The sequence below is a fragment of the Triticum urartu genome, chromosome 5A, assembly GCF_056163025.1.
Source record: "Triticum urartu cultivar PI428250 chromosome 5A, HENAU_Tu73, whole genome shotgun sequence".
Lineage (NCBI taxonomy): Eukaryota > Viridiplantae > Streptophyta > Magnoliopsida > Poales > Poaceae > Triticum > Triticum urartu.
Genome location: NC_141877.1, coordinates 568,046,718 through 568,118,806, shown reverse-complemented (window position 1 = coordinate 568,118,806; position 72,089 = coordinate 568,046,718). Strand labels below are relative to the sequence as shown.

At 45.2% G+C, this 72,089-nt stretch overlaps 2 protein-coding genes and 1 pseudogene across 2 annotated transcripts; 1 reads left to right on the top strand and 2 right to left on the bottom strand.

Moving 5' to 3' along the window:
* Positions 1-28,019: 28,019 nt before the first annotated feature.
* On the top strand, positions 28,020-29,111 carry LOC147972938 (uncharacterized). Its single transcript, XM_087523916.1, has 3 exons — positions 28,020-28,142; positions 28,264-28,410; positions 28,516-29,111. Exons 1-3 carry the CDS (start codon positions 28,083-28,085, stop codon positions 28,993-28,995), a joined length of 687 nt encoding a protein of 228 aa, XP_087380042.1. The 5' UTR covers positions 28,020-28,082; the 3' UTR covers positions 28,996-29,111.
* Positions 29,112-29,428: 317 nt separating this feature from the next.
* On the bottom strand, positions 29,429-30,741 carry LOC147972937 (uncharacterized; annotated as a pseudogene).
* A 26,071-nt stretch (positions 30,742-56,812) lies between these two features.
* LOC147972936 (uncharacterized) lies at positions 56,813-58,707 on the bottom strand. Its single transcript, XM_087521761.1, has 3 exons — positions 58,447-58,707; positions 57,939-58,020; positions 56,813-57,843 (listed from the first exon to the last, which is right to left on the bottom strand). Exons 2-3 carry the CDS (start codon positions 58,018-58,020, stop codon positions 57,242-57,244), a joined length of 684 nt encoding a protein of 227 aa, XP_087377887.1. The 5' UTR covers positions 58,447-58,707; the 3' UTR covers positions 56,813-57,241.
* Between the last annotated feature and the right edge of the window lie 13,382 nt (positions 58,708-72,089).

Genomic DNA, 72,089 nt, shown 5'->3' with positions numbered 1-72,089 from the left:
TAAAAATAATAATACTTCAAGCATACTAACAAAGCAATTATGTCTTCTCAAAATAACATGGCCAAAGAAAGTTATCCCTACAAAATCATATAGTCTGGCTATGCTCTATCTTCACCACACAAAGTATTTAAATCATGCACAACCCCGATGACAAGCCAAGCAATTGTTTCATACTCTAACTTTTTCAATCTTCACGCAATACATGAGCGTGAGCCATGGATATAGCACTATAGGTGGAATAGAATGGTGGTTGTGGAGAAGACAAAAAGAGGGGAAGATAGTCTCACGTCAACTAGGCGTATCAATGGGCTATGGAGATGCCCATCAATAGATATCAATGTGAGTGAGTAGGGATTGCCATGCAACGCATGCACTAGAGCTATAAGTATATGAAAGCTCATCAAAAGAAACTAAGTGGGTGTGCATCCAACTTTGCTTACTCATGAAGACCTAGGGCAATTTGAGGAAGCCCATCATTGGAATATACAAGACAAGTTCTATAATGTAAAATTCCCACTAGTATATGAAAGTGACATAACGAGAGACTCTCTATCATGAAGATCATGGTGCTACTTTGAAGCACAAGTGTGGTAAAAGGATAGTAACATTGTCCCTTCTCTCTTTTTCTCTCATTTTTTTATTTGGGCCTTTTCTCTTTTTTTAAGGCCTCTTTTTTTCTCTTTTTTTGGGATTCTTTGGCCTCTTTTATTTTTCGTCCGGAGTCTCATCCCGACTTATGGGGGAATCATAGTCTCCATCATTCTTTCCTCACTTGGGACAATGCTCTAAAAATGATGATCATCACACTTTTATTTTTCTTACAACTCAACAATTACAACTCGATACTTAGAACAAAATATGACTCTATATGAATGCCTCCGGCGATGTGCCGAGATATGCAATGAATCAAGAGTGACATGTATGAAAGAATTATGAACGGTGGCTTTGCCACAAATATGATGTCAACTACATGATCATGCTAGCAATATGACAATGATGGAGCGTGCCATAATAAATGGAACGGTGGAAAGTTGCATGGCAATATATCTCGGAATGGCTATGGAAATGCCATAATAGGTAGGTATGGTGGCTGTTTTGAGGAAGGTATATGGTGGGTGTATGATACCCGCGAAAGGTGCGCGATATTAGAGAGGCTAGCAAAGGTGGAAGGGTGAGAGTGCGTATAATCCATGGACTTAACATTAGTCATAAAGAACTCATATACTTATTGCAAAAATCTAGAAGTTATCAAAGCAAAGTATTACGCGCATGCTCCTAGGGGGATAGATTGGTAGGAAAAGGCCATCGCTCGTCCCCGACCGCCACTCATAAGGAAGACAATCAATAAATAAATCATGCTCCGACTTCATCACATAAAGGTTCACCATACGTGCATGCTACGGGAATCACAAACTTTAACACAAGTATTCTTTAAATTCACAACTACTCAACTAGCATGACTCTAATATTATCAACTCCATATCTCAAAACAATTATCATGCTTCAATCTTTTCTTAGTATTCAATGCACTCAATAGAAAGTTTCACAAATCTTGAATACCAAGCATGTTATTATTAAGCAAATTACCATGCTATTAAGATACTCTCCAAATAATTTAAGTGAAGCATGAGAGATCAATAGTTTCTTTAAAACAAATCCACCACCGTGCTCTAAAAGATCTAAGTGAAGCACATAGAGCAAAATTATAACGCTCAAAAGATATAAGTGAAGCACATAGAGCAAAACTACTTAGCTCAAAAAGATATAAGTGAAGCACATAGAGCAAAACTACTTAGCTCAAAAAGATATAAGTGAAGCACATAGAGTATTCTATCAAATTGTAATTCATGTATGGCTCTCTTAAAAGGTGTGTACAGCAAGGATGATTGTGGCACACTAAAACACAAAGACACAAATAATACAAGACGCTCCAAGCAAAACACATATCATGTTGGTGAATAAAAATATAGCTCCAAGTAAATTACCGATGGAAGTGGACGAAAGAGGGGATGCCTTCCGGGGCATCCCCAAGCTTCGACTTTTTGGTGTCCTTGGATTATCTTGGGGTGCCATGGGAATCCCCAAGCTTAGGCTCTTGCCACTCCTTGTTCCATAATCCATCAAAAGAATTCACCCAAAACTTGAAAACTTCACAACACAAAACTCAAATAGAAATCTCGTGAGCTCCGTTAGAGAAAGAAAACAAAAGACCACTTCAAGGTACTGTAATGAACTCATTATTTATTTATATTGGTGTTAAACTTACTGTATTCCAACTTCTCTATGGATTATAAACTAGTTTACTAGACATAGATTCATCAAAATAAGCAAACAACACACGAAAAACAGAATCTGTCAAAAACAGAACAGTCTGTAGTAATCTTTAACTAACACAAACTTCTGGAACCCCAAAAATTCTAAACTAAATTTCTGGAAGTGAGTAATTTATCTATTAATCATATGAAAAAATAATTAACTAAATAGCACTCTCCAAATAAAAATTACAGCAGTTCTCGTGAGCGCTAAAGTTTCTGTTTTTTACAGCATGTTCAACAAGACTTTCCCCAAGTCTTCCCAACGGTTCTACTTGGCACAAACACTAATTAAACACAAAAAACACAACCAAAACAGAGGCTAAATAAATTATTTATTACTAAACAGTAGAAAAAAGCAAGGAATAAAAATAAAATTGGGTTGCCTCCCAACAAGCGCTATCGTTTAACGCCGCTAGCTAGGCATAAAAGCGAGGATAGATCTAGGTATTGCCATCTTTGGTAGGCAATCCATAAGTGGCTCTCATGATAGTTTCATATGGAAATTTTATTTTCTTTCTTGGAAAGTGTTCCATGCCCTTTTTAATGGAAATTTAAATCTAATATTCCCTTCCTTCATATCAATAATCGCACCAACCGTTCTAAGGAAAGGTCTACCAAGAATAATAGGGCAAGAAGGATTGCAATCTATATCAAGAACAATGAAATCTACGGGCACATAATTTCTATTTTAAACAATAAGAACATCATTAATCCTTCCCATAGGTTTCTTAATAGTAGAATCCGCAAGATGCAAGTTTAGAGAGCAATCATCAAAATCGCGGAAATCTAGCAAATCACACAAAGTTTTGGGGATAGTGGAGACACTAGCACCCAAATCACACAAGGCATAAAACTCATGATCCTTAATTTTAATTTTAATAGTTGGTTCACACTCATCATAGAGTTTTCTAGGGATAGAAACCTTCAACTCAAAAAAAAATTCATAATATTGCATCAAGGCATCAACAATATGTTCGGTGAAGGCTTTCTTTTGACTATAAGCATGTGGAGAATTTAGCACAGATTGCAACAAGGAAATACAATTGGTTAAAGAGCAAATTTCATAATTAAATTCCTTGAAATCCAATATAGTGGGTTTAGCAACATCTAGATTTTTATTTCTTTCAATCCCACTTTCATCAATTTCATCATAAAGATCTAAATACTTTGAATTTTTAGAATGCCTTCTAGGTAAAGGAAGATCATATTTAGTTTCATCAAGATTCATATTGCAAAACAAAGATTTAATAGGAGACACATCAATAACTTTTAGATCTTCATCTTGATTTTCATAGGAATTGGAAGAACACACTTTAATAAAGGCATCTTTGGAAGCACGCATCCTAGCGGTTCTTTCCTTGCACTCATCAATGGAAATTCTCATGGCTTTGAGAGACTCATTGATATCATGCTTAGGAGGAATAGATCTAAGCTTTAAAGAATCAACCTCAAGAGATATTATATCGACGTTCCTAGCCAAATCATCAACTTTAAGCAATTTCTCTTCAAGCAAAGCATTAAAATTCTTCTGTGAATTCATAAACTCTTTAACACTATTCTCAAATTCAGATGGCATCTTATTATAATTTCCATAAGAGTTGCTGTAGGAATTCCCATAATTATTAGAAGGATTACTAGGATATGGCCTAGGATTAAAATTCCCTCTATAAGCATTGTTACCAAAATTATTCCTACCAACAAAATTCACATCCATAGATTCATTGTTATTCTCAATCAAAGTAGACAAAGGCATATCATTAGGATCAGAAGAAACACTCTTAGTAGCAAATAATTTCATAAGTTCATCCATCTTTCCACTCAAAACATTGATTTCTTCTATCGCATGCACCTTTTTATTAGAAGATCTTTCAGTATGCCATTGAGAATAATTAACCATAATATTATCTAGGAGTTAAGTAGCATCTCCTAAAGTGATTTCCATAAAAGTGCCTCCCGCGGCCGAATCTAACAGATTTCTAGAAGCAAAATTCAATCCGGCATAAAAAATTTGTATAATCATCCACAAATTCAAACCATGAGTAGGGCAATTACGTATCATTAATTTCATTCTCTCCCAAGCTTGTGCAACATGTTCATGATCAAGTTGCTTAAAGTTCATAATGTCATTTCTAAGAGAGATGATCTTAGCGGGAGGGAAGTACTTAGAGATAAAAGCATCTTTGCACTTGTTCCAAGAATCAATACTATTTTTAGGCAAAGATGAAAACCAAGCTTTAGCACGATCTCTAAGCGAAAAAGGAAATAGCTTCAATTTAACGACATCATTATCGACATCTTTTTTCTTTTGCATATCACATAAATCAACGAAACTATTCAGATGAGTAGCGGCATCTTCACTAGGAAGGCCGGCGAATTGATCTTTCATAACAAGATTCAACAAAGTAGTATTGATTTCACAAGATTCAGTATTGGCAAGAGGAGCAATCAGAGTGCTAAGGAAATCATTATTGTTGGTATTGGTGAAGTCACACAATTTGGTAGTATCTTGAGCCATCGCGACAAACAAGCAATCCAACACACGAGCAAACAAAAAGGCAAGCGGAAAAGAGAGGGGGAGAAGGAGAAGGAGATTGGGAAAGAGAGGGCGAATAAAACAGCAAGGGTGAAGTGGGGGAGAGGAAAACGAGAGGAAAATGGCAACTAATGTAATGCGGGAGATAGCGATTGTGATGGGTACTTGGTATGTTGACTTTTTGCGTAGACTCCCCGGCAACGGTGCCAGAAATTCTTCTTGCTACCTCTTGAGCTTGTGTTGGATTTCCCGGAAGAGGAAAGGATGATGCAGCAGAGTAGCATAAGTATTTCCCTCAGTTTTTGAGAACCAAGGTATCAATCCAGTAGGAGGCCACGCTCAAGTCCCTCGTACCTGCACAAAACGATAGCTACTCGCAACCAACGCGATTAGGGGTTGTCAATCACTTCACGGTCACTTACGAGAGTGAGATCTGATAGATATAATATTTTTGGTATTTTTGGTATAGAGATGCAAAGGGAAAAGTAAAAGGCAAAGTAAAAAAGCAAAGCAAGATTAAAGTGATGGAGATTGATATGATGAGAATAGACCCGGGGGCCATAGGTTTCACTAGTGGCTTCTCTCAAGAGCATAAGTATTCTACTGTGGGTGAACAAATTACTGTTGAGAAATTCATAGAATTGAGCATAGTTATGAGAATAAGTAGACCGAAACGATTCTGCATCTACTACTATTATTCCACTCATCGACCGCTATCCAGCATGCATCTAGAGTATTAATTTAAAAACAGAGTAACGCTTTAAGCAAGATGACATGATGTAGAGAGATAAATTCATGCAATATGAAATAAACCCCATCTTGTTATCCTTGATGGCAACGATGCAATATGTGCCTTGCTGCCCCTTCTGTCACTGGGAAAGGACACCGCAAGATCGAACCCAAAGCTAAGCACTTCTCCCATGGCAAGAACTACCAATCTAGTTGGCCAAACCAAACGGATAATTCAAAGAGACTTGCAAAGATAACTAATCATACATAAAAGAATTCAGAGAAGATTCAAATATTATTCATAGATAGACTTGATCATAAACCCACAATTCATCGGTCTCAACAAACACATCGCAAAAAGAAGAAGATTACATCGAATAGATCTCCACGAGAGAGGGGGAGAACTTTGTATTGAGATCCAAAAAGAGAGAAGAAGCCATCTAGCTAATAACTATGGACCCGAAGGTCTGAGGTAAACTACTCACACTTCATCGAAGAGGCTATGATGATGTACAAGCCCTCCGTGATGACGGCCCTCTCCGACGGAGCTCCGGAACAGGCCCCAAGATGGGATCTCGTGGATACAGAAAGTTGCGGCGATGGAATTAGGTTTTTGGCTCCGTATCTGTTCCTTTGGGGATACGTAGGTATATATAGGAGGAAGAAGTACGTCAGTGGAGCTTCGGTGGGCCCACGAGGGTGGGGGAGCGCCTGGGGATATAGGGCGCGCCCCCTACCTCGTGCCCACCTCGAAGCTTCCTTGGCGTAGGGTCCAAGTCTCCTAGGTCATATTCGGGAAGAAAATCACGTTCCAGAAAGGTTTATTCCGTTTGGACTCTGTTTGATATTCCGTTTCTTCGAAACACTGAAATAGGCAAAAAACAACAATTCTGGATTGGGCCTCCGATTAATAGGTTAGTCCCAAAAATAATATAAAAGTGGAAAATAAAGCCCAATATAGTCCAAAACAGTAGATAATATAGCATGGAGCAATCAAAAATTATAGATACGTTGGAGACGTATCACCGCCCGCCGCCGCCGCCAGAGCCGCCGCCGCCGGACCCGCCCGCTGAGGTTGACCCTGCCGCCGGGTTTTTTTTTTAGAAAACCGTTGGTTTTCGCCGATTTTTCGTTCGGTTTTTTTTAGTTTCCATTTTTTATTAGATCGGTTTTTTCGGTTTAGGTTAATTAGCGAGTGTTCGCTCGTTCGTTTGTTTTTAACGAACGTGTTCATCGTTTAGATCCAGATAACGAACATTCATTTGTTAATCTGTTCGTCTTTTTTTTTCTCGGATTTTCTGCGATTATTTCTGATCGCGATTTCTGATCCGATTTTCGTTTTTGTATAACTTTTCGCTCGTTTATCGGAATCAGGCGATTCAAGCGCCTGGAGTTTCGTCTCGAAACCCTCTTTCTGTTTAACCAACTCAAACAAGTGTTTGCCTCTATAATATTTGACCTAGAACCAGAATAGTAAACGAAGCTTGTTTCTTTTGCCGTTTGACTTTCGTTGCTTCGTTCGATTTGATTCTTTTTGCCAACCAGAGTTCTTAAGTTGAACTTTCTTGTTAGACCTCTTATTTGAGTTTTATGTATGCATTAGATGAGTACTTATTGTATGCTTGTTTGTTTGCGATAGAGTACCCAGAGTGCGCCGCTTGCTACTTCGAATCACTAGGTTTCGCGGATCATCAGCAAGGCAAGTAACACTTTGATCATACCTCCTACTACCCAATTTTTATTGCATTAGATCAATCCTCAAACATTGCATGATTAGGATCTAATCAAATTGTGGGTTTTGGGAAGTAGATGAGGTAGAACCTATTACCTGTTTTATTATCAAACCCTGGGAGATACTTCTACCTTGCTTATATTGCTATGTTATGCTAGTAGACGTGGATTGGGTGAGTGTATCCATTACAGATGTGAGATTGATAATTAATGGTTTATCTAAGGTGGCAACTTAAACATAGATCTGGGTGGATTGAGGCACCTGGGTATTCCAGCGATTGCCTGTTTTCTTTTGGACCGCCACCCAGGCTCAAAGGGATCATGAGATTATTCATACTAGAAACTTCTGTGTGCAGCCACAAGCTACTATGGGCTCTAGCATAGTTGATTAAGTCGTGCGAACTCTTACAGTGGTTAAGGATGGCAATGGGTACCCATTACCCGCGTACCCTGTGGGTAAAAACCCTATTAGGGTAAGGGTATGGGACACAAAATTACCCATGGGTACTTAAATGGGAAAATATCATACCCATCGGGTAGAGAGGTTACGGGTATGGGATCGTATAACCCATACCCGCGTACCCATGTACCCATCTAAAATGTTGAGAGGTGGGTTTCCGTTAATATCCTAATGTATTCGTTTCCCCTCCTAATCACGCTAGGTAAAAACTCTAATGTATATTCAAATTATCTCTATAATTTATCATTATTTCATGGACTTAAAGTGTATGCATATGTGTTGTTATTTATGATTATGTGTTCATGTTTAACATTTTTATATGTCACTTTATAGGCAAGTATTTTTGTTTATGAGAATATGTTGTTGTTACAATATGTTATTGTACATTGTTGTTTAAAATGTGTTCCTATTAATAATTTATGATTATATGCTGCTTTTTACAACTATTTTCTACTCAACTGATGTGTTGTAAACATGGGTATTTTTACTCGCAGGCACCCATATACCCTATCGGGTGACGGGTATGGGAAAAAAATGTACCCTTGATGGGTATGGGTATGGGTGATGGGTAAACTCAGGGCGGACGGGTAAGGGTATGGGGTAGCTCTACCCGTACCCATACCCTGCGGGTGCCATCCCTAACAGTGGTAGACTAGCAGATGTAGGGGAAATTAGGTGTAACGGTCTACCCGATCATAAGGTGCTAGCGCTTCTAAAAGACTATGTCTCGGTCATCCGTTTCTCAAACACCATGTAGTGCGAGAATCCCAACGGAGGAGATCGAGTCTTGTGGGGAAAAGTGTGCAAACCTCTGCAGAGTGTATAAACTAATCATGGTTAGCCGTGTCCCCGGTTATGGACATCTTGAGTATCTAGTACTTGGATTATCATGTGAATCTCATCATGTTACTTTAATTAATATTGTTGGGTTTTAATGTTGATGCTTAATTGGGATTGAGAGCATATCTACACTCTCAATGTTTAACAACTATCATGATAGTTAAATAAAATTTATTCCTTTACAGTAGGGAAAAATTGGTTTTACGCAAAACTGTAACCATAGAGCTTTCCACCAGCCAAATATGCATGTAGTATAGTTTATTTTACCATTATTCTCTATGTGTTACCTTGCCAGCATATTCCATGTGCTGACCCGTTTCGGGCTGCAACGTTCATGTTGCAGACTTTTCAGACGACGAGTAAGGTGCCTTAGGTCGTGGTTCTATACTCAGTGATGCTGTTGGAGTTGATGGACTCACTTATATTCCAAGCCTTCCGCTGTTATCGTTATTAGATGGCCTTAAGCCATATTTATTGTAATAAGTTCTCTTTTGAGACACTCGATGTAGTAAGTGTGAGATTGCTACTCTGTTATAAATCCTTCAAGTACTGTGCGGTGTCAGCATTACTGATCCAGGGATGACACTGGAGCGCGGAGATTGGACCGTTTGAGGTCTGGTCGCTACAATACCCTAAGTGCGGCGATGGACTTGCTACGGCAGCAACGGTGGAGACGATTCCCGTTGACGGCGGCGGAGACCAGCGGCGGGAGGCAGCTGGCGATGAGGAGGACGATCCGGAGACCCAGGGAGGCAGAGCAGGCTGAGCGCGGGCGAAGGGGTTCGATTTTTTTTCCAAATTTTGGCCCGGGGATATATTGCCTGACCCTGTCGGTGTGACCGAGTGGAACAACTCGGTGGCACCGAGATTCATAACTGCAAGCAGTTACTGAAACTCGGTGTGACCGGAAAGTTCAAATTGATTGCACCGAGATTGAAAACCTAGATCGACTTAGTGATCTCGGTATGACCGAAATGGATGAATCGGTCAGACCGAAACGCACAAAGAAGTTTTGGATTTTTAAGTCTATGATGAATCGGGGACTCTGAGTGATCCTCACACGGAGTGGTTCAAATCTGACTTGATCAAACTTTATGATGTATCATGAATAGAGTTTGAGAAGAGAAAAGCATAGATAGCTAGAGAAGGTTCTTAGGCATTCTTGTCCATCCACTTGGCAAAAGAAAAAGGAACCAAACAATCAAAACAACAAGTGGATGTCCTCGAATGAGTAAATTATGCAACCAACATGCTCACACAATAAAATGGCAAATGAAATATGTGGCAAAGCATGCATAAGCAATTCTAGCATCTATCAAGCAATTGGCGATGACTAGGTCATCTATATATGAGTATATTGACTTAGGAGTCAAATGAGAACATTTGATCATAGGTCATACTCATCGTTTAAGCACAAATGGGGTTACCATTTTTACATAAAGCGTTGTTGTGTTCACACCATTAGAGTTGCTTTAGCTCAATTTTAGAGTAAAGCTCCCCCTAGATGTGAGATCCCCCCTAAGAGGGATGAACTAACCTTGGGTTTTGTCGATGATGACTTCATGTAGATGTTGAAGATGTGGATGCTCAATGTTGATGTAGATCATTTGGAGCAATCCTTTGGAGTGAGTTGCACTTTCAATACCTACACGGGTTAGTCCCACAAGGAACAAACAAGGATATCCATAGACATAGAGTGATGCACACACAAGATGATGTCTATGAAAGCATTAGGTTACCTTGTCCCTTGCCTTACCAACAAGAGGGTTTGTGACTCCTTGAACTAGTGCAAGATGTGGAAGTTGATTGCACTTGTTCTTGCCAAAATGATAAGAGTGAAGTATGTTGGCGGAGTCATCCTCAAGAACTCTCTAGTTCTTCTTCTTCGGGATCCACATCATCTTGATGGGAATCCTTGGAGTTGTAGTCGTACTTGATGAAGTAGAACTTGATGTAGTCTTGGGAACCCACTTGACCAAGGCCTTGGGTGCTTCTTCAAATGCATCAATTTCCTCTTGAAGCTTATCGTTGCCTTTTTGCTTGTGGTCTTGTGGTGGAAGATCATCTTGAGCTTGTGTCCCTTTGAAGGAAGTAGGATCATACTTCTCTTGTTGAGGAACAAACTTCGTCTTGGGGTATTGATCTTCTTCCCACTCAACTCCATTGGCATTGAACTTTCGTTCAAAACCAACACCTTGGTTCTTCCGGTGCCTTCCTTGCTTGCGTACAATTTCCTCGAATTGCTTACTCCTGGCAAGGCTCTTGTAAACACCTTTCTCTATAATTCCCTTCAATAAGCTATTTTCTTGCTCAAGTATAACTTGGCTAAGAGAATCATTAGTGGAATCAAGAGAACTACTAGAAGCAACAACATTAGATTTAGCATAATTATTGTTACTACTAGAGAAGAATCTTTCTTGTTCTTGTTACTAGACTTGACTTGAGGCATGTAAGTGGATAAGAGTAAACGCTTGGCAATGTAAGAAGAACTTTTCTTGCAAAGATCATCATTGATTGCCTTTAAGAACTCATGCTCTTGCTCAAGGTTGAGCTTTTCAAAACGTAATTTCTCATGAGTCCTTAAAAGTTCTCGATGATCTCCTAAGATAGTTTCATGAGCTAACTTAAGAGTGTTTAGTTCTTTATTTAGAAACTCAATCTTATCCTTATCATTGTCATTCATTTTATCTTGATTAGCATGATTAATTGACGTTTCATCATAGTATTCATCACTAGGGTTGTCAACAAGTAAATCATCATCACCTAACAAGTCATCTTCATCACTATTGAAATCAACATACTCGGGGTGTGATACCTTTGGGCCTTTAGCCATGAAGCATCTTCCAAGTCCTTCATTTGGTGAATCAAATACGTCGTAGGAGTTGGTTGACACAAGTGCTAGACCAGCAACACCTTCATCTTGAGTATATTCAGAGTCGTAGTGATAGCTTCTCTTGGAGTGATTGTCGGAGTCGGAGCCGGATACCCATTCACCAACATGAGCTTGATGTCTTTGTTTTGTGTAGCTCCTTGATGACTTGTCCTTCCTTTCTGAATATTTTCTTCTCCGGGATGTTCTTCGTTCATAACGATCATCTCTACTTCTCTCTCTTGATGGTGATTCTTCTCTTCTACTTCTTCTTTTTGGAGAATCTTCTCTTCTCTTGTAGGGTGCCGTACACTCATTGGAATAGTGTCCGGGTCTTACACAATTGTAGCAATTTCGCTCTCGACTAGAAGATCTTTTGTCATTGTAGGACCTTGACTTGGAACTTCTCTCTTTGCTTCTACTCTTGTAGAACTTGTTGAAGTTCTTCACCATTAGGCTCAATTCTTCATTGAAGGTTTGTTTCTCACTTGATGATGTGGGAGCTTCACATGAGGCTTTGTAAGCACCACTTGACTTGTTATGGAGCTCCTCGTTATCCTTGAGTGACATCTCATGAGCAACAATTCCTCCAATGACTTCCGTTGGCTTGAGATCTTTGTAATTGGGCATCATTTGGATCAATGTGCATACGGTATCATATTTTCCGTCCAAAGCTCTTATGATCTTCTTGATGATGAATTTGTCGGTCATCTCTTCACTTCCTAAGTCGGCAATCTCATTTGTGATAAGAGCAAGCCTAGAGTACATTTCAGCGACACCTTCACCATCCTTCATTTTGAACTTGTCAAGCTAACTTTGAAGCACATCCAACTTGGGTTCCTTGACGGAGTCGATACCTTGGTGCATATCAATCAAAGTATCCCAAATTTCCTTTGCATTCTCAAGACGGCTGATTTTGTTAAATTCTTCGGGGCACAATCCGTTGAAGAGGATATCATAGGCTTAGGCATTGTATTGCAGCATCTTCAACTCTTCTGCGGTAGCTTCACACTTCGGTTCTCTCCCATCAAAGAATTCACCTTGCAAGCCAATACACACAATAGCCCATACAGCGGGGTTATGTCCAAGAATATGCATTTTCATCTTATGCTTCCAACTAGCAAAATTAGTACCATCAAAGTAAGGACCTCTACGGTGGTAATTTCCCTTGCTAGACGCCATACTCTCCTAGGTTGTGAAACCAAGGCTATGACTACCAAAAGCTATGGAAATCAAAGCAAATGGAGACCAAAGCTCTGATACCATTGTAGGATCGAAAGTATGTCTAGATGGGGGGTGATTAGACTACTTGACCAAATAAAAACTTATCCTTTTCCCAATTTTAGTTCTTGGCAGATTTTAGCAACTTTGGACAAGTCAAGCAATCTTAACACAATTCAAGCAAGCAAGCAAAGAGTATATGAGCAGCGGAAAGTAAAGCATGCAACTTGCAAGAATGTAAAGGGAAGGGTTTGGAGGATTCAAACGCAATAGGAAACACGGATGTTTTTGTCGTGGTTCCGATAGGTGGTGCTATCGTACATCCACGTTGATGGAGACTTCAACCCACGAAGGGTAATGGCTGTGTGAGTCCATGGAGGGCTCCACCCACGAAGGGTCCACGAAGAAGCAACCTTGTCTATCCCACCATGGTCGTCGCCCACGAAGGACTTGCCTCACTAGCGGTATATCTTCACGAAGTAGGCGGTCTCCTTGCCCTTACAAACTCCTTGGTTCAACTCCACAATCTTGTCGGAGGCTCCCAAGTGACACCTAGCTAATCTAGGAGACATCACTCTCCAAGAAGTAACAAATGGTGTGTTGATGATGAACTCCTTGCTCTTGTGCTTCAAATGATAGTCTCCCCAACACTCAACTCTCTCACACAGGATATGTATTTGGTGGAAAGAGGATTTGAGTGGAAAGCAACTTGGGGAAGGCTAGAGATCAAGATTCATATGGTAAGAATGGAATATCTTGGCCTCAACACAAGTGTAGGTGGTTCTCTCTCAGAAAAAGTAAGTTGGAAGTGTAGGTTTGTTCTGATAGCTCTCTCCTCGAATGAAAACGTGGTGGAGGGGTATATATAGCCTCCACACAAAATCTACCCGTTACACACAACTTGCCAATCTCGGTGGGACCGAATTGATAGACTCGGTCGGACCGATTCAGCAAAGCTAGTGACCGTTAGGGTTTTCAGTGGGACTGACATGCAACTCGGTAGGACCGATATGGTTAGGGTTAGGGCATAACATAATCTCGGTGAGACCTATTACACAAACTCGGTGAGACTGATTTTGGTAATAAGCCAACCAGAGAGTTGGTCAGGTAAACTCGGTGGGACCGATTGCTCATTTCGGAGAGACCGGAACATTGCGAAGGGGAAACAGAGAGTTTACATTGCAATCTCGGTGGGACCGATCACTCATCTCGGTAGGACCGAAACGTTACGAAGGGAAACCGGGAGATTACAATCCCATCTCGGTGAGACCGAGATCCCTATCGGTGAGACCGATTTGCCTAGGGTTTGTGGCAGTGGCTATGACATTTGAACTCGGTGGCGCCAGATAGAAAGAATCAGTGGGGCCGAGTTTGACTTTTGGTTTAGGTCATATGTGGGTGTGAGAAAGTAGTTGAGGGCTTTGGAGCATATCACTAAGCATTTTGAGCAAGAACCTCATTAAGCAACACCTCATCCCTCCTTGATAGTATTGGCTTTTCCTATAGACTCAATGTGATCTTGGATCACTAAAATAGAAAATGTAGAATCTTGAGCTTTGAGCTTGAGACAATCCTTTTGTCCTTAGCATTTTGAGGGGTCCACTTTTATCATCCATGCCATGCCAATCATTGAGCTTTCCTGAGATATTAATCTTGAAATAGCATTAGCTCAATGAGCTATATGTTGTTAGGAATTACCAAAACCACCTAGGGATAGTTGCACTTTCACAATGACGTTGTGGTTCTCCATTGGCCTTGGCACCAATCTCCACACTTTGTTGCGCTCGAAGTTGTTGAGTTCTTCATGCATGGCATTGAGCCAATCCGGATCTTCGAGCGCCTCATAGACCTTTTGGGGTTCAACACAAGAGACAAACGCGTGATGTTCACAATAGTTTGCTAATTGTCTATGAGTGCTTACCCCCTTTCTTAAGCTTCCAAGCACATTTGCCATGAGATGATCCTTGGTGGAGAGCTTGGAAGCAATCTTGGCGGCACGACGCTCCAATTCCTCCTCGGGGGTGAGACGAGGAGTGGTCACTTGATCATCTTGAGCGCCGTCTTGAGCTTGTTCTTGATCTCGAGGAAGCTCTTGATCTTGAACTTGCTCGGAGGAGAGAACTTGGCCTTGGGCATCACTTGATGTTACAACACCATCTTGAGATTGACCTTGCCCTTGGTCTTGTTCTTGAGGTTGAGGGCCTTCACTTTGTTCTTCGGAAGCGTGTGGGTCTTGGGTTGGTGAAGGTTCCACTTGAGTGGAACATTGTCCTTCTCCTTCGGCCACAAGGGGTTCCTCAATGGGTAGGATATGACCAACACCCATTCTTCTTATGGCTTGGGGAGGAATTTCATCACCTACATCACAAGTACCACTTTGCTCCACTTGGGAGCCGTTATTCTCATCAAACTCTACGTTACACGTTTCCTCAATAAGTCCCGTGGACTTATTGAGAACACGGTAAGCATGAGAGTTTGTAGCATAACCAACAAATATACCCTCATAAGCTCTAGCCTCAAATTTAAACAAACGGACACCTTTCTTGAGAATGAAACACTTACACCCAAACACCCGGAAGTACTTGAGGTTGGGCTTGTTACCGGTGAGTATCTCATATGGAGTCTTGTTCAATCCTTTGCGGAGGTAGAGCCGATTAGATGCATGACATGCGGTGTTGATGGCTTCGGCCCAAAAGTTGTAGGGAGACTTGAACTCCGCCATCATGGTCCTTGCCGCATCTATCAACGTCCGGTTCTTCCTCTCCGCTACACTATTTTGTTGAGGGGTATAAGGTGCGGAATATTGATGCTTGATTCCCTCATCACTCAAAAACTCATCCAAGGTGTAGTTCTTGAACTCGGAGCCGTTGTCACTTCTTATAGTCAAGATCTTTGTATTGTGTTGTCGTTGAGCTTCATTTGCAAAGTCGATGACGGTTTTTTGGGTCTCGCTCTTCCTCTTGAAGAAATATACCCAAGTGTATCTTGAATAGTCATCCACAATCACCAAGAAATACTTTCTACCGCCAAGACTATCAAAGGATGGAGGCCCGAAGAGATCCAAATGAAGGAGCTCCAAAGGCCTCTTCGAGTAGATGATAGTCGTGGGAGGGTGAGCCTTCTCATGTAGCTTTCCTTCGATACAAGCACCACAAGCACGATCTTTGGCAAAACTAACATTTGTTAGTCCACGGACATGGTCCCCCTTGAGAAGACTTTGCAAAGATCTCATATTCACGTGAGCTCAACGGTGATGCCAAAGCCATTCCACGTCAACCTTAGCCATTAGGCATGTCGCGGTCTTAGTGGGTCGCTCCAAAAAGTTAATCACATAGAGACCGTTCTCGACATGCTCAACAAAGGCTACTTTAAGAGTCTTGCTCCACAAGAGGGCCACTGTATCAATATCAAAGAAAGTGGCAAAGCCCATGAGTGCTAGTTGACGAACGGAAAGTAAATTGTATGCAAGGGACTCAACAAGCATGACCTTCTCGATCGTAAGATCATGAGAGATGACAACTTTGTCGAGTCCCAATACCTTAGAGGACGAGGCTTCACCACACTCGACGTTGGTGGGCATGGATGGAATCTTTTACATGCCCACCACCAAGTCCTTGCTTCCGGTCATATGATTAGTAGCTCCACTATCGAGCAACCATGATCCCCCACAGGAAGCAAACACCTACAAGAGATCAATGCTTGGTTTTAGGTACCCATTTTGTAATGGGTCCTTTGATGTTAGTAACAAGGATCTTAGGAACCCAAATAGACCATTCAATGTACTCATAAGGAGAACCAACAAATTTGGCATAAACATGCCCATCTCTAGCATGACACAATACATAAGAAGGGTTAAAGTCGCCAGCTTTGTTGGGAATGGAAGTGTTGCCCTTCTTGGCATCACTACCCCTCATGGAGTTCTTCTCCTTCTCCTTAGTAGCACCCTCTCCCTCCTTCACAAAATTTTTCTTGAGAGGAGGAGGTCGTTTGGCCTTGTCATTCTTCTTCTTGTTCTTGGACTTGGGCATGTACCCAATCCCTTCCTTGGCCACAACTCCCTTTTGGTTGGTCAAAAGGTTGTTGAGATTCTTCTCGCCTTGTATGCAAGACACAATACCTTTCTCAAGTTGCACCTTTAGCTTAGCGTTCTCCTCAACAAGATGCACATAGTCACAACATGGGTTAGTAGCATTTGCATTATCAATTAACATCATACGAGGAAAAGTGGCTTTCTCCTTGGTTAGCTTTACTTGAAGTTGATCATGAGACTCTTTGAGACTAGCATGAGCACCCTTCAAGACCTTGTGAGCCTTGTCAAGTAGGTCAAACTCCTCTTTGAGTCTAGCAAGATCAACCCCAAGCTTGGCCTTCTCGGTGTTTAGCACACGAGAGGCAACAAGAGCATGATCAAAATCTTTCTTTAACTTAGCATGATCAACGTTGTGTGACTCCTCAAGAGCCAAACGAAGACCACGCTCTTCCTCAAGAGCATTGGAAAGATCCGAAATCTCATCGGCATAGTCACGACTATGCCCCTCCATCTTGGAGATAGTATCTTCGTGAGCCTCGATCATGTCATTGGCTTCACCAAGTTGTTCCAAGAGAGCAACAAAATGCTTCTTGGATTTACCCTTGAGTTTACCCATAAAGGACTCAAACTCATTTTCCTCCACATTGTATCCCTCATATTCATCAATGCAATCCGTCAAGGAAGGATTATTAATGATGGTAGTTTTGATGTTGGGGGTTACCTTGTTGGTGGCTTTAGCCATGAGGCACTTGGCGGTGATGTTCTCATTGGGTGATTCGAAGAGAGACACTCGTGGAGTTTTTGCAATGGCAATGGAGGCCATGGCAACCGACTCACCATCTTCATCATCATCATTATCCTCATGGTACTCTTCTTGAACCACCAACGCCTTGTGAGGGCTCTTCTTGGTGAAGTTTCTCTTGTTGGGGAAAGACTTGGCTTTGTCCTTTCGGATGAGCTTGCCACCATTGTCTTCCCTCTTCTCATACAGACACTCTGAAACAAAATGGCTCACATTGCCACAATTATAGCAAGTCCTCACACGTTGCTTGCTCTTCGTGCCACTTGAGTTGTTCTTGTTGAAGTTTGGCCTTGAGTTCTTCTTGCTCCAAAATTGCCTTGAAGCAAGTGCCATGTGTTCATGATAGGCATGCTTTGTATCTTCGGGGTTGCTTTCCTCTTCTTCATCTTCTTCTTCTTCTTAAACACAAACCTTGGCCTTCAATGCAAGGTTGGGCTTCTTTGCCCTTTAAGAGCGAAGCACCGCATTGTCGGCGGTCTTGTCCAAGATGTTCATAACCACAAACTCATCCAACACTTCACTTGAGGTCAAGGTGTGGAAGTCGGGCCTTTGATGAATGACAGAGGACATGGCCTTGTGGTAAGGCATCATTGCCTTGAGGAATTTGCACTTGATCCAATTGTCATCCGTGTCCTTGCTCCCATGATCTCGGAGTGAGACCATGAGTTTGGTTACTCTCCGATAAAGCTCACGAGGTTCTTCATCTTCTTTCATAGCAAACTCATCGTCTTCATCTTGCACTACTTCATAGTTGGAGCATTGAATGCTTGCGCTTCCCCGGTAGAGAGAGACAACACAAAGCATCTTTGGCCAAGGCGAATGCCCGAAGATGAGGTAGATCTTCGGGTGGGATTGCATCTTGGATGATGAAGAGAGCATTCTCATTGAATTGATTATCTGCGGCTTATCGAGGAGTGAAGTTGCTTGGGTCATGCAGATAGAAACCTTCTTCAATGATTATCCAAAGATTAGTATTCACATGATTTAAATGACGCTTAAAGCGATAAACCCAAGAATCAAAGTCCTCATTTTTCACAATCTTAGGGGGAGGACCGGCATGATTCAAATGAGTGGAAGTAATTGGTCCACCATAAACAACTGGTGGTTCCACATTGGCAGATGTCGGTGCCATTTTTACAACTAGAAGAAGGAGCCTTTTCACTACTAGCTTCCCCCTTGTCGGAGTTAGCATCCGTCACCTTGTCAGTGGGATCACCCACTTTCAATGGTGCAGTGGATAGTTTAAGCCCTTCAATGAATTTAGTAAACATGCTTTCAACCTCGGTCGTCATTGAGGTTTTCAATGTCTCCAAGGCTACATTGAATTCCTCATGGGAGACCGAGGTTCCCCCATCACCCGTAGATGAGATCGGATTCACACCGGAGTGCTCCTCCACACTGTCTACGGTGTCAACCATACTCTTCGGACGGCAAAGTCCTTAGTAAAGAGACGAGGCTCTGATACCAATTGAAAGGATCGATATGGTTGACTAGAGGGGGGGTGAATAGGCAACTAACAATTTTTAGATTTTCTTTACCAAATTAAACTTTGCATCAAAGTAGGTTGTCTAGATGTGCAACTAGGTGAGAAACATATATGATGCAACAACAACGAACACACAAGCAAGCAAGAGAAGTAACACTAATAAGCTTGCACAAGTAAAGGTAAGAGATAACCAAGAGTGGACCCGGTGAATACGAGGATGTGTTACCGAAGTTCCTTCCTTTTGAGGGGAAGTACGTCTCCGTTAGAGTGGTGTGGAGGCACAATGCTCCCCAAGAAGCCACTAGGGCCACCGTATTCTCCTCACGCCCTCACACAATGCGGGATGGCGTGATTCCACCATTTTTCCTTTGAGTCGGCGACCGGACCTTTACAAACAAGGTTGGGGCTATCTCCACAACTTAATCGGAGGCTCCCAACAACACCACGAAGCTTCACCACAATGGACTATGGCTCCGTGGTGACCTCAATCGTCTAGAGTGCTCAAACACCCAAGAGTAACAAGATCCGCTAGGGATTGGTGGGGGAATCAAATTTCTCTTGGTGGAAGTGTAGATCGGGGCCTTGTCAACCAATACCGAGCAAATCAACAAGTTTGATTGGCTAGGGAGAGAGATCGGGCGAAAATGGAGCTTAGAGCATTAATGGAGCTTGGAGGTGGAAGAGGTAGTCAACTAGAGGCAGAAGACACCCCTTATATAGTAGAAGAACAAATCCAACCGTTATCCACCAACTCAGCCTGCGCAACGCGGTACTACCGTATCATAGATGCGGTACTACCGCAGGGGCACGCGGTACTACCGCCCACACAGCAGAGACCAGAACAGCCCAAAATGCACTAAGGCAGAGGGCGGCAGTACTGCTGGCGCGGTACTACCGCGCCCCCTTGCGGTACTACCGCAAGGCAGGGACTGTTCAGAGATGGGAAGGCACGAATATAATAAATTACATCCGTGGCAACTTCCGTAGAGTTGGAGTCGATGCAAAAACCCGATGCGGTAGTATCGTAAGTCAGCAGCGGTACTACCGCGCTAGGCGCGGATGAAAAAATTCCATCCGCCCCTTACTGCCGCATACTTGCGGAACTAAGCCAGATACCACGGTACTATCGTGCCCAGTGCGCGGTACTACCGTGATGGGTGCCACCCACTAGGGAGAGGGTGACAACATCTGGACTCCAGCCACAGTACTACCGCTTGCCAGGAAGCGGTACTACCGTGGGCGCTTGCGGTACTACCGCACCGGCGAACGGTACTACCGCAAGGGCCTGGGGTACTACAGCTCTAAGGAGCAGTACCACCGCACGCCCTAGTTCAGCAAGCATGAGCAATATTCGCATAGACAAGGAAAACATAGGATGCTCCAAAGGCTAGAAGAAAAGGAGGTACAAAGGAAGATGTGTACGTGATGAATCCACCCACCCTTTCCAACGCGGACCCCCTCTTAATAGTACGGCTTCCCTACGACTCAATACCACCGAAAAGAAACGTAGAGAAACGCCGTCTTCCATAGCCTTCAAGGGGAACCAAATCATCTTGTGCCTAGTCAATATATATCTGAAATATTCTATGCACATGATTAGTCCGCAAAAGTATTGTCATCAATCACCAAAACCAACTAAGGGATAAAATGCCCTTACAGTGGGGTGTATGAGGCCCGTTCCTTGGCGCTTAGTCGTTCGAAAGTGGATGAGTATTAGCAAGCCGGTGAGCACGATAACCCGGCAGAGGGTTCTCATCTTCACGAGAGGTGTCTCTACAATAGAAGCAAGTTTGATTCCACTCTTTTGGGTTACTGTGAAGTTTGGCATGAGGAAACTCAACCTCTTTCCTTTTCTGAATAGAGACGCCGCCAAGTTCAGTATTGGGTCCATCTACAAATTCAGTGCGACGGTTTAAATGGAAGAAATCCCGGAACAGCTCAACAATTGGTTCTTCTTGTAGATACACTTCACAAAAAACCTGAAAGTTGCACATGTTGGATATGGAGTTGGGTCCAATATCCTGATGGTGGATCTGAAAGCTGGCAAGTACATCCCGAAAAAACTTGGATCCAGGCGGTTTAAAACCACGGCCAATATGATCAGCAAACACCACTACTTCACCCTCTCTAGGGGTAGGAGGGTTTTCTGGCCCAAGAACTCACCACTGGATCTCATTCTTCTTTGGTAAGGACCAATTTTGACCATTCCGTTCAGTTACTCCTCAGTAACCCGGGAAGGGATCCAGTTACAGGAATAGAACTGTTTGGCCATTGCAAGTGAAGAGCTGGGAAGAAAATAATGCCGGTTTATGATTCGTTAATGGTGATGCATAAGGTATAACAGGTTGAGGGAAAAGGAATCCAAGCATGTGAAATTGATAAATCAGAGGAAGTTATAAACCGCCTACGACAGAGTGTTTATGAATGATAAAGCAATGAATAGAAGCAGAGGTATATGCATATTGTTAAACCGAAGTATAAATGAATCAACGGTTTAAAAGGGGACTAATGGTACCTGCCGGATTATCATACTTCAAAAAGTTAAACCGCCTATATTGGTGTGAGGAGTACAGATCTAAAAATACCTAAATAAGGGGAAACAGGTTTCATAGATTTATATGAAAATTCTAGATCTGAGGTGTGACAGAAACTGGAATATATTCAGGTTTAAACTGCAGGTGTTTAAACAGTTTAGCAGATCCAGATAAGTTGTTCTCTATATAAAGGGGGAGTCTAATGAGGAAAATAATATTATGGCTACGGTCGCGCAAGAATAACAGGTTCAAATCAGCTTTTGATGCTAGGGAAAAGAAAAGAGAAGAATAGCACCGGAGTTTTGATGAACTCCGACAAACAATGAAACCCTAAAGACAAGATCTAGGGTGGAAGGAAAGAAGACTTACCAGTGTCACAGGAACGGCGGAGAGATGCCGCGGCTTTCTGGTTCGATCAGGGTGATGCGGCGGCCAACGATGAGGCAAGGGCGAAGTTCGACAATGGCGGCGGCGCTCGGGTGCAGGGACATCGCGAGGAAGAAGAAGAGACGAAGAGGCAGCGGAGGAAAAAGAAAAAGAGGCCTCAACCCTATTTATAAGGCGAAGAGATAAGCGACAGGCGCGAGAATCGAGGAGCTCAAAAATGGATATTTAATAAAGTTGTCGCCTTGATGGTTGGATGCTCATTAATAAAAGACATCTTCGGCTTCAATGAATAGATGACATCACGGCGGTTTACCACAAATCCGGAGGATGACGTCAGGGCGGTTTACAATATTCGTGCGAAGGTGCAAGAGGAGGAATTTTTCTAAGTGTTGAGGATTGACATGAATAAATTCAAATCAATCTGGGGCCTAATGTTGGGGATATTACTACTAGACATAAACCGGCCAGGAGTGTCTGGGTTAACTCTATAAGAATTAGAAGCCCGGAAGATAAAGGATGATGGCGCTTCACGAAGGCCCAAGGCCCTAAGGCGGGTTAAGGCTGGTAGACATAAATCGACGTTGTCATGTCCCTTGTATTGCAAGATAGGAGGAATAGAGACCGAGTTGGACACAATGATGATCCGGCCTCGGGACTCTGTAAACTGGCGGGCGTCGACCTGTGTATATAAAGGGACGACCCGGTGGCGGTTTAGGAACAACACACAACAACTCGAGAGCCAGGCAAAGCGGATTCGCTCCCTGGTCATCGAAACCCTAGCGATACCATCACAATTGGAGTAGGCCTTTACCTTCATCGAAAGGGGCCGAACCAGTATAAACTCTTGCATCCCTTGTCCGCTTTAACCCCTTTAAGCTAACCCGTAGCGATGGCTCCACGACTAATTCCTATCACGAGGACATCTGTCGTGACAACTCCACGACAGTACCTCCCTGCTAAACTAATAGCAAGGCACACATCAGGTCTGGTACACAGCATTGCATACATGATAGAGCCTATGGCTGAAGCATAGGGAACATCTTTCATTTTTTTTCTCTATCTTCTGCAGTGGTCGGGCATTAAGTCTTACTCAACTTCACACCTTATATCACAGGCAAGAACCCTTTCTTTGCTTGATCCATTTTGAACTTATTCAAAACTTTGTCAAGGTATGTGCTTTATGAAAGTCCAATTAAGCGTCTCGATCTATCTCTATAGATCTTGATGCCCAATATATAAGCAGCTTCACTGAGGTCTTTCATTGAAAAACTCTTATTCAAATATCCTTTTATGCTATCCAGAAATTCTATATCATTTCCAATCAACAATATGTCATCCACATATAATATGAGAAATGCTACAGAGCTCCCACTCACTTTCTTGTAAATACAGGCTTCTCCAAAAGTCTGTATAAAACCATATGCTTTGATCACACTATCAAAACGTTTATTCCAACTCCGAGAGGCTTGCACTAGTCCATAAATGGATCATTGGAGCTTGCACACTTTGTTAGCTCCCTTTGGATCGACAAAACCTTCCGGTTGCATCATATACAACTCTTCTTCCAGAAATCCATTCAAGAATGCAGTTTTGACATCCATTTGCCAAATTTCATAATCATAAAATGTAGCAATTGCTAACATGATTCGGACAAACTTAAACATCGTTGCGGGTGAGAAAGTCTCATCGTAGTCAATCCGTTGAACTTGTCGAAAACCTTTTGCAACAAGTTGAGCTTTATAGACAGTAACATTACCGTCAGCGTCAGTCTTCTTCTTGAAGATCCATTTATTTTCAATGGCTTGCCGATCATCGGGAAAGTCAACCAAAGTTCACGCTTTGTTCTCATACATGGATCCCATCTCAGATTTCATGGCCTCAAGCCATTTTGCAGAATCTGGGCTCACCATCACTTCTTCATAGTTTGTAGGTTCATCATGGTCTAGTAACATAACCTCCAGAACAGGATTGTCGTACCACTCTAGTGCGGATCTTACTCTGTTTGACCTACAAGGTTCAGTAACAACTTGATCTGAAGTTTCATGATCATCATCATTAACTTCCTCACTAATTGGTGTAGGTGTCACAGGAACCGATTTCTGTGATGAACTACTTTCCAATAAGGGAGCAGGTACAGTTACCTCATCAATTTCTACTTTCCTCCCACTCACTTCTTTCAACAGAAACTCCTTCTCTAGAAAGGATCCATTCTTAGCAACGAAAGTCTTGCCCTTGGATCTGTGATAGAAGGTGTACCCAACTGTTTCTTTTGGGTATCCTATGAAGACACATTTCTTCGATTTGGGTTCGAGCTTATCAGGTTGAAGCTTTTTCACATAAGCATCGCAGCCCCAAACTTTAAGAAACGACAACTTTGGTTTCTTGCCAAACCATAGTTCATAAGGTGTCGTCTCAACGGATTTTGATGGTGCCCTATTTAACGTGAATGCGGCCGTCTCTAAAGCATAACCCCAAAATGATAGCGGTAAATCAGTAAGAGACATCATAGATCGCACCATATCTAGTAAAGTACGATTACGATGTTCGGACACACCATTACGATGTGGTGTTCCGGGTGGCGTGGGTTGTGAAACTATTCTGCATTGCTTCAAATGTAGACCAAACTCGTAACTCAAATATTCTCCTCCGCGATCAGATTGTAGAAACTTTATTTTCTTGTTACGATGATTTTCAACTTCACTCTGAAATTATTTGAACTTTTCAAATGTTTCAAACTTATGTTTCATTAAGTAGATATACCCATATCTGCTTAAACCATCTGTGAAGGTGAGAAAATGACGATACCCGCTGCGAGCCTCAATATTCATTGGACCACATACATCAGTATGTATGATCTCCAACAAATCAGTTGCTCACTCCATAGTTTCGGAGAACGGCGTTTTAGTCATCTTGCCCATGAGGCATGGTTCGCAAGTACCAAGTGAGTCATAATCAAGTGATTCCAGAATTCCATCAGTATGGAGTTTCTTCATGCGCTTTATACCAATATGACCTAAACGGCAGTGCCACAAATAAGTTGCACTATCATTATCAACTCTGCATCTTTTGGCTTCAACATTATGAATATGTGTATCACTACTATCGAGATTCATCAAAAATAGAACACTCTTCAAGGGTGCATGACCATAAAAGATATTACTCGTATAAATAGAACAACCATTATTCTCAGATTTAAATGAATAACCGTCTCGCATTAAACAAGATCCAGATATAATGTTCATGCTCAACGCTGGCACCAAATAACAATTATTTAGGTCTAAAACTAATCCCGAAGGTAGATGTAGATGTAGCGTGCCGACAGCGATCACATCAACTTTGGAACCATTTCCCACACGCATCGTCACCTCGTCCTTAGCCAATGTTCGCTTAATTAGTAGTCCCTGTTTCGAGTTGCAAATATTAGCAATAGAACCAGTATCAAATACCCAGGTGCTACTGTGAGCTCTGGTAAGGTACACATCAATAACATGTATATCACATATACCTTTGTTCACCTTGCCATCCTTCTTATCCGCCAAATACTTGGGATAGTTCTGCTTCCAGTGACCAGTCTGTTTGCAGTAGAAGCACTCGGTCTCAGGCTTAGGTCCAGACTTGGGTTTCTTCTCCTGAGCAGCAACTTGTTTTATGTTCTTCTTGAAGTTCCCCTTCTTCTTCCCTTTGCCCTTTTTCTTGAAACTGGCAGTCTTATTGACCATCAACACTTGATGCTCCTTTTTGATTTCTACCTCTGCAGCCTTTAGCATTGCGAAGAGCTCGGGAATTGTCTTATTCATCCTTTGCATATTATAGTTCATCATGAAGCTCTTGTAGCTTGGTGGCAGTGATTGAAGAACTCTGTCAATGACACTATCAACAGGAAGATTAACTCCCAGTTGAGTCAAGTGATTATGATACCTAGACATTTTGAGTATATGCTCACTGACAGAACTATTCTCCTCCATCTTGCAGCTATAGAACTTATTGGAGACTTCATATCTCTCTGTCGGTCGAACCGTTATGACAACATACGTTATTCCCTTTGTCTATCGGTATGTTACTTGCCCGAGATTCGATTGTCGGTATCTGCATGCCTAGTTCAATCTCGTTACCGGCAAGTCTCTTTAATCGTTCCATAATACATCACCTCGTGACCAAATCCTTAGTCGTTTGCTTGCAAGCTTATGATTTGTATTACCGACAGGGCCCAGAGATACCTCTCTGATACTCAGAGTGACAAATCGTAATCTCGATCTATGCCAACTCAACAAACACCTTCGAAGATACCTGTAGAGCATCTTTATGATCATCCAGTTACATTGTGACGTTTGATAGCACACAAGGCATTCCTCCGGTATCCGGCAGTTGCATAATCTAATAGTCGAAGGAATATGTATTTGACATGAAGAAATCAATAGCAATAAAATTGAACGATCATTATGCTAAGCTAACGGATGGGTCTTGTCCATCACATCATTCTCCTAATGATGTGATCCCGTTATCAAATGACAACTCATGTCCATGGTTAGGAAACATTAACCATCTTTGATCAACGAGCTAGTCAAGTAGAGACTCACTAGGGACATAGTGCTTGTCTATGTATTCACACATGTATTAAGGTTTCCGATCAATACAATTCTAGTATGAATAATAAACATTTTATCATGAATAAGAAAATATAAAATAACAATTTTATTATTGCCTCTAGGGCATATTTCCTTCACGGCCGCTCGCTGGGATGGCCGACACTGGCACCCGATCCAGGCTGATATGCCAGCCATTCGGGAGATGAGCGTCGGACTACGACAGCGGGGTGGTCATGTCCCAATAGCGTTGGTAGACCTCCACCTTGACGTAGGGCGGATCCAAGGCGCGGCGGTGGGCGGTGAAATTGAGAAGCTGAAGGCGGCAGACGGCCCAGAAGACGACCCCGCCTCGGGGTTGTGTTTCCCCGGTTGCCGGAGATCCACTTCCACATCCCCATGGTTGGCCGGTGGTCGGCGTAGTGAGGGCAGTGCGGGCTAGAGCGTGTCAGGCGATCAGGGGTAGAAAGATTGTGGAAGGGTCACAGGTTGTGGAGTGGATTGTCCGGTCCATGAATTGCCATTAAAAAGGACGGTTTGGGGCGGCTGGGCAGCGGTCGGCGTAGCAAGGGTGATGCAGGCTCGAGCGTGTCAAGCAATAAGGGGGCAAAAACATTGTGGAAGGTTCGCGAGCGGTGGAATGGATTGGCCGGTCCATGGATTGCCACTAAAAAAGAAAGCGCTAGAGACGACGGGCGGCTGACAGGCGAGCCCTTCCACGCATGCGGATTACATGGGATCGGTGGGAAGCCGATGCATGGCCGACATGCGGGCCCGAGGGCGGACGACGAGAGGACGCATGCGCATCCGTCGGTGTCCGCCTGGATGCAAATCAATGCCCAAATTTTGCGTTGGATTGGCGTCGAGGCGGACACGAGACGAACAATTTTTGCTCCCGAGCGCACCCGTTGGGCCGTGATATTTGTTCGTTTCGACCCATATGAGCAGACCAAATACAATCATGAGTTTGAGCTGACCTTAGAGCATCCACAGCTAGAGGTTTCAAACCGGCCTCAAACGCCCACGTGGGCGGACCGGTCAAAAAACTCAATCCATTTGGACGCCTTTAACAAACCTCAAAAGTTTGGACCATCCGGCACCCCAAGCCGGAACGTAGGGCGAATACAGGGCCCGGACGACGTGAACACGTGTGTACTGCAACAAAAACGAAATGATTGGATGGCCGGGTTTTACGGACGACGTGAGCCCGTGTGCAGTGCACCAAGAGTAAATGACGCAAAACTACCACATTTGGGGCAGAGTTGACACATAACTACCTACTTTGCCTCTTTTGTCTGAAAACTACCAACATTGGGGCAGGTATGTGACACATACCACCGTTCGCTCGGTTTAGCCATTTTTTGACCGATCGGCCCCACTTTCAGGTCGACGTGGCAACAGACGATGGACACGTAGTTGACGGTCGTTAGGTCTCCTTGGGTAGGCGATATAACCACCGTTCGAGACACAAACAGTCTCCTCGCTCGCTCACCCGACGCCACCCTCGCAGCCGCCAGCCCCCCCGTCGCCGCCGCTGCCGGGGTTCTACCTCGCCGCCCGATATGGTATCGTGGGGAGATGGTGAGGAATCGTCTGAGGACCACAGCAATGCTACCAGCGAGGTAAGTCATCATTTTTCTGAATTCTACGGTTAGGGTTTCTCTGATTTGGGGATTTTGGAATTGGGGATTTATGATTCGAGCTAGATCTTTTCTCAGCCGCAATGTACATTCTATTTCTTAGGGCTTAAAGACCCTTTACGACTCGGATTGGGAAGGGTTAGCTGATGGAGCAGCACCTCCACGTTGTAAATGTGGAGCCATTGCCGCAAAGTTTGTAGGTTGGGAAGGATATGAGACGGGAAGGAAATTTTTGGGATGTGCAGGGCAGGTGTGTGATTTACCTGTCCTTATTCTTTAATCACTGATTATTCATCAGTAAATGCAGCAATTCAATTAGGAACTAATGAAATAAAAATGTTCTATGTTTCTGTAGTTTGGGGAAAGATGTGATTATGTTAAATGGGTAGATGGAGATTGGCCATCATCACTGCAGAAAGCTATTGGAAAATTATGGGAGATGTATGGAGAAGCCAAACAAGGAAGAGTTAGTGATGCTCTGTACTGTATGGAGGAAAAGTTCAAATTTAGGGATGAAATAACCAAGCTCCACCGTGATCTGAAGATTGTCCAAGAAGAAGTGAACAAGACTGTGAATGAGAAGCAGATCACACTTGCTCTGAAGGCAAAGGCTGAACAAGCACTCATTGATGCAAGGGCAGAACTAGAGGAGAAGAAAAAGCTGGATGCTGCAGCTAGTAACATGCACAAGGTGTTGAGGATCAAGGCAGAGAAGGACAGGGATAAAATCAAGGAAGAGAAGAGAAAACTGGAGTTAATGATTGCAGATTTGGTCAAGCAGAAAGAAGGTACCAGGGTAAAGCTGAGGAAGATTAAAGAATTATGTGATGAGTAGTATTTCCATTATAAGAGAAGTAGTTGTATTTCCATTATGAGGTGTAATGAATTATTAGTGATCTGTTAAGTGAATTGTTGGCTATTTCAATGAAGTGAAGTGATTTGCTAAATTTATATTTGCTTGTCGAGACCCTTTTTGTTTAAAAGGAAATTTATATTTGCTGAATTATTAGGTGCCGACTCGATGTCGAGACCCTTTTTGTTTAAAAGGAAATTTGAACAGCATCTCCCTTGTTTTTACTCCCTCCGTTCCAAATTAGTTGACTTGAATTTCACAAAAATTGGACACCACAGTACTGCAAGTAATATATAACTGTCACAAGTCTTTCACAAAATAACAGGCATAACTGTCACAAGTTCAAACACACAGGCAAGTTCCCACACAAGTTCACACACACATCAGAGCAACAGGGCAACATCAGAGCAACTGCTCACTGAACATCAGAACAACTAGGGCGTGCAGAAGAAATTCCAGCTAGAGGAGGCACATTTGCATCTCTACCAACACCGGCATTTGCACCAGCTGAAAAATATGACCTGAAACCAGTATGTCTTGGAGCAGCAAATGGAGTCCTTGGAGTAGCAAATGCAGCTGTAGGGTTTCTTGGAGCAGCAGGAGGAGGCCTTGGTGAAGGTGCACCAGCAGAACTGGAGGAAGATGGAGGAGGCATAGGAGGAGGCATTGATCTACTAGCCTGGTACAGCAGCAAAATTAAAAGCAATTAGTACACGAGTCCAATCAGTAAGATAATAGAGGATATAGTTATTTTTACCTTGTGATTATTTTTCCTTATCGCAAGGTCTGGCCTCAAAGGCACTGAGCAGCTAGTGTACTTGTGGCCTTGCAACTTGCAATTGCTACAAGTGATGTTGCCATCCTAGAATTTTCCTTAGGTTTGGGCACCTCAAATTTGCCTTTTCTTCTTTTCTCCCGCTTTCTTCCCTTCTGGTGATCTTTGAAACATGGTGGCATGATGTCTTCAGTATCTGTTTTGATCCAACCATGTTGTTGTGGCATAGGAGCAAACACTAGCTTGTAGCTGTTCAAATACATAGGTTTCTTAAAGAAGTCAGAGACAAAATCCTCTGGATGCAACTCTGCTTTGTATATTGCACTGACAGCATGGTTGCAAGGCAACACTGTCATGTCCCATTTCCTGCATGAACAACTTCTTGTGGCCAGATTTACCTCATGTGTTGCATCACCACTCTTTACCTGCCACAGTCCAAGGTCAGCCCTCTTAGGAATACAATTTCTAGAATATGTTTTCATCAGCTCTAGCCTCTCTGTGTAATATGGTGTAATGTCCCATCTAGCCTTTGCTGCTCCTTCCCTCTTTCCATCAAATCTCACCATTAGCTTGTCATAAATTCCTACAAGCATTGTAGCAATTGGTTTGCTCCTTACATCAAGGATGTACCTATTGAATGTTTCACTAAGATTGTTACATATTAAATCTGTTTTGCAATTGGTGTCCATGGCACACCTTGCCCAATTGTGCATAGGAATCTTGGACAACCAGACCCAAGCTGGCTCACATTGCTTCTTCAGTTCTTCCATTGCAAGATCATATCCATGCCTAGTCCAAGAGTAGGCAGCATTGTCCATACACTTCTTTAGATCTTCACCTCTAAAGCCTGCAGTTTGAAAGTTGGTATATATGTGCCTAATGCAGAATCTCTGTGGACAGTTAGGAAACACTGTGCTCACTGCTGTAAGTAGACCCTTCTGCCTGTCAGACATTACTGTGTAGTAGCCAAATTTGCCCTGTTCTCCACCTAAAGCATACTTCAGCTGCTCTAAAAACCATACCCAGTTAGGTTTATCTTCCTTACTAACAACAGCCCAAGCAATAGGGTAGATATTATTGTTTCCGTCTCTGCCAGTAGCTGCAAGGATTTGTGCTCCTGTGGTCAATTTTATGAAACAGCCATCCAACCCTATGTATGGCCTACATCCATCAAGAAATCCTTGTCTTGCAGCATTCACACAGAAAAAAAGACCATGAAATCTTGGCTGGTAGCTTATGTCAACATGTTCTCCTTTCTTCATTGCTTCCAACTGTTCCTCGGTTGGGCCAGTGACTGTGGTGACAATACATCTAGAGCCAGGATTTTTATCTATTACAGTTTGCAGATAATCCCTGATTCTGTGGTATTGCTTCTTATGATCACCCAGTACCATGTTCCTGGCTTTGGTCTTTGCCCTATAGGCCATCCTCTTTGGCACTTCCACCATGAAATCTATTTTGGCTTTGTCAACTATAGTAGTGATGACAGTATTGGGATCTGACCTGAATTTGTCCACATAAGCAGTGCTAAGCCAGTTAGAATTCACTCTAGTGCTAGATGGATCAGTTGGACAAGTGTGTTTCAAGTGAATCTTCTTAATGCAAAATGTTTCCTCATGAGCTATCTTGGAGGCTGTCATATAGAATTCACATCCATATTTTTCCTTCTGCTTACAACACACAATTATCCTATCTGGAGTATTCCTATGGAAATGAAAATTCCTCACTTGTACAATGTGCAGTCTAGAGAGTGCCTCTCTGAACTGATAAACATCTCTAAAACAAAGTTTCAACATGAACTATTGCTCTGGGCTTTCTCTGTTCTCATCATACCAGACCCTTTCTTTTTGTTTCTTTGCTCTTGATTTTCTTCCTTTAGGCAGCACAAAAGGAAGTGGCTCAAATCCATCATCATCTTCCTCTTTCATAAAACCAACTTCGGCTTCATCATCAGAAGGAGCCCAATCTGGAATATCAGGTATCACTACTTGAGAGTGTGATCTCAGTGTAGGACCTGGCCTCTTTACTTTCTTCTTCACAGGCTGCTCTGGTGGAATTTGTTCAAAACTTTCATCATCATTGACAAAAATGTCCTCAACATCTGTCTCACCCTCATAGTGCAGCATGGGGTCTTCTCTCTTCCTCTTCATCTCTGCAATAGTTGCCTCCAGTTCCTCTTCCTCTTTCCTGCTCTTCTCCTCTGCATACACTGGATCACACTTTCGTTCATCCCAGGAAATGTAGCTATCATCAGATGCCTCTCCATCATCTTCTTCAGGAAAATGATTTTCATCAGTTTGAGTTTGCACATTCTCACACATAACACTATTTTGTGTACTGAACTGGTGAGCGCTGGGCTGATCATTGGTGTGCAATGGCTGGTAGCACACACTGTCCTGTGTCTGAACCTGATAAGGAATGAACTGGTCCACCCCTGCCTCTAGATCAATGAAACTTGGATATGATTTAGCAATATCAGCTTGTTTCCTTTTGTCCCTCATCACTGTCAGTACCAATTTCTTGCTGCCATCATACTTCCTAATCATCTCATCCACTTTAACTTGGCTATCTACTAAATCTAGCCCTTGCAGCCCCTCCCCTTCATCTTTAACATAGTACATTGAATCACATAAGCCATATCCTTCCTTCTCCATTATTGACAACAAATTGAGATATCTAACATCTGAACGTTCCATTGATTTTTGCACAAATTTGGCACCATCAAATTGAATAAACAACTCCCAAATCTCAGATTCTTGCCTACATTAAATTTACAGATAGATTCAAACCAAACCCTACTGCCTAAATCCACTAATCTGATGAAGGGGGACGAAAATGGCTTACCCGCCGTCGGAGACGTAGTGGCTGAACGGATTATCGCTGGAGGTGTTGCCCGCAGACGACCAAACTCTCTGCGATTCGGCTAGCGGCGGCAACGCTGACGGTAGCGACGGGAGCTGCTCTGAATCGACGGCAACACTGCACTGCTCCTCCTCGCCGCCCTCATACAACAGCCTGTCGGACTCGCCCATCGCCGCCTCCGCCGCTAGGGTCGCTATCGCCGGCCGGGACACGAAGACGGCCACCGCCGCCGCCGCCAGGAGTCGCCATGGTCCGAGAACGCATGGGAGAGAGAGTGGAGCTGGACTGAACTGTTAGGCAAACACTGTCCGAGCGGAGACCTAACGCCATCAGCTACGTGTCCGTCGTCCGTTGCCACGTCGACCTGAAAGTGGGGCCGATCGGTCAGAAAATGGCTAAACCGAGCGAACGGTGGTATGTGTCACATACCTGCCCCAATGTTGGTAGTTTTCAGACAAAAGAGGCAAAGTAGGTAGTTATGTGTCAACTCTGCCCCAAATGTGGTAGTTTTGCGTCATTTACTCGCCGGGCTACCGGTGAAATCTGTTTATAGTACGAGAAAACAACTAATGGTAAAGATGGCCAACTGGCAAGGCGTTGGTCGCCATCGCCATTGGAAACAACTTGCGCATTTGCCCTTTCTTTTGGATCCACCTTCCGTTACTTCTTTGGGCAGGGGTTTATGTGGATGCAAACGAACCGTTGGTGTCACATACCTGCCCCAATGTTGGTAGTTTTCAGACAAAAGAGGCAAAGTAGGTAGTTATGTGTCAACTCTGCCCCAAATGTGGTAGTTTTGCGTCATTTACTCTAGCCCGGCAACAGGATAATCTTCATCTAGCTGCCCGCAAAAAAAATCTTCATCTAGCTTGGTGTCGCAGCAGCCATCGGCCAGTTCGACCTGATTTTACCTGACAAGCACCGCTATCGATGATGGGTCCTCCTGCTGGGCAGGCAATTAGACCAACTCCAGGGCGCGACCTCATCTTATCCGGTGCGTCCGTTTAGGATATAATGAACGAATAGCGTAGCCCAACGCGTCCCCTCAAACGGATAATTGTCCGGATTCTATCTGTTTTTGATCTATTTTTGGCCTAAACTTACATCAAGTTTAAGGTGAAACGGACATCGCGCGGACGGGCTCGACGCACGCCCTTGTCCCCCGTGGCCCGCCTGTCGGGGACACTAGCAGTTCATTCGCTTCCAACACCTCCACCCACTCTCCCCCGCCCCACCCGGCCGCCGGCGCTGTCACTATTCTTCGGCCGCCTCCTCACTGCTCATCCCCCGGTCGTCCATACCAAACCACGCCCCGACATGGCCGCCACCACGCCCGCGCTTTCGTAGGAGTTTTGGCCGTTGCTGGGAGGAGATTTGGTCACCGCCGTCGTAGCCGGTGCCAGAGGGGATACGACCGCCGGCGACCTCTATGGGCCACGACAGCTTCCATCGGGTGCTCCAGAGCGGCCAGTACCCGACCGCCAACCACCCCTGTTGCATCGAGGTGATCATCGCGGCCTCTTTGCCACCACGACCGCAAGGTATTCGAAACTTTGCCCACAAAGGTATGGACAGTGGAGATGATTTTTTCTTTCACCACTTCATTTATTCATCGGACGATTCATCCTCAAATGATGAAGATATTGTGGTGGTTGCACTGGTCGTTCACGACTACATTGAGCGGCAGCTTCCTCGGTACAGGGGGTCCCTCCCTGGCCGTGCTCCCAAAATGAACCGCAATAGGGAGAGAGGACACACCCTTCATTATGCTGATTACTTTTCGAACACCCCGCTCTTCAAGCCGGATAAATTCCGTCGTCGTTTTCGTATGGCAAGGCATGTGTTCAATCGTATCCGAGAGGGAGTAGTTGCTCATGACCCATACTTCGAGTGCAAGATGGATGCTGTCGGTGTCAAAACCGGCGGATCTCGGGTAGGGGGTCCCGAACTGTGCATCTAGGCCGGATGGTAATGGGAGGCAGGGGACACGATGTTTTACCCAGGTTCGGGCCCTCTTGATGGAGGTAAAACCCTATGTCCTGCTTGATTAATATTGATGATATGGGTAGTACAAGAGTAGATCTACCACGAGATCAGAGAGGCTAAACCCTAAAAGCTAGCCTATGGTATGATTGTTGTTCGTCCTACGGACTAAAACTCTCCGCTTTATATAGACACCGGAAAGGGCTAGGTTTACACAGTGTTGGTTACAATGGTAGGAGATCTACATATCCGTATCGCCAAGCTTGCCTTCCACGCCAAGGAAAGTCCCTTCCGGACACGGGACGAAGTCTTCAATCTTGTATCTTCATAGTCCAGGAGTCCGGCCGAAGATATATTCCGGCTATCCGGACACCCCCTAATCCAGGACTCCCTCAGTAGCCCCTGAACCAGGCTTCAATGACGACGAATACGGCGCGCAGATTGTTTTCGGCATTGCAAGGCGGGTTCCTCCTCCAAGTACTTCATAGAAGATTTTGAACACAAAGGTAGTGTCTAGCTCTGCAAAATAAGTTTCCACATATTGCCATAGAGAGAATAATATTTACACAAATCTAATCTGCTGATGTATTCCGTAGCGTGACACCACACCACAGCCAAGTCTTTATTTGAATCGTTTTATTGTTCTACCTCAGCGCGTTTAGCGAGGCGGTTTCCTTGGCACGTCTTGTTAAAGCAGATATCGTGTCCCCTTATTCCGGGATTCTCATCAATATGGGCGTGGGTAACCCAACCGCGCCATTGACTATAGCACTTGGGAGATAAGCGAGTTTTACCAGGCTGGTGGGGACGCATAGTCGCGTCCGCTCATATAAGGGGATAAGGATCCACCTTTTCATCCACGCATTCTTCCTCCTTTGCCTATCCATTTCCGCGCACTCGAGCTCCAGCGCCCAAGTCCGCACACCCCACCTCAACCTTCTCCAGCCATGTCCGGAGCGGGAGGCAAGTGGGTGGTCTCCTCCGTCACGGAGGGACACATCAAAAGACTGAGGAAGGCCGGATACTTGTCTAACGACATTGCGCACCGGCTTCCCGAAGAGGGGCAGCTCATCCCCACCCCTAGGCCCCATGAGAGGGTGGTGTTCCTCCCCCATTTCCTCCGCGGACTGGGCTTCCCTCTCCACCCATTTGTCCGGGGGCTCATGTTCTACTATGGCCTGGATTTTCATGATCTGGCCCTGAACTTTGTCCTCGACATCTTAGCGTTTATCGTCGTGTGCAAGGCTTTCTTCCGCATCCGCCCCCATTTCGGCCTATGGCTCAAGACTTTCAATGTCAAGCCGAAGGTGGTGCGCGGCACCCAAGCGGAGTGCGGAGGCGCCATGGTGGGTAAGATGCCCAACGTCCTATGGTTCGAGGGCTCCTTCGTGGAGTCCCTAAAGGGGTGGCAGTCGGGGTGGTTTTACATCACCGAGCAGCGCGACCCTGAATGGGTCGCAGCCCCCGAGTTCCGATCCGGACACCCTACGCGGCTCGCCTCCTGGAAAGAGACGGGCCTGTCGTGGGGTAAAAAAGGAGAGCTGACCGGACTCCAAACATGCGTCCAAACCCTGGTGGACAGGAAGCTCAAACTTGTCAACGTAGTCCAGGTTATGCTCATCTGCCGGATCCTCCCGTGTCAACAACGGGCTTTCAACCTGTGGGAGTTCGACCTGGCGTGGCACCGAACTCTGAGCAGGCTCTTCGACACGACGTACGAAGATGCCTGGAAGGTGCTTTTCAAGGGCGCCGAGGCCCCTCCATCCGCTACCGAGGATCGCGGATTCAGCACGCAGCGTCACGCTCATGCGGTAAGCTATTTTTACCTTTTACAGGGTATTAGTTTTTCATAGTTTGACTCCATGCAGGATCTAAGCTCCCTTACCTTTGACAGGATTGACAGGAGATGTCCGGACAGATCAACTGTCCGGCTCCTTTGCCCGAAGGCCCAGCGGACGCTCGCTTGGCGAAGCTGCTGGTTCCGGCACCCTACGTGGTGCCGGAGAAGAAGGCCAAGAAGAAGGCCATGGGGACTCGAAAGAGTGCCCGGCGCTAGGAGGTCCCGGATTCATCATCCGATGACTCCAAGGCGCACTCCTCCCATGAAGACGAGGAGGAGGAAGAAGAGACATCTCCTCCTCCAGCGGGGGGAGGGAAGAAAACGAAGGCCGCCCCAACTGGAGAGGCCGAAGGGTCCAAGAGGGGGAAGACCCCTCCTCCGAACTACTCCACCAACGCCGACGATAGCAAAGAGGAGTGGCCGCACAGGGCCAAGCCCCTGGCGAGATCGTAAGTATCCGGATATTAGAGTGATTCATAGTATTCCCCCATCGCACAGTTTTTCCTTACGTTGAACATGATTGTGCAGTCCGCCCAAGGCCGGGCTCGAGCGGCTCCCTGGATTCGTCGGATGTGAATTCGCTTCTGACGGCTTCCTCCCCCCACCCTACGGACAGCGCCGAGGTGGCGTCCCAACAGGTTCCAAGACAGGAGGAGGTGGTCCTGGAGGCGCCGCAAGGCAATCTCCCGGACTCCAGGCGTAAAGGGGATAGAACCCCCAAGGGCTCCAAGTCCGGCCTTGAGCCGGACACCGCGCCGGAACCTTCAACGGTTCCGGACTCTGGTAGGCAGCCTCCTTCCAAGAGGAGGAGGCCTACCGAGCCGGTGACCTCCGTCCAACCGGAGGCACCGGACAATTTGCTGGAGACGCTTAACCGCGCCTCCATCGACGAGGAGCACCGCACTATTATGAGTGCGGTGATCCAAAAGGTTTAGTCCGCCAAGAGCGGACTGACTGAAGCCTGTGCCAGCCTTCTAACAGGCTTTGAGGTAAGTAAAGAATATGTAAAAATATTACCGCATAGACAGTAGGCCCTGATGCTCTGTTCGGCATTCGGAAAGAAAAGCCGAATAGAGGATCTAATAACATTCGCAGGAGTCTAACATGATCAAGTCAATATGCGTATGCAGGCTTCACTCCTGGCCTCCGCCGCACTGACTGCGGAGGTGGATACGCTGAAGCAGAACCTCGAGCGGTCCGAGCAAGAGCTCGGCCTAGCCAAGCAGCAGCTCGAGGAGAAGGGAGGTAAGAAATACCTTATTGAAATATGTGAAAGGTGCAATTGCAAAAAGTAACAGGATTAACGCGGCTATTGTAGGGGCCACAACTGAGGTGGCGACCCTTAAGCAAGCGCTGTCCGAGGCTGAAAAGAGGGCGGCCACGGAGCGCACCAAGCGGGAGAAGCATGAGACGCAGGTTGGCGAGGTGCGGCAAGAGCTCCAGGCTCTCATGAAAAAACATGAGAGTTTGGAGCTTCACTCGAAGACGCGAGAGTCTGAGCTCGCGGCGGCCATTGAAGATGCCAAGTCTGCCAAGGCCGAAGCCCAGAAGACCCTCCAGGAGGTTGAGGCAATAAAAAAGATAGCGGCGGGTAAGGCATTCTTTATGCAAAGCAAGCACATAAAAGTGAATTACTTGTCACTTACCCGAATCCGGAGCTCTCCAGGAGCATTCGCAGACTTGCCCCGTAGCGTGTCGGATGCCGCCGCCTTCTACCGAGCGAAGGAGGGAAGCTCGACGGAGAAGGTGTTCTGGTCTCAGTATGCTGAGGCCGAACACCCGGTGCCCTTAAGGTGGCCGAACAGGCCATGAAGGGCCTCATAGTCCGGCTGTGGCCTGGAGAGGCCATGCCTGGGAGCTACTTCGGGCTGGTGAGGCGGCTGGTGGAGGCCTGTCCAAGGCTCGAAGTCATCAAGCGCTCCGTATGCATCGAGGGTGCCTGTAGGGCGCTTGCCCGTGCGAAGGTGCACTGGGGCAAGCTGGATGCTGAGAAGCTTGTGAAGGACGAGCCACCGCCGGGCAAGGAGCATCGCAAGCCCGAGATGTATTATGAGGGCATTCTGAAGGGTACCCGCCTTGTGGCGGATAAATGTTCCATGAATGTAATTTTTCAGTGAACTCGCTCGTTTTGTCCTGTGCGCTGAAAACTTGTTCATGTGCGCTAAGCAATGCTTTTTGAATTTAAAATATTACCTTGTGTGCGGTCGTTTATCAAATTTGAGAGATGTCAAGTCGTCGGCTTCTGCCCCCATGGCACGAGTGCTGGGGTGTTCGGGATAAACATGAGCGCTCTTTTTCCCATTCTTGGGTCCTTCGAGGGAGGCGCTCAACACAACGAACAAGGCAATCAGACTATAATGCTTGAACACTCTCACTTAGCCATAGAATTCTATAATTTTAAATTTCGGCGAAGCCCCTAGTGTTCGGAAGACCGAGTTCGGGGCGCTATCCACGCCTAGGCCAGACAAAGCCGACTCCTCGCTCTAAGCGGCATAAGTCTTTAGGGACTCGAAAACCTCTCGAACAGCGACCAGCTCTCGCCTCATCATGACGGTCAGTTTTAGCGTTCTCTACTGAGGTGCTTAGCCCAGCTCAACTGGGGCACAATCGTAGTAGTTCTCCTAGTGCTACCTTAGCCGATATGACGGAACGTAAGGTACCAAAACATAGGAGCCGGGCAAACCCAACTATTGACCCAAGACATGATTCGGAGCTGATGCATATAATGCTATAAGTTTGGGGTGCCGCACTTGTGAAAGTGTTCAGACTTCTCACACCATGTTGTGGGGTACTTAAGCCCCTGGCGTATTGGCCGTACCAAAGTGTACGGGTGCAACATGTCATTAATGAACATATATTCGTAAAAAAGAGGTAATGCAATAATAGACGGAAGCTATGCATTGTTTATTTAAAAAAAGCTGCGATCAAAGCAGAACGATACAAATAGTGCGATAAGCAAAAGATGGGACTATCAAATATGTCCTTTCCAGGGGCGAGCTGCGGAATGTTATGCGAAACAGGTATACTGCTCGTTATAGAGACCACCTTAGAGTTCCGTAGTGCAGCGTAGCTTTCTGCTTCCTTGGTTGTATCGTTTGTGCGGCAATTGTACTGCCGGACAAGCCTTCCGAAGAATGGAGTCCTGAAAATAAGAGAAAATTAAGAAATCGGCAGCCCCTAGTGCGGTTTAAGCCGCGTTTCGGGCATGCCGTGATGGTGCCCCTCCCCTTGTGCCCATGGTATTTCCAGAGCGTAGTTATGTACGCGCAGCACTGGTTTCGCAAGTTCGCGAGGGCTGGGGTTGGGGCCGCATTGTTACGCTTGCTCTGAACGTGTCGGGCGGTCTTGGTGTAGGTTACTCCGAGCGCGCTTGACGGTGTCCAGACGTTTAATGGCCGTACTAGAGAATTGCCTTGAGAGGCTGCTTTGTACTTCCGCTGCGATAGCCGCCATATGCTCCTCCGTTCGGAGAGAGCGTTCGGTGTTTCCATTAACCGTGATGACGCCTCGAGGGCCTGGCATCTTGAGCTTGAGGTATGCGTAGTGCGGCACCGCATTGAACTTGGCAAATGCGGTTCGCCCGAGCAGTGCGTGATAGCCACTGCGGAACGGGACTATGTCGAAGATTAACTCCTCGCTTCCGAAATTATCCGGAGATCCGAAGACCACTTCAAGTGTAACTGAGCCTGTACAGTTGGCTTCTACACCTGGTATGATGCCTTTAAAGGTCGTTCTAGTGGGTTTAATCCTCGAGGGATCGATGCCCATTTTCCGCACTGTATCCTGATAAAGCAGGTTCAGGCTGCTACCGCCGTCCATAAGGACTCTAGTGAGGTGAAATCCGTCAATAATTGGGTCTAGAACCAACACGGCGAATCCGCCATGACGGATGCTAGTAGGGTGGTCCCTTCGATCAAAAGTGATCGGGCAGGAAGACCATGGGTTGAACTTTGGGGCGACTGGCTCCATCGCGTATACGTCCCTTAGCGCACGCTTTCGCTCCCTCTTGGGGATGTGGGTTGCGTATATCATGTTCACCGTCCGCACTTGTGGGGGAAAACCTTTCTGTCCATTGTTGTTCGGCGGCCGGGGCTCCTCCTCGTCATCGCTATGCAACCCCTTGTCTCTGCTTTCGGCATTTAACTTGCCTGCCTGCTTGAACACCCAACAATCTCTGTTGGTGTGATTGGCTGATTTTTCGGGGGTGCCATGTATCTGGCATGAGCGGTCGAGTATTCGGTCCAAACTGGACGGGCCTGGAGTATTTCTTTTGAATGGCTTTTTCCGCTGACCGGGTTTAGAGCCTATAAATCCGGCATTAACTGTCGTATCCTCGGCACTGTCGTCGTTAATGCGGCGCTTTTGCTTGTTGCGACGCGACCTGCCACTGTTGTCCTTGGTATCCGAATTACCAGGGCCCTTGGTCATGTTATTGCTGCGAGCTAGCCAGCTGTCTTCTCCCGCGCAAAAGCGGGTCATAAGTGTCGTGAGGGCTGCCATAGATTTCGGCTTTTCCTGTCCTAGGTGCCGTGCAAGCCACTCATCGCGGATGTTATGCTTGAAGGCTGCTAGGGACTCTGCGTCCGGACAGTCGACGATTTGATTTTTCTTGGTTAGGAACCGTGTCCAGAATTGTCTGGCCGATTCCTCTGGCTACTGAATTATGTGGCTTAGGTCATCAGCGTCTGGTGGTCGCACATAAGTGCCCTGGAAATTGTCAAGGAATGCGGCTTCCAGGTCCTCCCAACAACCAATTGATTCTGCTGGCAAGCTGTTAAGCCAATGTCGGGCTGGTCCTTTAAGTTTGAGTGGGAGGTATTTGATGGCGTGTAGGTCATCACTGCGGGCCATGTGGATATGAAGAAGATAGTCCTCGATCCATACCGCAGGATCTGTTGTGCCATCGTATGATTCGATGTTCACGGGTTTGAAACCCTTGGGGATTTGATGATCCATTACTTCATCTGTGAAGCATAGTGGGTGTGCGGCGCCTCTGTATTGGGCTATATCACGACGCAGCTCAAACGAGCTTTGTCTACTGTGTTCGGCCCGGCCAGATTTACTGTATCCGGCGTGACGAGTACCGTCTCATGCCGTGGGGCGCCCACGTGATCCGTAGATCGATCTTGTTTGCCTTGCCTTGTCCTCCAATATATCTCGCAGGTCTGGCGCATTTTCCCATGCCTTGGTAGTTTTTGAGCGGCGACGGGGTGCGGCTTGAGTGGAGGGCCGAGAGGCCTCTCTGTCGCGGCCACGGGGTGGCCGGTCGGCCGCATCATGCGTTGGTGATGTAGGTTTAAGTGATTCCTCCTCTAATTGGGGTAGCAACATGCGCTTTGGGTAGCTCTTGGAGGGGCGTTCGAGTTCATACTCTTCGGCCGCAAGGACTTCAGTCCATCTGTCGGCTAGCAAATCTTGATCAGCTCTAAGCTGTTGCTGTTTTTTCTTGAGGCTGCTCGCCGTGGCCATAAGCCTGCGTTTGAAACGCTCTTGTTCGACGGGATCCTCCGGCACGACAAATTCGTCATCGTCGAGGCTTGCCTCATCTTCGGAGGGAGGCATATAATTATCGTCCTCGACCTCTCTGTCTGCCGCTCTCTCATGAGGGCTGGCTTCTCTATCCTCCTGTGTTGAATCTTGCTGGAGGTGGTTGTCTTCGGCACTGTCCGGGGTGTTATTATCCCCCGTGCCGGAATCACCGTTTTTATTTTGGCGGGATTTAGAGCGGCGCCGCTGACGCCGGTGCTTAGGATGCTTCTTGGAGGGGTCATCCTCCGCTGTTCCATCGTCATTGCCTTCTTTTGGGGTGTCCACCATGTATATATCATACGACGAGGTGGCTTTCCAGTGCCCTATAGGCGATGGTTCTTGATCGTCTCCTACATCGGCGTCCATACTGTCGATGTCTTCGGAGTCGAAGTCGAGCATATCGGTTAGATCATCGACAGTGACTACGAAGTGGGTGGTGGGTGGGCTTTGAATTTCTTCATCATCCACATCCCAACCTTGCCGACCATAGTCCGGTCAGGGCTCTCTTGACAAAGAGAGAGACTTTAGTGAATTCAGAATATCGCCGAAGGGCGAGTGCTGAAAGATGTCCGCGGCGGTGAACTCCATGATCGGCGCCCAATCGGGTTCGATCGGTCGGGGTGCGGAGGGCTCGGAGTCCGGAGAGGAGTCCGGCCCCTTGGAGTCACGGGCTTCGCAGAGAATAGGGCTGGTGTTCGGCTCGATCGCCGTAGAGATTGCAGCCCCTGAGGCGGTGTCTAACCACCCATCCTCGGTTGGTGTGATCGGCTCCGAGCTAGGGGTCGGAGCGGACACAGGTGCGGCCTCTAGGGCACTGTTCGGCGGCAGAGCTAAATCATGCCCATCGTGACAGTGCGGCGCACTCGGCTGTGGCTCGAATCCGTCGAAGATCAAGTCTCCGCGGATGTTGGCCGTGTAGTTCAAACTTCCAAATCTGACCTGATGGCTAGGGGCGTAGCTTTCGATCTGCTCCAGATGACCAAGCAAATTGGCCCGCAGTGCAAAGCCGCCGAATGCGAAGATCTGTCCGGGGAGAAAAGTCTCACCCTGGATCGCATCGCTGTTGATGATCGGAGAAGCCATCGGGCCTAAAAGTGACGACACAGAGGAACTCTCAATGAAAGCACCAATGTCGGTGTCAAAACCGGCGGATCTCGGGTAGGGGGTCCCGAACTGTGCATCTAGGCCGGATGGTAACAGGAGGCAGGGGACACGATATTTTACCCAGGTTCGGGCCCTCTTGATGGAGGTAAAACCCTACGTCCTGCTTGATTAATATTGATGATATGGGTAGTACAAGAGTAGATCTACCACGAGATCAGAGAGGCTAAACCCTAGAAGCTAGCCTATGGTATGATTGTTGTTCGTCCTACGGACTAAAACTCTCCGGTTTATATAGACACCGGAGAGGGCTAGGGTTACACAGAGTCGGTTACAATGGTAGGAGATCTACATATCCGTATCGCCAAGAAAAGTCCCTTCCGGACACGGGACGAAGTCTTCAATCTTGTATCTTCATAGTCCAGGAGTCCGGCCGAAGATATAGTCCGGCTATCCGGACACCCCCTAATCCAGGACTCCCTCAGATGCCTTTGGCAAGCTTGGATTCTCCTCTTACCAGAAATGTACCGCGGCCATCCGCATGCTTGCATATGGAATTCCAGGCGATCTGGTGGATGAGTATGTGCGTATGAGCGAGTCCACATGTCTGTTGTCACTGTACAACTTCTGCAAGGCCGTGGTGGTAGTGTTTGGCCCTGAGTACTTGAGGGAGCCAAATGCCGCTGATATAGAGAGATTGTTGGCGACCAACGCAGCTAGAGGTTTTTCATGCATGCTAAGAAAGCATAGATTGTATGCACTGGGAGTGGAAGAACTGTCCATTTGCTTGGCAGGGCCAGTACAGGGGGCATGTTAAAGCGTGCACTGTCATATTAGAAGCGGTGGCTTCGCAGGATCTTTGGATATGGCATTCTTTCTTCGGCATGGCAGGTTCTCACAATGATATCAACGTGCTGCAACGTTCTCCAGTCTTCGCAAGGCTTGCAGAAGGCCACTCCCCACCTGTCAACTTTGAGATCAACGACCACTAATACAACAAGGGATACTACCTTGATGATGGCATATATCCTCAGTGGTCAATTTTTGTGAAGACAATCTCGAACCCCCAATGTGAGAAGAGAAAGAGGTTTGCCCGAATGCAAGCGAGTGTTAGAAAGGATGTGGAACGTGCTTTTGGTGTGCTTTAATCCCGATGGGATATCGTTCGAAAACCTGCACTGGCATGGGATGAAGGAAAGCTTTCGGAAGTGATGACTGCTTGTGTGATCATGCATAACATGATCGTCGAGGACGAGCGTGATGACAGGGTCTTCGACCAAGGATTTGATTATCAAGGTGAAAATGTTGAGCCCCTGCACCAAGAATCGACCATATTTAAACAGTTTGCCCAGTTTCATCATGAAATGCGTGATTGGCATACTCATTTGGATCTTCAAAATGACTTGGTTGAGCATGTGTGAACTCACATTGGCAACCAATAGATGTATTGGTTCATTTATGTTCATTCAAGACAATTTTGATTTGGTTGTAAAACTATTTTATTAAAAACAATCTTGATTGGGTTGTAAAACTATTTTTATTTTCAGAAAATTAATATTTAGACGTGCAAACTTGTTTTGGACATTGAAATATGAATATATGGCAATTTTTTGACCGTGGCGGACCGGATGGGGCCAAAGAATGTGGCCGTGTGCTGGGCGCACGACCATCACATCCCAGGACAGGCCCGAACACGACCTCATTGCACTATTTAAACGGACGAAAACTGATCAAAACAGACGTCCGTCTAATATCGTGCGCTGGAGTTGGCCTTACACACTCTCGGGCCTTTCGCCCTTATCCACGCAGAATCCGCTGCCTTTCTCGCTTTCATGGAAATTCCGGACCCAAAGGCAGAAAAGAGTTGGGGCGAAAAAGGAGATAATCCGGGGAAGCTTTACTTGTTCCCTTTGCACTACATACAGGGAGGGAGGGAGGGAGGGACGTCAATTTCATTTCTAGGAGCGATGCAGACAAAGGACTGATGGAATATGCAAAGGCCAAGCCAGATGGACCCCCAAGACATTCGTCCCCAGCGCAGCGCAGCGGCGCCCACACCGATTATCAGAGGAAACCACCGAAAGAGTCCAAAAGAGAAATTAACACCCATCCCGATCGTGCAAGCAGGTGGTGCACGGCCCGCCACGGAGACGATCCGCTGGAAGCACGTTTCTGCGTGCGTGCGTCCGTGCGTGTTATCAGACTCAGAGACAAGGAAGAGATCCAGCATCGTCTCCGGCGCCGGTGGCCATGGAGCGAATTCCTCTGGAATAAAATGCAGCCGACAGTCTAACAGGGCTGTCGGTACGCCGAACGCGCAGACATGATGCCGATGCGGCCATGCCGGGGGCGGCCGAATCTGATAGAACAAGCGAATTAAGAATCGGAACAAATCCACGTTGCGACGAAGTAGAGGAGCAGCACGCAGTTTGAGGCGATTGGGAAGATCAGAGTAGACGTATCGGGCGTCTCGTTTAGGGCGGTGATGGCACATGGTTGGCTGCAAGTCGGCAACTTGCAGCAAGGGGCCGCACTCTGAAGCCTGATCAACGACGGCATGGGACGCAACAGCAACTTGCGGTCGATGTGCGTGTATAGAAAATGTTAATCGCGAATCAGAAAGATGTTAAACGTGTATAGAAAACATATTTCTAACGTATACGAAAATTGTATAATGTCTATGGAAAGAATAGACATCATAAATATACATAGAAAAAAATGTTAATCATGTAACTGAAAAATATTAAATGTGTATATAAAAAATGTTCCTGATATATTAAAAAATGTACAATGTTTGTGGGAAAAGTAAACATCAAAACTATATGTTTACAAAATGTTCATCATATATTTAAAAATGATAAACGTGTATACAAAGAATTATTCTGATCTACACAAAATATGTATGATATGTATCTAAAAAATAGACATAAAAATATATGTCTTCAAAAATGTTAATCATGTATTTAGAAAATTTTAAACGTGTATAAAAATATGTTCCTAATGTATAAAAAATACAGTGTGTATGCAAAAGTAGACATAAAAAAACATGTGTCTAAAAAATGTTAATCATGTATTTAAATAATGTGCAGCGTGTTTATAAAAATATTTCTAATACATACATTTTTTTACAATGTGTATATAAAAAAGTAGACATAAAAAATATATATCTTCATAAATGTTAATCATATATTTGGAAAACATTAAATCTGTATATAAAATTGTTCCTGATGTATACAAAAAGGTAAAATGTGTACGAAAAAGTAGACATAAAAAATACATGTTCAAAAAATTGTTAATCATGTATTTGGATAAGGTTAAACATGTATATAAAAGTGTTTCTGATCTGTATAATAAAAATATATGTTTTCAAAATTCTAATCATGCACTTAGAAAATGCTAAATGTGTATATAAATATGTTTCTGTTGTATACAAAAAATTACAATGTCTGTGAAAACAAGTAAACATAAAAAACATGTCTAAAAATGTTAATCAATTATATTTGAAAAAAATTAAACGTGTATAAAAAAATTCCCGATGTATACAATAAATATACAGACATAAAAATATATGTTATCAAAAAAATTAATCATGTATTTGGAAATTATTAAATATGTATATAAAAATTGTTTCTGATGTATACAAATAAGTAATATGTGTATGAAAAAATTAGACATTAAAAAATAATTGTTAAGAAAATATTAATCATTTATTTGGAAAAAATAAACATGTATATCGGAAATGGTCCTGATCTATATAAAACAATGTACAATATGTATGTAAGAAGTAGACAGAAGCGAACAACCAACCAGCAAGGAATGGATGAATATGAGCTGGCCCAGTACCGTAGGTCGCAAGAAATCCTTCAGGCGAGACTTGCTTGCATCTTGCGTTGAACTTAATATAGCTCTAGTGCCGGCCCATGATCCTAGACCCATAAGTGGCTCTCATATATTTGGGTCATGCCTAGGCCAGCAAAATTGCGGATAGCATTTCAGGTACCGAGGCCCAGCCCGTACTATGTGGAGCAACTAGGACATTTCACAACATGAGGAAATGGCGACAAAAAAAAAAGTTATACTCTCTCTGATCCATATTAATTGTCGTTGTTTTTGTACAAAGTTGTATTCGAGTACGAAATCCCTACCTCAGGTTACTTTAACATTGAGACCCAGATTTGTCGGCAGTAGATCCTGCACAGTTTGTACATACGTACGTACTTCCTCCGTTCCAAAATAGATGACCCAACTTTATACTAAGTTTAATATAAAGTTGGATCATCTATTTTGGAACGGAGGAAGTACGTTCTATCTATTGGTCAGATAGACCCAATGATAGCTTTGCTGGTCGTCTCTTTGGTGGATCATCTCATGTGGGTCGTGAGTAGCCGATGGTATATAATATCTTGTTTAAAAACGGAGACCAACAATTTGTCTCATTTTATCAATTAAGAAGAATTTAAGAGTGTTACAAGGCGACTAGTTGAAAGAAAAACATGGTCATTCTGGGTACAAACATTTCTATTCTCGTGGCACCAAAGAGCTCAAGTGCCTCGCACCCGCCATCCCCGAAAGCATGCCCTCAACCTTAACCTTGGTCGTAATGGAGCCCGGCATCGACGGAACATTCCTAAAAACACTAGCACTCCCCTCACACCATATCTCCCAAGATACAAGCATAACTAGAGAAGCCAAAGCCTTCCTTGTGTGGTCGTTCTTTAACTAAGCTGCCCCATCAACAATATCCACTTGGTACAGGCCTAACCATCTTTTGTTGTCGCTCCAGATGCATCTTGTGTATCTACACATGAACAATATGTGTGCCACTATGTCTGGTTCCTTCTTGCGTAATTGACACAGGCTAAGATTTGACCACCCTCGACGTTGGAGCCGGTCCGTCGTTCGCACATGGTCTTGAATGATGAGCCATGCAAAAAATATAAGCTTCGACGGTGCCCCAATTTTCCAAACCACCGGCTTAATAGAGTCAGAACACGTTCGGCTGCTGGTGCTCATCTCACGCCACACGATCGTAATTCTTACAATGGAGCTCGACCGCACTAGCGTCTTGTCCTGGTTTTATCCCGTTGATGAAAACCCACGAGCAATGCTACATGTACGACATTGTCCGTACGGTTTTTTATTCGACATGCCACCGGGGGGTTTCATCAAGCCCGTTGTGTGGAGCATGACCTTTGAATCAGTCATCGTACAAGAATCAGAGTTATTCCGGCCAGGTCCTTCGGCGTGAGTTGTGGTGTATCCAGGGGCGGAGCCAAGATTTAGACTTGAGGAGGGCGAAGAAGACATCACACGTTACAATATGCTAGGTCTTGGTATAGATAGCGTATTGATAACCAAGCATATGCTTTGGCAATAATAATGCATTTATTTTCACTTAATCTCGATGATGACCATGTCTCGCTCAACAAGCAAGTTGATTATCTCATCCGAGTTGACCTTTTTAGGTATTTATTTCCAACAGTAACAATCATGTGATGCATATTTCTTTTAGAAAAATAAACACACACTAATTATCAGTAAATTAGTAGATCATTTTATAGGATAGTGTACAAATTAACCTTGTATACTGTAATTCTGGAAAATAACTAAATAGTGGTACTACTAGTGGTAGATTGTGTAGACAAATCTGGTTTTAAAATTCAGTGCTTTATCAAGTAAATATGTATACGTATGGTGATAAAATACCTGATTGGCCGGACAGCCGGCGGGAGTGCAAAACAAAAATCTATGAAATCCCTGCATCAGGTTAAGTTGAAACCCAGATTATCCGACGGTAGATCCTGCACAATTCTCATGTACTATGTGCATACCTTGTTGTGATAGGAGAAGCCATGGCGCTATATCGAGGCCTTCAACTGCTACATGATATTGAGTGCTCTAGGATCATTGTTGAGTTTGACTATTTAGAGCTCATCAACGTTTGCACCGGAGATTCTGATATATTGACACCCTATTCCACAATTCTGGTTGATTCTTTCCAATATACTTTCTCCGTTTCTAAATATAAGTCTTTTTAGACATTTCACTAGGTGACTACATATGAAGCAAAACAAGTGAATCTAAACTCTAAAATATGTCTATATACATCCGTATGTAGTTCCCTAGTGAAACCTCTAAAAAGACTTATTTGATTCATAGGGTAGGGAAATCATTGGAATAGAAAAGTCATAGGAAATGAGATGACATGCATCTCAAATCCTATGAATAGAAATAGGAAAGAAGATGCCCTTTGATTCACTTCATGAGATTTTTTCCATTGAGTCTAGCCTAATGTTTATTTTCCTATAAAATATGGAGGATAGGAAGAATTATGCCCTTTGATTCACTTCATGAGATTTTTTTCATTGAGTCTAGCCTAATGTTTATTTTCCTATAAACTATGGAGGATAGGAAGAATTCCTCCATATAAATAGTATTTCATTCCTACAAACCAAAGGACTATAAAGAAATTTTTCCTACAAAAATCCTATCCTATGGAATTCCTACAAAAATCCTCCAAACCAAAGGAGGCCTTATATTTATTTACGGAGGGAGTACACATGAAATATCGTCAATTCAATTCAGGCATTGCTCCAGGGGAAAAGCAAACATCTTGGCACATGTTTTAGGTAGACATGCATATCTCCAAATTGATGTATTTTCTTCTGCAAATACGCAAGGCTTGTGTATCATTTCATTGATAGAAGAGAAATGATATGTTTACTTTGGAGATATGCATGCCTACCTAAAACATGTCTACCTAAAAAAATAATTACGAGGAAGGATGCGACACATTGACACGAACGCAAGTCTACCTAAAACATGTCTACCTAAAGCAAAATAATTACGAGGAAGGATGCGACACATTGACATGAACGCAAGAAGACACGAGCATGGTGCCGGAGCAGAGAGACAAAGGATGATCAGCCCAAACAGAGAACACAACATAGCTAAACATGCCTAGCCCAGCTAGCTTTCTATGCTTTCAAAGACCAAAGTAAACATCTTGGCACATGTTTTAGGTAGACATGCATATCTTCAAATTGATGTATTTTTTTCTGCAAATACGCAAGGCTTGTGTATCATTTCATTGATAGAAGAGAGCAAAATAATTACGAGGAAGGATGCGACACATTGACACGAACGCAAGAAGACACGAGCATGGTGCCGGAGCAGAGAGACAAAGGATGATCAGCCCAAACAGAGAACACAACATAGCTAAACATGCCTAGCCCAGCTAGCTTTCTATGCTTCCAAAGACCAAAGTAAACATCTTGGCACATGTTTTAGGTAGACATGCATATCTCCAAATTGATGTATTTTCTTCTGCAAATACGCAAGGCTTGTGTATCATTTCATTGATAGAAGAGAGCAAAATAATTACGAGGAAGGATGCGACACATTGACACGAACGCAAGAAGACACGAGCATGGTGCCGGAGCAGAGAGACAAAGGATGATCAGCCCAAACAGAGAACACAACATAGCTAAACATGCCTAGCCCAACTAGCTTTCTATGCTTTCAAAGACCAAAGTAAACATCTTGGCACATGTTTTAGGTAGACATGCATATCTCCAAATTGATGTATTTTCTTCTGCAAATACGCAAGGCTTGTGTATCATTTCATTGATAGAAAAGAGCAAAATAATTACGAGGAAGGATGCGACACATTGACACGAACGCAAGAAGACACGAGCATGGTGCCGGAGCAGAGAGACAAAGGATGATCAGCCCAAACAGAGAACACAACATAGCTAAACATGCCTAGCCCAGCTAGCTTTCTATGCTTCCAAAGACCAAAGTAAACATCTTGGCACATGTTTTAGGTAGACATGCATATCTCCAAATTGATGTATTTTCTTCTGCAAATACGCAAGGTTTATGTATCATTTCATTGATAGAAAAGAGCAAAATAATTACGAGGAAGGATGCGACACATTGACACGAACGCAAGAAGACACGAGCATGGTGCCGGAGCAGAGAGACAAAGGATGATCAGCCCAAACAGAGAACACAACATAGCTAAACATGCCTAGCCCAGCTAGCTTTCTATGCTTCCAAAGACCAAAGTAAACATCTTGGCACATGTTTTAGGTAGACATGCATATCTCCAAATTGATGTATTTTCTTCTGCAAATACGCAAGGTTTATGTATCATTTCATTGATAGAAGAGAGCAAAATAATTACGAGGAAGGATGCGACACATTGACACGAACGCAAGAAGACACGAGCATGGTGTCGGAGCAGAGAGACAAAGGATGATCAGACATGCATATCTCCAAATTGATGTATTTTCTTCTGCAAATACGCAAGGCTTGTGTATCATTTCATTGATAGAAGAGAGCAAAATAATTACGAGGAAGGATGCGACACATTGACACGAACGCAAGAAGACACGAGCATGGTGCCGGAGCAGAGAGACAAAGGATGATCAGCCCAAACAGAGAACACAACATAGCTAAACATGCCTAGCCCAACTAGCTTTCTATGCTTTCAAAGACCAAAGTAAACATCTTGGCACATGTTTTAGGTAGACATGCATATCTCCAAATTGATGTATTTTCTTCTGCAAATACGCAAGGCTTGTGTATCATTTCATTGATAGAAAAGAGCAAAATAATTACGAGGAAGGATGCGACACATTGACACGAACGCAAGAAGACACGAGCATGGTGCCGGAGCAGAGAGACAAAGGATGATCAGCCCAAACAGAGAACACAACATAGCTAAACATGCCTAGCCCAGCTAGCTTTCTATGCTTCCAAAGACCAAAGTAAACATCTTGGCACATGTTTTAGGTAGACATGCATATCTCCAAATTGATGTATTTTCTTCTGCAAATACGCAAGGTTTATGTATCATTTCATTGATAGAAAAGAGCAAAATAATTACGAGGAAGGATGCGACACATTGACACGAACGCAAGAAGACACGAGCATGGTGCCGGAGCAGAGAGACAAAGGATGATCAGCCCAAACAGAGAACACAACATAGCTAAACATGCCTAGCCCAGCTAGCTTTCTATGCTTCCAAAGACCAAAGTAAACATCTTGGCACATGTTTTAGGTAGACATGCATATCTCCAAATTGATGTATTTTCTTCTGCAAATACGCAAGGTTTATGTATCATTTCATTGATAGAAGAGAGCAAAATAATTACGAGGAAGGATGCGACACATTGACACGAACGCAAGAAGACACGAGCATGGTGTCGGAGCAGAGAGACAAAGGATGATCAGACATGCATATCTCCAAATTGATGTATTTTCTTCTGCAAATACGCAAGGCTTGTGTATCATTTCATTGATAGAAGAGAGCAAAATAATTACGAGGAAGGATGCGACACATTGACACGAACGCAAGAAGACACGAGCATGGTGCCGGAGCAGAGAGACAAAGGATGATCAGCCCAAACAGAGAACACAACATAGCTAAACATGCCTAGCCCAACTAGCTTTCTATGCTTTCAAAGACCAAAGTAAACATCTTGGCACATGTTTTAGGTAGACATGCATATCTCCAAATTGATGTATTTTCTTCTGCAAATACGCAAGGCTTGTGTATCATTTCATTGATAGAAAAGAGCAAAATAATTACGAGGAAGGATGCGACACATTGACACGAACGCAAGAAGACACGAGCATGGTGCCGGAGCAGAGAGACAAAGGATGATCAGCCCAAACAGAGAACACAACATAGCTAAACATGCCTAGCCCAGCTAGCTTTCTATGCTTCCAAAGACCAAAGTAAACATCTTGGCACATGTTTTAGGTAGACATGCATATCTCCAAATTGATGTATTTTCTTCTGCAAATACGCAAGGTTTATGTATCATTTCATTGATAGAAAAGAGCAAAATAATTACGAGGAAGGATGCGACACATTGACACGAACGCAAGAAGACACGAGCATGGTGCCGGAGCAGAGAGACAAAGGATGATCAGCCCAAACAGAGAACACAACATAGCTAAACATGCCTAGCCCAGCTAGCTTTCTATGCTTCCAAAGACCAAAGTAAACATCTTGGCACATGTTTTAGGTAGACATGCATATCTCCAAATTGATGTATTTTCTTCTGCAAATACGCAAGGTTTATGTATCATTTCATTGATAGAAGAGAGCAAAATAATTACGAGGAAGGATGCGACACATTGACACGAACGCAAGAAGACACGAGCATGGTGTCGGAGCAGAGAGACAAAGGATGATCAGACATGCATATCTCCAAATTGATGTATTTTCTTCTGCAAATACGCAAGGCTTGTGTATCATTTCATTGATAGAAGAGAGCAAAATAATTACGAGGAAGGATGCGACACATTGACACGAACGCAAGAAGACACGAGCATGGTGCCGGAGCAGAGAGACAAAGGATGATCAGCCCAAACAGAGAACACAACATAGCTAAACATGCCTAGCCCAACTAGCTTTCTATGCTTTCAAAGACCAAAGTAAACATCTTGGCACATGTTTTAGGTAGACATGCATATCTCCAAATTGATGTATTTTCTTCTGCAAATACGCAAGGCTTGTGTATCATTTCATTGATAGAAAAGAGCAAAATAATTACGAGGAAGGATGCGACACATTGACACGAACGCAAGAAGACACGAGCATGGTGCCGGAGCAGAGAGACAAAGGATGATCAACCCAAACAGAGAACACAACATAGCTAAACATGCCTAGCCCAGCTAGCTTTCTATGCTTCCAAAGACCAAAGTAAACATCTTGGCACATGTTTTAGGTAGACATGCATATCTCCAAATTGATGTATTTTCTTCTGCAAATACGCAAGGTTTATGTATCATTTCATTGATAGAAAAGAGCAAAATAATTACGAGGAAGGATGCGACACATTGACACGAACGCAAGAAGACACGAGCATGGTGCCGGAGCAGAGAGACAAAGGATGATCAGCCCAAACAGAGAACACAACATAGCTAAACATGCCTAGCCCAGCTAGCTTTCTATGCTTCCAAAGACCAAAGTAAACATCTTGGCACATGTTTTAGGTAGACATGCATATCTCCAAATTGATGTATTTTCTTCTGCAAATACGCAAGGTTTATGTATCATTTCATTGATAGAAGAGAGCAAAATAATTACGAGGAAGGATGCGACACATTGACACGAACGCAAGAAGACACGAGCATGGTGTCGGAGCAGAGAGACAAAGGATGATCAGACATGCATATCTCGCTTGTGTATCATTTCATTGATAGAAGAGAGCAAAATAATTACGAGGAAGGATGCGACACCGTCGACTGGGACTCACTCATGGGCCTACCCCGGTAATCGCGTCACGTCCAGTGCCCAACCGCCAAACTGATTCACACTACAATATGTTAGAAAATGCTTACCAGGAAGTATGCGGGTGTCCTTTTAAACCGGCCCAAGTTTAGCTCGGCAAGCAGTATGGGACTAAATAAATTGCTACTCTATTTGCGAACGGTGGGGCACAATTTAAAAAAAGAAGACATCAATGACTCGAACTACCGACCTGAGCCTTCCAGGCACAGAAGCTTTGCCATCGGACCAACTAGCATTTCCGTTACTGCAAGCTCTACCAATTTTCTAGTGTTTGCATTTGGCCTGGTGGGTCGCACTCGTGGAAGGCCGTATTAGCACATCTTTCATACAGTAGGGGCTAATTTATAAATTTAACCAGGATTACGAGGCGTTTTCCTCCGAAACGCCTTCAAAGTGTATCCTGGCAATTTTTGAAACGCCCCCTATGCTTTGATATATTATGGCGTTTTATAAACGCCTCTAAATCTGCTGTCGCATTTTGCAAAACGCTCCTTTAGATATTACATATTACTGCATTTTCTCGGAATGCCAGCCTGTTTTGAGGCGTTCTTCATTAGTGTCTGCTAATGCGGGCCTTTGAAGGCACTTTGTTCAGAACGCCTTTAAAGAGAGATAGTCTAAGGCACTTTTTTAACGCCTTTTAGAAAATGCCTCTGTTTCTAAACCGTGTTGTAGTGAATGTTACTTATAATGTTTTGTATTTCCTTGATGCTACATTCTGAAATAATAAAATCGCCCTTCATAGAAAAAGACTCAATGATAGGCCGATAGCGTCGGTGGTGGAACATCTCGTGTGTGCCGTCAGGAGGCACTTTTCGCGGAGAGCAGCCAATGGGACAGAACACCGGACTGTAATTTCTGTTCTTTGGGTGGAGCTCGACCGCACTAATGTGCAGTGTCCTGCCTTGGCTTATCCAGTTGAACACCGACGGTGTACGTGGCAGGTCAGGATCAGCAGCGGGCCGCAACTTGCCAAGACGGGGAGCTCAGCTGATCAAGCTACAAGACGAAAATCACGATAGGATTTGCGACTTGGCCGGGGCTGCTGTAGTGCACTGCACTGGACCAAAAAGGGCATGGCGCCTCGTGCAATCGGAGGGTGAGGTGACAACCATACGCTGTCTGGTCTGGGTCGATTGGGTAGTGGGTCTCTGTAATACTACTCCCTCCGTTCTGAATTACTTGTCGCAGGTATAAATGTATTTAGATGTATTTTAGTTTTAGATACATCCATTTCGGCGACAAGTAATTTAAAACGGAGGGAGTAGCTCCCATGATTTCTGCAAGATTCATGCGCGACCGTTGTCGTATGACGATGCATCAAGGTTGGGCTGGCCATCACCAAGACTAGTCAGTTGCGCTCGTCGATGGCAACGGCTGCATAACAGCAGAGGTTTTTGAGTTATTTTAGACGATGCAGAGGTTTTCGAGTCGAAATTCGCCCGTCCGTGTCGTGAGAAGTGAGACGGCCCATGAGACTGAAGCACGAGGGACGAGAACAATTCCCAGGCCCACGGGCGCAGGATCCGCACAAAAGAGGTGCCGGTGGCCCGTCCCGATCGGCGTCGACTCCCTGGGGGCCGGGCATGGAAAGCCATGGGGATCCTGCATATCTCCGCCCACTCTCTCGTCCCGTTCCCGTCCTCCGGTACCGGTAGGCACAATCGAGGCGAGCTGAGGAGGACAGGACCCCCGACCCCGAGAGGAGATACAGGCGACGGCGACGTCGCCGTGGACAGTCTAACCCACCGCCCGCTACGAGCAACCCCACCCACAACCGCCGAACGCCTCCTCCTTTCCTTTCACCTCTCAGCCTGTAGCCGGAAATGGCCGTGGGTCCTCCGTCTCCGTTCCCGGCAATTCGAGGGCAAGGAAGAAGAAAGGGTACCATACCACAAGAACCATTTTGTCCTCGCAAGGTGGATGCGACTTCTGATTCTCCACCACCTCACGAAACAAACAACGGTGAACTCGAGAGGTGAGCTCACTTTCAGTTGAATTTAAACCCATGAAGAAAAATTGGCCCCAACTAGCTTGTGTTTGCATGGCCTCCATCTGTTTTGGTGTGAATTCGACACGGCCAACCACACGTCGCACGTGGTTTGCTTGGCCTCCATCTATTCATGTCACCCACCACCGTCTGAGGCCACGCCGGCGACACATCATCCACCTCGCCCGCTTTAACACCTCCTCCCGTCCCGATCAGAGATCGCCTCAGCGTTACGTGCGCGCCTAATCACGACCTCCTCATGACGCTCCTCGACGCAATCCCGTCCGTACCCATCAACCGTGTCTTTTCGCCCCATCTTTACATGCACATACAGAATAATAATACACTGCATAATCACTTCTGGGGACAGACGGAGGCATCGCAACAAAGTGTAGCTGGTGAGGATAGTGAAGCCTGGCACAACCCCATCAGATCAGAGTGCAACATACATGAATACATAATTTAAAGTGACAAGATGTCACAGCAGCACATACTAATAATTTGATGAAAGTGGGGCGCTGAGAATGAGACGGCAGACACTGATCGATCGATCTCAGATCCTCCTTAGTTTCTACTAGTAGTAGTAGTATACGCAGTACCACATGAATGCATTTGGGTAGTGATGTATTTTATTCTGGCTTCTACTAATCACAGGGAAATAAACAGTGAGGGAGTAGAGAGTAGGTGTATATGTGATGTGGCGCGTGTATATGTACGCGAAGAGTTCATCGTATCTGTACGGTGCTTATACGGGACGGCCGGATTAATGGCGGCAGCGTAGCAACCGACGGAGCTGGTGGTGGGAACGGAGTACTGTACGGCGTACTGATGGATCGATCACATGATGGCGCAGGCGTAGGAGGGGTCCTCCTCGCAGACGATCTTGTAGCCGCCGCACGGCGGGTACGCCGGCTGCTGCGGGTACGGCGGGTACTGCGGGTAGATGTTGTACTGGGGCGGCGGGGGCGCGGGCGCCGGCTCTTCCTTGCAGGAGCAGCCGCCGTGGCCGTGGCCGTGGCAGCAGCAGCAGTCCGACGGCCACGCCGGGTACGGGTAGGGGTACGGCCACGGGTACGGCACCTCCACGACCTTGGGCGGCGGGGGCGCGGGCTCCTCCTTCTTGGGCGGCTCCTCCTTGGGCGGCTCCTCCTTGGGCGGCTCCGGTGCCGGCTCGGGGCACTTGGGCGGCACCACGACCTCCGGCTCCGGCGGCACCACGACCTCCGGCTCCGGCGGCGGGGGCGCGGGCACCTCCTTCTTGGGCTCCTCCGGCGGCGGCGGCGGCGGCGGCGGCTCCACGATCTCGATCTCCTTGATGATCTTGCAGGCCTTGCAGCAGAGCTTGTCGGAGAGCTTGTCCGCGTCGAAGGGGCCCTTCACGATCACCTTGTTGTTCTTCTCATCGTACTCGATGTCGTCGATCACGAACTCGCCCTTCTCTGCAAGCACGCCAAGAATACCATCAGGCTCAAAGCTAACGCCGACACCAACAGCTTCTGATCCAGAAAACAGGATGTGCGAGCGAAGCACGTACCTCTGATCCTGTCGAGCACCCTCTCGATCTTGCGGTGGCAGCGGGCGCAATCCAGGTCCACCTTGATGATGATGGTCGGCATCTGCACTCCACACACACCTCCCAAGTCAGAATTCTAGCCGAAATTTTCCACCTTATAGTCTCTTCCTTCGCAGAACAGAGTTAGAAAATGAAACAGAGGCACGTCAATTTCACGCGAGCAGAGCAAGAGAGGAGATCGATCGATCTACCAACTGCCGATCGCAACCGATTCCCGCTACTATTCGCTAGGCACAAAAGAGGGAAACAATTGATGAGAAGAAAGGGCAGTTCGAAGCGTAGAACACACTCCAAAAAGAAACGGAATTAACTGGTGAATGAAAGCACACGCTTCCGCCATCAAGAAGGTTCGGCATGGCGCAATCAAATCAACCAATCATCCACACGCAGTCCTAAATCAAATGCATGTTTCTGATTTCGATCGAGAGAGAGGGAGAGAGACAACGATGTGGTGGTACTGGTACATCACCTTGATTGAGTCCTCTCCTCCCTGCAATGCGAGGGGGCGGGGAAGGGCCGAGAAGGAGCGGCGGTGGAGCGAGGGAATTGGATGGGGAGGCGGTGTGGATGAATGAGTACGCGGCTATATATGCGTCCGTCACCTGGCTCATCCGGGGGAGGAGACTTGCCGGTGGGAAGAAGGAGAAGAAGCCGGGCAGAAGAAGCTAGAAGCTGGAAAGGCAGCGGCACACACCACACGGCCCGCCAACGCTTGGCCTCGTTGGCTCGCACCGTCGACCACACCCGCCCGGGGGAGGCCGTCGCTGTCGTGGCTGTTAGTCGGCGTTCTCCCTCCCCGAGGATGATCACCGCACAGAAAGCTCCCTGCATTTTTCACGATGCACAGTAATTCTACTGGCGGTGGTAGAGCAAGCTGGATGTGACACTGAGCGATCAGTTTGCAGTGTTCTCGCACTGTGACGAAGGCAAGTGGCGCGCTGGCATTCGCTCCCGAGCCAGAGCCCACGGAACCACCCGGTCGAATTGTGCTTAACCCTGGGTGGTCATCTTTTGCTGTCATGATGACATGATCTGAGCTCGGACAAGAAATGGACCGGAAAGAGATGACCAAACTAGCCTGCCCGGTAGGGGCTTGTCAATGGTTGCCTAGTGCTAATCAGATGTTGTTCACAAAAAATGAGGACCGCGATATCTTGCCGACGGCAGCTGGGGAGGAAACCGGAGGACGACTCGTTCCCGGGGAAGGCTTGCATGAGATCTCACATTAGGTGAGGTCACTGAAATAGATTTTTTTTGTACATGTTCAAGCATTTCCAAACTTTTGGTAGACATGCATCAATGTTTGATGTACAATCTTAAAAAGATTCAGCTCCTAATTCGACTTACATTCATGGAAGTGTCAAAGTACCATACACGCAAAGCTGCCACTGTTCACATTGAAATTTATATTTTGTGAATCTCTAAATGTACATCAAGTTTTCAGCTGTTTTTTCAAAGTTGTAGACATAGCTCGCATGAATGTTGTTAAATAATTTCAGTTTGTTTTTCAAATGTCTAAATATACGTTTTTAGGGTTGATCACATGATCACACCTAAATGTGAGATCTCATACAAGTCTCCCCCACTTGTTCCTTGGAGAGGGAGAGAACGAACGAAAACATTGGCTGGAGGAACCCTCCCTGTGAACCCCTCCCCCCATCCGTGTATGGCCAAAAAAAAAGCCTATTTTTTCTGTCACGCACAACAAAGCTTAAAAATATGGTATTCTGTACATCGTCTAAAAATACCATGATGTGCAATAAATAAGAATGCAACTGTTGGGGAACGTAGTAATTTTAAAATTTTCCTACGCACATTCAAGATCATGGTGATGCATAGCAACGAGAGGGGAGAGTGTTGTCTACGTACCCTCGTAGACCGGAAGCGGAAGTGTTAGCACAACGCGGTTGACGTAGTCGTACGTCTTCATGGCCCGACCGATCAAGCACCGAAACTACGGCACCTCCGAGTTCTAGCACACGTTCAGCTCGATGACGATCCCCGAACTCCGATGCAGCAAAGTGTCGGGGAAGAGTTCCCTCAGCACGACGGCGTGGTGACGATCTTGATATTCTACCGTCGCAGGGCTTCGCCTAAGCACTGCTATAATATTATCGAGGAGTATGGTGAAGGGGGGCACCGCACACGGCTAAGAGAACGATGACGAAGATCAACTTGTGTCTATGGGATGACCCTGCCCCCGTATATAAAGGAGTGGAGGAGGGGAGGGCCGGCCCTCTCTATGGCGCGCCCTAGGGGAGTCCTACTCCCACCGGGAGTAGGATTCCCCCTTTCCTAGTCCAACTAGGAGTCCTTCCATGTAGTAGGAGTAGGAGACAAGGAAGGGGAAGAGGGAAGAGAAGGAAGGAGGGGGCGCCGCCCCTCCCCCTAGTCCAACTCGGACTAGTCAATGGGGGGGCGCGCGGCCTGCCTCTCCCTCTCCCCTAAAGCCCAATAAGGCCCATATACTTCTTCCCCCGTATTCCCGTAACTCCCCGGTACTCCAAAAAATACCCGAACCACTCGGAACCTTTCTGATGTCCGAATATAGTCGTCCAATATATCGATCTTTACGTCTCGACCATTTCGAGACTCCTCGTCATGTCCCCGATCTCATCTGGGACTCCGAACTTCTTCGGTACATCAAAACTCATAAACTCATAATATAACTGTCATCGAAACCTTAAGCGTGCGGACCCTACGGGTTCGAGAACAATGTAGACATGACCGAGACACGTCTCCGGTCAATAACCAATAGCGGAACCTAGATGCTCATATTGGCTCCTACATATTCTACGAAGATCTTTATCGGTCAGACCGCATAACAACATACGTTGTTCCCTTTGTCATCGGTATGTTACTTGCCCGAGATTCGATCATCGATATCTTAATACCTAGTTCAATCTCGTTACCGACAAGTCGCTTTACTCGTTCTGTAATACATCATCTCGCAACTAACTCATTAGTTGCAATGCTTGCAAGGCTTATGTGATGTGCATTACCGAGAGGGCCCAGAGATACCTCTCCGACAACCGGAGTGATAAATCCTAATCTCGAAATACGCCAACCCAACATGTACCTTTGAAGACACTTGTAGAGATCCTTTATAATCACCCAGTTACGTTGTGACGTTTGGTAGCACACAAAGTGTTCCTCCGGTAAACAGGAGTTGCATAATCTCATAGTCATAGGAACGTGTATAAGTCATGAAGAAAGCAATAGCAACATACTAAACGATCGAGTGCTAAGCTAACGGATTGGGTCAAGTCAATCCATCATTCTCCTAATGATGTGATCCCGTTAATCAAATAACAACTTTTTGTCTATGGTTAGGAAACATAACCATCTTTGATTAACGAGCTGTCAAGTAGAGGCATACTAGTGACACTCTGTTTGTCTATGTATTCACACATGTATTATGTTTCCAGTTAATACAATTCTAGCATGAATAATAAACATTTATCATGAAATAAGGAAATAAATAATAACTTTATTATTGCCTCTAGGGCATATTTCCTTCAGTCTCCCACTTGCACTAGAGTCAATAATCTAGTTCACATTGCCATGTGATTTAACACCAATAGTTCACATCATTATGTGACCAACACTCAAAGGGTTTACTAGAGTCAATAATCTAGTTCACATCGTTATGTGATTAACACCCAAAGAGTAGTAAGGTGTGATCATGTTTTGCCTGTGAGAGAAGTTTAGTCAATGGGTCTGCCATATTCAGATCCGTATGTATTTTGCAAATTTCTATGTCAACAATGCTCTACACGGAGCTACTCTAGCTAATTGCTCCCACTTTCAATATGCATCCAGATTGAGACTTAGAATCATCTGGATCAGTGTCAAAGTTTGCATCGACGTAACCCTTTACGACGAACCTTTTGTCACCTCCATAATCGAGAAACATATCCTTATTCCACTAAGGATAATTTTGACCAATGTCCAGTGATCTACTCCTAGATCACTATTGTACTCCCTTGCCAAACTTAGGGCAGGGTATACAATAGGTCTGATACACAGCATGGCATACTTTATAGAATCTATGGCTGAGGCATAGGGAATGACTTTCATTCTCTCTCTATCTTCTGCCGTGGTCGGGTTTTTAGTCTTACTCAACTTCAAACCTTGTAACACAGGCAAGAACTCTTTCTTTGACTGTTCCATTTTGAACTACTTCAAAATCTTGTCAAGGTATGTACTCATTGAAAAAACTTATCAAGCGTCTTGATCTATCTCTATAGATCTTGATGCTCAATATGTAAGTAGCTTCACCGAGGTCTTTCTTTGAAAACTCCTTTCAAACACTCCTTTATGCTTTGTAGAATAATTCTACATTATTTCCGATCAACAATATGTCATTCACATATACTTTTCAGAAATGTTGTAGTGCTCCCACTCACTTTCTTATAAATACAGGCTTCACCACAAGTCTGTATAAAATTATATGCTTTGATCAACTTATCAAAGCGTATATTCCAACTCCGAGATGCTTGCACCAGTCCATAGATGGATCGTTGGAGCTTGCACATTTTGTTAACACCTTTAGGATTGACAAAACCTTCTGGTTGCATCATATACAACTCTTCTTTAAGAAATCCATTAAGGATTGCAGTTTTGTTATCCATTTGCCAGATTTCAAAAAATGTGGCAATTGCTAACATGATTCGGACAGACTTTAAGCATCGATACGAGTGAGAAAATCTCATCATAGTCAATACCTTTGAACTTTGTGAAAGTGCAACTATCCCTAGGTGGTTTTGGTAATTCATAACAACATATAGCTCATTGAGCTAATGCTATTCCAAGATGATTATTTCAGGAAAGCTCAATGATTGACATGGCATGGATGTGAAAGTGGAACCCTCAAAATGCTAAGGACAAAGGATTGGCTCAAGCTCAAAAGCTCAAGACTCTTCATTTTATATTTTAGTGATCCAAGATCACATTGAGTCTTTAGGAAAAGCCAATACTATCAAGGAGGGATGAGGTGTTGCTTAATGAGCCTCTTGCTTCATGTGCTTAGTGATATGCTCCAAAACCCTCAACTACTTTCCCATATCCACATATGACCTAAACCCTAAGCCAAACTCGGTCCTACCGATTCTTCCTATCCGGCGCCACCGAGTTTCACTTGTCATAAGCCACTGCCAAACCCTAGCAATTCAGTTCTACCGATAGGGATCTCGGTCTCACCGAGATGGGATTGCAAACTCTCTGTTTCCCTTTCGTAACTTTTCGGTCTCACCGAAAGAGCGAATCGGTCCCACCGAGATTGCAATGTAAATTCAGTGTTTCCCCTTTGTAACTTTTCGGTCTCACCGAAAGAGCAAATCGGTCCCACCGAGTTTGCCTGACCAACTCTCTGGTTAGCTAATTACCAAATTCGGTCTCACCGAGTTTGTGTAATCGGTCTCACCGAGATTACGTTATGCCCAAACCCTAACCATATCGGTCCTACCGAGTTGCATGTCAGTCCCACCGAAAATCTCTAACGGTCACTAGGTTTACATTTTCGGTCCGACCGAGTTTGTTGATTCGGTCCCACCGAGATTGGAAAACTGTGTGTAATGGTTGGATTTTGTGTGGAGGCTATATATACCCCTCCACCTCCTCTTCATTCGAAGAGAGAGCCATCAGAACACATACACCATTCCAACTCATATGTTCTGAGAGAGAACCACCTACTCATGTGTTGAGACCAAGATATTTCATTCCTACCATATGAATCTTGATCTCTAGCCTCTCCAAGTTGCTTTCCACTCAAATCTTCTTTCCACAAAATCCAAATCCTATGAGAGAGAGTTGAGTGTTGGGAAGACTATCATTTGAAGCACAAGAGCAAGGAGTTCATTACCTACACACCATTTGTTACTTCTTGGAGAGTGGTGTCTCCTAGATTGGCTAGGTGTCACTTGGGAGCCTCCGACAAGATTGTGGAGTTGAACCATGGAGTTTGTAAGGGCAAGGAGATCGCCTACTTCGTGAAGATCTACCGCTAGTGAGGAAAGTCCTGTGTGGGCGATGGCCATGGTGGGATAGACAAGGTTGCTTCTTCGTGGACCCTTTGTGGGTGGTTGCTTCTTCGTGGACCCTTCGTGGGTGGAGCCCTGTGTGGACTCGCGCAACCGTTACCCTTTGTGGGTGAAGCCCTCCGTGGACTCTCGCAACCGTTACCCTTTGTGGGTTGAAGTCTTCATCAACGTGGATGTAGGATAGCACCACCTATCCGAACCACGGGAAAAACATCCGTGTCTCCAATTGCGTTTGAATTCTCCAAACCCTTCCCTTTACATTCTTGCAAGTTGCATGCTTTACTTTCCGCTGCCAATATACTCTTTGCATGCTTGCTTGAATTGTGTGATGATTGCTTGACTTGTCCTAAAATAGCTAAAATCTGCCAAGAACTAAAATTGGGAATGTTGGGGAACGTTGCAGAAAACAAAAATTTCCTACGGTTTCACCAAGATCCATCTAGGAGTTCATCTAGCAACGAGTGATCGGATTGCATCTACATACCTTTGTAGATCACGCGCGTACTCGACATGATCCAAATCACCAGAGATCCTAGCGCCGAACGGACGGCACCTCTGCGTTCAACACACGTACGGTCAGCGTAACGTCTCCTTCTTCTTGATCCAGCAAGGGGGAAGGAGAAGTTGAGGAAGATGGCTCCAGCAGCAGCACGACGGCGTGGTGGTGATGGAGCTGCAGTACTCCGGCAGGGCTTCGCGAAGCACTATGGAGGAGGAGGAGGTGTTGGAGAGGGAGAGGGAGGCACCAAAGGCAAAGTTCAGAAGTCCTCCATCTCCCCACTATATATAGGAGGGCCAAAGGGGGGGGGCGCCGGCCCTAGGAGATCCAATCTCCTAGGGGGGTGCGGCCAAGGGGAGGAATCCCTCCCCCCAAGGCACCTAGGGGTGCCTTCCCCCTTTGGGACTCTTCCCTCCTTGAAACCCTAGGCGCATGGGCCTCTTGGGGCTGGTGCCCTTGGCCCATGTAGGCCAAGGCGCACCCCCTACAGCCCATGTGGCCCCCCGGGACAGGTGGCCCCACCCGGTGGACCCCCGGGACCCTTCCGGTGGTCCCGGTACAATACCGGTGACCCCGAAACTTGTCCCGATGCCCGAAATAGCACTTCCTATATATAATTCTTTACCTCCGGACCATTCCGGAACTCCTCGTGACGTCCGGGATCTCATCCGGGACTCCGAACAACATTCGGGTTACTGCATATACATATCCCTACAACCCTAGCGTCACCGAACCTTAAGTGTGTAGACCCTACGGGTTCGGGAGACATGTAGACATGAACGAGACGACTCTCCGGTCAATAACCAACAGCCGGATCTGCATACCCATGTTGGCTCCCACATGCTCCTCGATGATCTCATCGGATGAACCATGATGTCGAGGATTCGAGCAACCCCGTATACAATTCCCTTTGTCAATCGGTATGTTACTTGCCCGAGATTCGATCGTCGGTATCCTAATACCTCGTTCAATCTCGTTACCGGCAAGTCACTTTACTCGTACCGTAATGCATGATGCCGTGACCAGACACTTGGTCACTTTGAGCTCATTATGATGATGCATTACCGAGTGGGCCCAGTGATACCTCTCCGTCATACGGAGCGACAAATCCCAGTCTTGATCCGTGTCAACCCAACAGACACTTTCGGAGATACCCGTAGTATACCTTTATAGTCACCCAGTTACGTTGTGACGTTTGGTACACCCAAAGCACTCCTACGGTATCCGGGAGTTACACGATCTCATGGTCTAAGGAAAAGATACTTGACATTGGAAAACTCTAGCAAACGAACTATATGATCTTGTGCTATGTTTAGGATTGGGTCTTGTCCATCACATCATTCTCCTAATGATGTGATCCCGTTATCAATGACATCCAATGTCCATAGTCAGGAAAGCATGACTATCTGTTGATCAACGAGCTAGTCAACTAGAGGCTTACTAGGGACATGTTGGTGTCTATTATTCACACATGTATTACGATTTCCGGATAACACAATTATAGCATGAATAAAGACAATTATCATGAACAAGGAAATATAATAATAATGCTTTTATTATTGCCTCTAGGGCATATTTCCAACAGTCTCCCACTTGCACTAGAGTCAATAATCTAGTTACATTGTGATGAATCGAACACCCATGGAATTCTGGTGTTGATCATGTTTTGCTCTAGGGAGAGGTTTAGTCAACGGATCTGCTACATTCAGGTCCGTATGTACTTTACAAATATCTATGTCTCCATCTTGAACATTTTCACGAATGGAGTTGAAGCGACGCTTGATGTGCCTGGTCTTCTTGTGAAATCTGGGCTCCTTGGCAAGTGCAATAGCTCAAGTGTTGTCACAGAAGAGTTTGATCGGCCCAGACGCATTGGGTATGACTCCTAGGTCGGTGATGAACTCCTTCACCCAAATTGCTTCATGTGCTGCCTCCGAGGCTGCCATGTACTCCGCTTCACATGTAGATCCCGCCACGATGCTCTGCTTGCAACTGCACCAGCTTACTGCCCCACCATTCAAAATATACACGTATCCGGTTTGTGACTTAGAGTCATCCAGATCTGTGTCGAAGCTAGCGTCGGCGTAACCCTTTACGACGAGCTCTTCGTCACCTCCATAAATGAGAAACATTTCCTTAGTCCTTTTCAGGTGTTCCTTGCCGGGATTACTTTGGTACCTACCTACCAAACTTACGGCAAGGTTTACATCAGGTCTGGTACACAGCATGGCATACATAATAGAACCTATGGCTGAGGCATAGGGGATGACACTCATCTCTTCTATATCTTCTGCCGTGGTCGGACATTGAGCTGAGCTCAATTTCACACCTTGCAACACAGGCAAGAAACCCTTCTTAGACTGATCCATATTGAACTTCTTCAATATCTTATCAAGGTATGTGCTTTGTGAAAGACCTATGAGGCGTCTTGATCTATCTCTATAGATCTTGATGCCTAATATATAAGCAGCTTCTCCAAGGTCCTTCATTGAAAAACTCTGATTCAAGTAGGCCTTTATGCTGTCCAAGAGTTCTATATCATTTCCCATCAAAAGTATGTCATCTGCATATAATATGAGAAATGCTACAGAGCTCCCACTCACTTTCTTGTAAACACAGGCTTCTCCATAAGTCTGCGTAAACCCAAACGCTTTGATCATCTCATCAAAGCGAATGTTCCAATTCCGAGATGCTTGCACCAGCCCATAAATCAAGCGTTGGAGCTTGCACACCTTGTCAGCATTCTTAGGATCGACAAAACCTTCCGGCTGCATCATATACAATTCTTCCTTAAGGAAACCATTAAGGAATGCCGTTTTGACGTCCATTTGCAATATCTCATAATCATAGAATGCGGCAATCGCTAACATGATTCGGACGGATTTCAGCTTCGCTACCGGTGAGAAAGTCTCATCGTAGTCAACCCCTTGAACTTGTCGATAACCCTTAGCGACAAGCCGAGCTTTATAGATGGTCACATTACCATCCACGTCTATCTTCTTCTTAAAGATCCATTTATTTTCTATGGCTCGCCGCTCAACGGGCAAGTCAGTCAAAGTCCATACTTCATTTTCATACATGGATCCTATCTCAGATTTCATGGCTTCTAGCCATTTGTCGGAATCCGGGCCCGCCATCGCTTCTTCATAGTTCGAAGGTTCACCGTTGTCTAACAACATAATTTCCAAGACAGGGTTGCCGTACCACTCTGGTGCGGAACGTGTCCTTGTGGACCTTCGAATTTCAGTAGGAGCTTGATCAGAAGTATCTTGATCATCATTAACTTCCTCCCTAGTCGGTGCAGGCACCTCAGGAACATTTTCTTGAGTTGTGCCATTTTCCGGTTCAAGAGGTAATACTTCATCAAGTTCTACTGTCCTCCCACTTACTTCTTTCGAGAGAAACTCTTTCTCTAGAAAGGACCCATTCTTGGCAACAAAGATCTTGCCTTCGGATCTGAGGTAGAAGGTATACCCAATAGTTTCTTTAGGGTATCCTATGAAGACGCATTTTTCCGATTTGGGTTCGAGCTTTTCAGGTTGAAGTTTCTTGACATAAGCATCGCATCCCCAAACTTTTAGAAACGACAGCTTAGGTTTCTTCCCAAACCATAATTCAAACGGTGTCGTCTCAACGGATTTCGACGGAGCCCTATTTAAAGTGAATGCGGCAGTCTCTAAAGCATACCCCGAAAAAGATAGCGGTAAATCGGCAAGAGACATCATAGATCGCACCATATCTAATAGAGTGCGATTACGACGTTCGGACACACCATTACGCTGAGGTGTTCCAGGCGGCGTGAGCTGTGAAACTATTCCACATTTTCTTAAGTGTGTGCCAAACTCATGACTCAAGTATTCTCCTCCACGATCTGATCGCATGAACTTGATTTTCCTGTCACGTTGATTCTCAACCTCACTCTGAAATTCCTTGAACTTTTCAAAGGTCTCAGACTTGTGTTTCATTAAGTAGACATACCCATATCTACTCAAGTCATCAGTGAGGGTGAGAACATAACGATAGCCACCGCGAGCCTCAACACTCATTGGACCGCACACATCAGCATGTATGATTTCCAATAAGTTGGTTGCTCGCTCCATTGTTCCTGAGAACGGAGTCTTGGTCATTTTACCCATGAGGCATGGTTCGCATGTGTCAAATGATTCGTAATCAAGAGACTCTAAAAGTCCATCAGCATGGAGCTTCTTCATGCGTTTGACACCTATGTGACCAAGGCGGCAGTGCCACAAGTATGTGGGACTATCATTATCAACCTTACATCTTTTGGTACTCACACTATGAATATGTGTAGCATTATGCTCGAGATTCATTAAGAATAAACCATTTACCATCGGAGCATGACCATAAAACATATCTCTCATATAAATAGAACAACCATTATTCTCGGATTTAAATGAGTAGCCATCTCGAATTAAACGAGATCCTGATACAATGTTCATGCTCAAACTTGACACTAAATAACAATTATTAAGGTTCAAAACTAATCCCGTAGGTAAATGTAGAGGTAGCGTGCCGGCGGCGATCACATCGACCTTGGAACCATTCCCGACGCGCATCGTCACCTCGTCCTTCGCCAGTCTCCGCTTATTCCGCAGCTCCTACTTTGAGTTACAAATGTGAGCAACTGCACCGGTATCAAATACCCAGGAGCTACTACGAGTACTGGTAAGGTACACATCAATTACATGTATATCACATATACCTTTCGTTTTGCCGGCCTTCTTGTCCGCTAAGTATTTGGGGCAGTTCCGCTTCCAGTGACCACTTTCCTTGCAATAAAAGCACTCAGTCTCGGGCTTGGGTCCATTCTTTGGCTTCTTCCCGGCAGCTTGCTTGCCGGGCGCGGCAACTCCCTTGCCGTCCTTCTTGAAAGCTTTCTTACCCTTGCCCTTCTTGAACTTAGTGGTTTTATTCACCATCAACACTTGATGTTCCTTTTTGACTTCTACCTCTGCTGATTTCAGCATTGCAAATACTTCGGGAATGGTCTTTTCCATCCCCTGCATATTGAAGTTCATCACAAAGCTCTTGTAGCTCGGTGGAAGCGACTGGAGGATTCTGTCAATGACCGCGTCATCCGGGAGATTAACTCCCAGCTGAGTCAAGCGGTTATGCAACCCAGACATAGTGAGTATGTGCTCACTGACAGAACTGTTTTCCTCCATCTTACAGCTGAAGAACTTGTCGGAGACTTGATATCTCTCGACCCGGGCATGAGCTTGGAAAACCATTTTCAGCTCTTCGAACATCTCATATGCTCCGTGTCTCTCAAAACGCTTTTGGAGCCCCGGCTCTAAGCTGTAAAGCATGCCGCACTGAACGAGGGAGTAGTCATCGGTACGTGCCTGCCAAGCGTTCATAACGTCTTGTTCTGCAGGGAGAACAGGTGCGTCACCTAGCGGTGCTTGTAGGACATAATCTTTCTTGGCAGCTATGAGGATGATCCTCAGGTTCCGGACCCAGTCCGTGTAGTTGCTGCCATCATCTTTCAGCTTGGTTTTCTCTAGGAACGCGTTGAAGTTGAGGACTACGTTGGCCATTTGATCTACAAGACATATTGTAAAATTTTAGACTAAGTTCATGATAATTAAGTTCATCTAATCAAATTATTCAATGAACTCCCACTTAGATAAATATCCCTCCTGTAATCTAAGTATAACATGATCCGAGTTAACTAGGCCGTGTCCGATCATCACGTGAGACGGACTAGTCAACATCGGTGAACATCTTCATGTTGATCGTATCTTCTATACGACTCATGCTCGACCTTTCGGTCTTCTGTGTTCCGAGGCCATGTCTGTACATGCTTGGCTCGTCAAGTCAACCTAAGTGTTTTGCATGTGTAAATCTGTCTTACACCCGTTGTATGTGAACGTTAGAATCTATCACACCCGATCATCATGTGGTGCTTCGAAACAACGAACTGTCGCAACGGTGCACAGTTAGGGGGAACACATTCTTGAAATTATTATGAGGGATCATATTATTTACTACCGTCGTTCTAAGTAAACAAGATGCATAAATATGATAAACATCACATGCAATCAAATAATAAAAGTGACATGATATGGCCAATATCACATAGCTCCTTTGATCTCCATCTTGGGGGTCCATGATCATCTTGTCACCGGCATGACACCATGATCTCCATCATCATGATCTCCATCATTGTGTCTCCATGAAGTTGCTCGCCAACTATTACTTCTACTACTATGGCTAACGCGTTTAGCAATAAAGTAAAGTAATTTACATGGCGTTTCTCAATGACACGCAGGTCATACAAAAAATAAAGACAACTCCTATGGCTCCTGCCGGTTGTCATACTCATCGACATGCAAGTCGTGATTCCTATTACAATAGCATGAACATCTCATACATCACATATATATCATTCATCATTCATCACAACTTTGGCCATATCATATCACAAAGCACTTGCTGCAAAAACAAGTTAGACGTTCTCTAATTGTTGTTGCAAGTTTTACGTGGCTGAAGTAGGGTTCTAGCAAGAACGTTTTCTTACCTACGTGAAAGCCACAACGTGATTTGTCAACTTCTATTTACCCTTCATAAGGACCCTTTTCATCGAATCCGCTCCAACTAAAGTGGGAGAGACAGACACCCGCCAGCCACCTTATGCAACTAGTGCATGTTAGTCAGTGGAACCGGTCTCACGTAAGCGTACGTGTAAGGTTGGTCCGGGCCGCTTCATCCCACAATACCGTTGAAGCAAGATAAGACTAGTAGCGGCAAGAAAGTTGACAACATCAACGCCCACAACCAATTGTGTTCTACTCGTGCAAGAGAACTACGCATAGACCTAGCTCATGATGCCACTGTTGGGGAACGTTGCAGAAAACAAAAATTTTCCTACGGTTTCACCAAGATCCATCTAGGAGTTCATCTAGCAACGAGTGATCGGATTGCATCTACATACCTTTGTAGATCACGCACGGAAGCGTTCAAAGAACGGGGATGAGGAAGGCGTACTCGACGTGATCCAAATCACCGGAGATCCTAGCGCCGAACGGACGGCACCTCTGCGTTCAACACACGTACGGTCAGCGTAACGTCTCCTTCTTCTTGATCCAGCAAGGGGGAAGGAGAAGTTGAGGAAGATGGCTCCAGCAGCAGCACGACGGCGTGGTGGTGATGGAGCTGCAGTACTCCGGCAGGGCTTCGCCAAGCACTATGGAGGAGGAGGGGGTGTTGGAGAGGGAGAGGGAGGCACCAAAGGCAAAGTTCAGAAGTCCTCCATCTCCCCACTATATATAGGAGGGCCAAAGGGGGGGGGGGTCGCCGGCCCTAGGAGATCCAATCTCCTAGGGGGGTGCGGCCAAGGGGAGGAATCCCTCCCCCCCAAGGCACCTAGGGGTGCCTTCCCCCTTTGGGACTCTTCCCTTCTTGAAACCCTAGGCGCATGGGCCTCTTGGGGCTGGTGCCCTTGGCCCATGTAGGCCAAGGCGCACCCCCTACAGCCCATGTGGCCCCCCGGGACAGGTGGCCCCACCCGGTGGACCCCCGGGACCCTTCCGGTGGTCCCGGTACAAT

Excerpts from the sequence above, each read along its gene's own strand:
- LOC147972938 (XM_087523916.1), top strand. The coding sequence starts at position 28,083 with ATGGTATCGTGGGGAGATGGTGAGGAATCGTCTGAGGACCACAGCAAT. Across the intron at positions 28,143-28,263 it reads ACAGCAATGCTACCAGCGAG|GGCTTAAAGACCCTTTACGA; the intron begins GTAAGTCATCAT and ends TCTATTTCTTAG. Across the intron at positions 28,411-28,515 it reads TTTTGGGATGTGCAGGGCAG|TTTGGGGAAAGATGTGATTA; the intron begins GTGTGTGATTTA and ends ATGTTTCTGTAG.
- LOC147972936 (XM_087521761.1), bottom strand. The coding sequence starts at position 58,020 with ATGCCGACCATCATCATCAAGGTGGACCTGGATTGCGCCCGCTGCCAC. Across the intron at positions 57,844-57,938 it reads GGTGCTCGACAGGATCAGAG|AGAAGGGCGAGTTCGTGATC; the intron begins GTACGTGCTTCG and ends GCGTGCTTGCAG.